Raw genomic sequence first — 72,089 nt, 5'->3', positions numbered from 1 at the left:
CCAACCACTGGGCCGCGGGCCAGGGGCATGGATCAACAGGGCCGGCAAAATGAGTGATGTGGTGCGCCGTGCATTTTAAGCGGCGCACATTTGAAGTGGACGCAGTGTGCTTATGGGTTGGTGTGTCACAGGCCCGGACTGACAATCTGTTTGTTCGGGCATTTGCCAGAGGGGCCGCTTCATATTTTGTTTAAATGGGACGCTCCGATAAAACTTCCTTTTACTGCATCCGGCGGGCTCTACGACCACTCCTTCAGTCTATCTCCCACTGTGGCTCCACCCCTCCCACTCCTCTCGTGCTGCTGTGTGTGTGTCCCAGCACGGTCAGCATGGAGTTTCTGTGAGTATGCTTCCTCTATTGAGTAGGAAAGCAGTATGCTGGGTAGGTGTCAGATGAGTTGGGGACAGCGTCATTTGGTCACATTGTACAGTGGGGGCGGGTCGCAAGCTGTGCTGTTAAGGGACACGGGGCTGCTGGAATGCACAGAGGAGAATCACTACACGTGAGCTTTCTACCTGCCCTGATTGTGCTACATCCCTTTTGTGCCTCTACACACCCCACACAGAGTGCTTTTCTAGTAGATAAAGTGTAGCATCCTGACATTTCAGTATAGAGATCCAGAACTCTGGCAATGAAATAGAGTCAGGTACTAGAGTTTCCCAACTTCAATCTATTGGTAATCTTTTAGACCCCTACTGTACCTATATTTACTTCAATTGTGTGCACATTTGTGAAAGGTTGTTTAATTTATCTATTGTGCTTAACCATTTGTATATGTTTTGAAAGGATAAGCGCTAGTTGTGGGCATCAGTGTTTTTGTAGTTGACCAAACAAAGCTATTTGCTAGAGATTATTACTTCAGACTAAAATTATTCCAGAGTTGTGAAGCGCAGTTCAGCAAAATGTACAAAAACTATGGCACATAGGTATTCCCCTGTACTGAGCACAATTCAGCAGGAACAGCCCCTAAGTTTGCTCATAGCCTGTACAGAGAGATACCATAAAACTATGGCAGCATAGGTATTCCCTGTACTAAGCACAATTCAGTAGGAACAGTCTCCTAAATTTGCTCATAGTCTGTACAGAGAGATCCCATAAAACCATGGTACATAGGTATTCCCTGTACTAAGCACAATTCAGCAGGAACAGCCCCTAAGTTTGCTCATAGTCTGTACAGAGAGATCCCATAAAACAATGGCAGCATAGGTATTCCACTGTACTAAGCACAATTAAGCAGGAACAGCCCCCTAAAAGGTACCATAAAATTATGGCATAGTAATTCCCCATTTTTGAGGTGGCTCTGATAAACGTGGGTCTGCACCTGTATGTGGACACAGGTGGGCTTTGTTCAGTTTATTTTTATGTTTTGCAAGGAGGGGTCATTTGAGACTTTGCATTTCATTCCATTAATTATAAATTACACTATAGTGTTACTGTTGCTTTACTGTAATTTAGGGATATTAGAAGTCTGAGGTGTTCTGTGACCATATAAAGGCACAAGGCTGAAGGATCTTTAACATATTTTACATGAATTACACTTAAGTCAAAAGGCAGCTCTTTATGTAAATATTTTTTTTGCAGTTTTACCCAAATATATGAGTGGATGAGTACAAGACCATTGCGTGTTTTCATGTGGGCTGCTTTGATTTTTTTGCCCAGGCTGCTTTTTACCCCCAGTCCAGCTCTGGCGTGTCACCATGGCAACCTATGCATGACACTTTCTACAGATCCCCAGATGACCAAAATACTTTTACATGTGTTTTGCAACAAGTTCAGTAAAATGAGCAAAAACAATCATTGCTAAAGTGCTTCTTTGAAAAGGGGGAAAGACCCAATAATGACACAGCAGGAGACTCCAAGACTGCCAGCACAAATAGAGCTGTGTTTAAAAGAAAGTATCAAGAGTCTTACTTACAATATGGGTTCATTGCAACAGGTGATTTACATTCTCCATACCCGATCTGTATAATATGTGGTGAGCGGCTATCTAATGAAGCCATGAAACCTTCAAAACTGCTTCGCCACATGGAGACCAAGCACCCTGCATTTAAAGATAAGCCTTTGGAGTTTTTCAAAAGAAAAAAAAGTGAACACGAAGACAGAAGCAATTATTGAAGGCCACTACTTCAGCAAATGTGTCTGCACTAAGAGCATCATTTTTAGTTGCTAACCGCATTGCTAAAGCTAAGAAGCTCTTTACTATTGCTGAAGAGTTGGTCCTGCAGTTCAAAAGGTGGTACGTGTTCCTCTTTCTGCTAGCACTGTAACTAGATGAATTGATGACATAGCAGAGGACATTGAGGCACAGTTGGCAGAGAGGATCAAGGAGTCACCATGGTACGCAATCCAGGTTGACGAGTCTACCGATGTTGAGAACAAGGCATTAAAATGCTTGTTTTTGTGCAATATATTTTTCAGGGGGATGTGCATGAGGATATGTTATGTGCATTATTGTTGCCTACCAACACCACAGCTGCATAATTATTCAAGTCTCTGAATGATTGCAAGTCAGGAAAACGGAATTGGTCATTTTGTGTAGGTGTATGCACAGACGGAGCAGCTGCTATGACTAGAAGGCTTTCTGGTTTCACCACTCTGGTCAAGGAAGTTGCTTCTGAATGTGAGTCTACACATTGTGTCATCCATAGAGAAATGCTGGCTAGCCGAAAAATGTCACCCGAACTTAACAATGTTTTGCATGATGTGATTAAAATGATCAACCACATCAAAGTACATGCTCTTAACTCGCCTCTGAGGATATGGATACAGATCACAAACGTAAGATGGCTTTCTAAGGGTAGATCACTGGCCAGAGTCTTTGAGTTATGAGAGCCGCTCCAGAGATTTCTGTTAGAAAAACAGTCACCACTGGCAGCACATTTCAGTAGCACAGAATGGGTCACAAAACTTTCTTACTTGTGAGACATATTCAACCTGCTCAATGAACTCAACCTGTCACTTCAGGGGAAAATGTCTTCAAGTCGGCAGATAGAGTGGCTGCATTCAAAGCCAAACTGGAATTATGGGGAAGACGAGTGAACATTGGGATTTTTGACATGTTTCAGACATTAGTAGGAATTTTGGAAGACACTGAGCCTGGCCCTTCACTCTGCCAGTTGGTGCAAGATCGCCTATCTCAGCTTTCAAGACAGTTTGAGCATTACTTCCCAACCACAAAAGACAAACTGGAAAGGAATGGATCTGCAACCCATTTGTGAACAAGCCAGGTGAATTGACTTTGTCCGTGTTAGAAGAGGATCAACTGCTTGAGATTGCAAATGATGGTGGCCTTAAAAGTATGTTTGAGACAACTTCAAATCTCCACATGTTCTGGAATAGAGTCAAGGTGGAATATCCTGACATTTCCACAAATGCACTGAAAACCCTGCTTCCATTTCCAACATCCTATCTTTGTGAAGCAGGGTTTTCTGCAGTGACCGCAACCAAAACGAGAAGCAGACTAGATATAAGAAACACACTCAGAGTGTCACTGTCACCCATCACCCCCAGATGGGACCATCTAGTTGCAGGGAAACAAGCTCAGGTCTCCCACTGATTCTCTAAGTTGTATTATATTTTCTACATTTCAGTGTAATAATAATAATAATAGAAATTAAGTGCATAATATAAAATGTAATCATTACATTTGCATTATATGTGTAATAATTAAATTATTTATGCACTGTGACTAGTTTGTGTTTTATTACATGACAATACTCCCCCCGATCCTTGAGAAGGTGGTCTTTCTTGAAACCGGTCCCTGGGGCAAAAAAGGTTGGGGACCCCTGCGGTATAGTATGATGTGTAGGTCTTAGAAGCAGCCACTCCTGAGTACTATGTGCAAACAAAAGTGGTCATTTATGCAGGGACAATTTTATGGGGATCATATTTTATTTACATAGCAGCAGCAAGCTGCACAGTGATTTACATTCATTTATAACACAGGAGTCTTTTGATGCCACCCCCCTTACCTGCCCAAGGTAGTTCCCAAGGCAAGGAACTGCACAGTTCAGATTTGGCAGTATTAATTATACAATGGCCCTAATCGCCAAGGCTATACATTGTACTAAAGAGGTGCAGATTCCCTAAAGGGCGAAGTGGCTAACTCTAGCATCAATTTGGTAGCGTTACCGCCCGCAGGGACTTCACTGATTTCCTAACTGGCGCAGGCGTCAGTTCGCTAGAGAAGGAGATAGACGCTAGCGTTGCTTCGCACTCTAACGCCAGGCGTATTTTCGCTGTGGTGAATGGACGTAACTTTACTAAGATGTGGATTTTAATCAACTTTACCTCAGATTCCCTAAAGGGCGAAGTGGCTAACTCTAGCGTCAATTTGGTAGCGTTACCGCCCGCAGGGACTTCACTGATTTCCTAACTGGCGCAGGCGTCACTTCGCTAGAGAAGGAGATAGACGCTAGCGTTGCTTCGCACTCTAACGCCAGGCGTATTTTTGCTGTGGTGAATGGACGTAACTTTACTAAGATGTGGATTTTAATCAACTTTACCTCATTTGCCATACTTGCCTTCACCAGCTCAGACCAGTCGAAGTGCAGTGGAGTGCATAGGACTTCCTCAATTTCTTGTGCAAAATTTTTCTGAGTGATAGTCTGCAAAGGTCCATAAAAAATATACAGTGGGCTCATGTGTAGGGCATTATAACAACTCTATTTTATTTATTAAAGTTCCCTGGACTTGTGTAATGTAATGTATTTGCTGCAACATATATGTCCATGTAACTTTATCATTTCCTGCCATATACAAATAAGGTAACACTTGCGCATCTTCGATTTGATTGCAGAAGTAACGCTGGTGAAAATGCGCCATCGTCTGGCACCCTGGACGCAAGTTTGCACTTTAGTGAATTAGCGTTGTCCTAGTGAATTTACGCCTGGCGAAGTGTTTTGATGGCTGTGAAGCTGTAACTGGTGAATTTTCGCTGGTTAGGGAATTTGCCCCATAGAATTTAGGGGTCACCACCATAATAGCCATGTTTTTTTAACCACAATTCATCACATTGCCCATAATGCAAGTGCAATTGCAGTTACCAGGGTGAGATGTGCCTGACACAATTGCATCCAATGCGTTACAATTTGCACAATTATATTTGTGTTTGACGCAAATCAGACCCAATTCCTCTATTCTAATTCTAATTCTGGGTGTCGTCATTTCCAATATGTGACATCATGCATGTGACATGTACGACGTGTGTGAGTGTGCTCTCTGCAATAGTGTTTATCCCCCCCCTCGACCCACTTTGATGTGAAAGATGTAAGCACTGGGCAGGTAAGGGTGGGGGCATCATAAGACCCCTGTTATCTATAAATTAATGTAAAGCACTGTGTAGCTTGCTGCTGCTATATAAATAAACTATGATCCCCTTAAATTGCCCCTGCATAAATGACCCCTTTTGTTTGTACTCAGGAATGACTGAATTGTATTGCTAGACCAATTACATAGTAGTTGAGATACAGCTAACTAGGAGATTGCTCATAATGGCAGGGGCACACTGGCAGATTCAGGGAGATTTAATTGCCTGGCAACCAATCGCCTCTTCTTCGGGGCAACAATCTCCTCACCTGCTATAATGAGAAAACGACGCTTCAATTTCCGAAGTTGCCTCACGAGGAAACTTTAGGCGACTTCGGAAATCGAAGCGCCGCTAGTATATTGCCGCAGGCACGTTTTCATTTTAGCAGGCGGAAGGCAGTTTGGGGAGATTGTCGGCCCAAAGAAGAGGCGATTATTCGCCGGTGACTAAATCTCCCCGAATCTGCCCGTGTGCCCCTGCCCTAAGACCTACACATCATACTATACAGAATGTGTGTACACATGATCAGTCCCACATCTCTGGCTAAACCTATTATGTAGTAGTTGAACTATAGCTAACTAGGAGACTGCTCATAAGACCTACACTTGGTACTATACAGAATGTGTGTGCACATGATCAGTCCCACGTCTCTGGCATAACCTATTATGTAGTAGTTAAACTATAGCTAAGCACATTATTAAGAGACCGTTAAAGCTAACTGGTGCAAGATTACAGCTAGGAGGAGAAGTTGGAGCCTAACGATCATATAGGAAGCTTATTTGAGAGTTTGTTAGACATTATTGAAGTGATATTAAGCCTATTATAATGATGGCTTAGGCTGCAAGATAAGGGCAGAGACACACGTGGAGATTCGGGGAGTTTCAGTTGCCAGTACTCACGAGGAAACTTCGGATGACTTCAGAAAACGAAGCACTGCGAAGGCATTGTAGGGAGATTAGTCGTGCAAAAAAAGAAGCGATTTGTCACTGTGCAAGTAATTTCCCCCAAATAGCATTGGGTGCCTCTACCCTAATAAGTGTGATAAACTGCTTGGCTGGTAATGGATTAAATTATTCTGCTGTGTTCAGGGCTCAGGCAAAGCTGCCAGACAAGCACAGGAACTTCTGGTGCAACATGGCAGGTAGGTGTGGCCTGCTTCATGCTTCCTCTCAGCTTAGACAGGAAAGGGAAACAGGAGCAGGAATATGAATCATAAGACAATGGCAAAACAGCAGGAATGCCCTTAACCAATATGACCACACAAGCAGATTACTACAATAAGAATAGCCATTTCATCTAAAACTATCATATTTATGTTTTGCATACTTTTCTTTCTCTAGAATTATCAGTGCAGCATTGTATTTCTCAACCATTTGTTAGAACTTCCAATTAAGAACCGGTAGTGTTTAAGAGCCATTTTAGGAAATGGTTGTTCATGTTTATTACTATGCAGCACTAGGGTTGCCACCTGGCTGGTATTTTACAATGTTATTAACAGGGAAAAACCCTAAAAATATAATATGACCGGTATATTTTTACAGAAAAGATGGAAACCCTATGCAGCACAGGGGGCATTAGAGGGCACCCTCGATAGCAGGCCAGATAGTATTCTATGCCTTAGGGATGATGCAGCCATGTGGAGCAGAGCTGGTAACTTTTCATCTTGTTTGTTATATGGCAAAAAGCTTTGTTCTTCCCTCTGTTAAACCTGTCAGGTATAATATTGCTTAGCATCCGTTACATATGATATTCACCTTAACAATAGCACAGTTCATTAAAAAGCATCTTGTATATGCATTCTGTCAATCACTTGAGGACAACGGTTTAAAAAGGCATTTCTTCTTATAATTATCGCTATCTTGTGCTGTTTAGACACTTAGCTTACAATTGGTTACTTATCATGCTTAAGCATTTTATATCCTAGTTGCAATATTGTTTCGACAAAATAACATTTTACCCTATCCATCAGATAGTTCTCTAGATTTCATTTCAAAAGGCTGCTCGCATCTCAGTGCGACCTAGGATTCCATCTGTTAACTTAACCCACTTTACCGCTCAATGACCATTACACTTGTGTGACTATAACTCACTGACTGTGCAGTACCATTAGGGGACGGGATGCAGAACAAAGCAGAGGACCGGAAAGCTGTTTTTCTCCCTTCCAGATTATAAATCGCCATTCACGAGAACTGTTCAAGTCTCAGTGTGGTCTAAAAGTAAATGTGCGTAAACTCACAAATAGGTGATTAGATTATCAACACACATTTGTGTGACTACAACTCTGTGTGCAGCACTATCACGGCACGCAGTACAGAACATGAAGTAAGGACATAGGATCGGGATGGTATTCTTCTGACTTCCAGACAGTACAACACTATTAGAAGCATATTTTTATATTTTATATATCAATACATAATTTTAAAATGTCCAAATTTTTAATCTCTTGTTAAATACTCTTGAAATTGAGTATAAATTCACTTTTTAGTGCAGTTTATTTTGCTTCTACAATGTGATTAGCCATCAGGTGTCAAATTTTTAATTAATGTTTTTAATATTTTTTTAAAACACTTATTTTTTAGAGATTTTATTATTAAATACTCTAGCCAAATTAATATAGTTCAGTTCACTTTCATGTGGCTTTTAATTCTTAGAAATAGATATGAATTGACTTTTAATGCTAAAGACGTATGTACTACAATTAAATATCCGGTAAATACTTTATTTGTTTCATCCATATTTTTATTTATTTTTCTTATTCTTTTATTTCTTTATGCTTTTATCAAATCTTATGAAGGGATTCTAGTTATACAAAACAGCTAATATCCCATTTCTTTTTTAACCCTTCTGGTTCTCTAGTTGCAAGTTTGAAAATCCATTTTCCAACTTTAGTAATCCAGCTTCCAACTTTAGTAACTTATTGTGTTTCTTTCCTCCTCTGCTTTGTTATCCAATCTTGTCTATACCCTTGATACCAAGCATGGATACATTGCCTCCATTGCATTGCACAAAATGTCTAGAGACTTTCATATGTTCACGCATTCTATTTTTCAAAGGCTGAGTTTTGCATCCTACATACTATATGTCACATGCCAAGCATGTTAGTAAGTATACTACAAATGTTCCATTGCAGTTAATAAAATGTTAAATTTTAAATTCATTCCCTATTTTATTACCCCTAAATTTTTTAGAACTATATACCTGGTACACGTTATGCAGCGAGACGCTCCACATCGGTACAAGCCCGTTGTTGTTAGCTAATTTGATTGGGGCTTATCTCTTCTAAATTCACTAGGAGATAGGACCTGTCCTAAAGAAGGTGCTCTCTGACTCAAACAAACAAGCATCCATCTTTCAAAACTTCTCGTAGTTTTGTATCACTAGTTAGAATAGTTAAGTTTTTTTTCACAATATGTTTCATCCTTTCAAATTGGCAACTATTGGATGTAATAAACATTGGTTTGTCTTTTACTTTTTTGCCTGGTTCTCTCCCTTTTAAAAGGTCCCTTCTATCCTTCTTAAGGGCTGCTCCGAATGCTTTCTGTAAATCTGGCATTTTGTGATCCCTCTCTAGTTCACGGGCTTCAGTAACGAAATCACTATCTGAACTGCAGTTGCGTCTTAACCTGAAGAATTATCCTACCGTTATCCCTCTAAAGACAAGTCTTGGATGGCAGGATTGTGCATGCAACAAAGTGTTCCCTGCATATTCTTTACGAAAAACTGTGGTGTTTACTTTAAACAAATCGTTTGTTAATGCCAATCGAGAAAATTAATTCTTCTTTCCCCAAATTCTCCTGTGAATTTTAAGTTCAAATCATTACTATTCAATCTCTCTAAAAACTTCAAAAAAGCATTCCCTTCACCTTTCCATACAAATATTAGATCGTCTATGTAACGTTTGTACATGACAATCGCACCTGTGTTCGCTCCACTATCTCCATATATGTGTTCCTCTTCCCACTACCCCGTATAGAGGTTGGCGTAGGTGGGCTCCAATTTCACACCCATTGAGGTATCACACTTCTGGAGGTAGTAGACAGAGTCGAATTGAAAAAGAATTGTGTTCTAATAAAAATTTGATTGATTCCAAAATTTTATTTTTGGTATATGTGTCATAATTACTGTACCTTTGTAAGTGGTAGTTTATTGCATGCAGGCCTTTTGTGTGAAGTATGCAGGAGTAGAGGCTCGTTACATCAGCTGTTGCCCAGATACAATCTTGTTCCCATTTGAAATTGTCAAAAATTTGTATCACATGCTTCGTATCTCTCAGTTATGAATGTAGTCTTCTTACTAGAGGCTATAAACATAGATCAATTAGTTCAGATAGCTTTTCATTTAGTGAACCCATTGACAAACAGTAATTAGCCTCCCTTTTGGTGGAAAGGGACCCTTATGAACTTTGGGAAGATGGTAAAATGTTGGTACCATAGGGGATTCTGGAATTAGAACAGATTTTATCTCCACAACAAACACTCCTGTCTCAAACCCTTTCCCCACTATTTGTATTAATTCTCTTTTTAAATTGCTAGTGGGATCACTTCTTAAAGTTTGATATGACTCTACTTCTTCTAATTGCCATTTGGCTTCTTTAACGTAGTCAGGGGTATTTAACACAACCACATTGCCTTCCTTATTAGCTTTCTTAATTGTAATAGTTTTGTATTTTTTTTAAATTTGCTAAGGCTAGTTTTTCTTTTCTATTTAAATTAGATTTAAATTGTTTTTGACTTTTTGTCTTTGCCAACTTTGTGAGTTCAAGTTCTACTACTTCCTGAAACGACTCTACTGCATTTCCCCGGGAATGTACCAGATAGAATTTTGATTTTCCCTTTATTTTTTCCAAATCTGCTTTATTAACGCCTTCTGTATGTAATACATCGGTTTCTGAATCAGCCATAAGTGATTCCAAGGCGTCTACGGTTGCTTCCTCCCTAAAACTTCATATATTATTTTCAATTTGTACTTTCCCTTTTATCCCTTTTATACTCATAAGGTCTGACTGATGTATAGATTTAATTATCATAGGATTTTACTTATCTTTATTTAGAAATATTTCTTTAAGACTAGTTTCCTTATGTCTCTAATAAGTCAAAATTCACCAAAGGGCTAAACGTAAATCCATTGGCTAATAGTCCTAATTCTTCATCTATTAATTTCTTGTCTGATAGATTTAGTACTACTTCCCATTACTCTCCTTTTGCAGAGCTGATAAACAAGATGTTCTAAGTTTCTTTCCTCTCCTGGTTGTCTTTGGTTTTTCATTTTCCCTCCCATCTCTCTTTCTTCTTGTATACTCCTGTCTCTGTTCATACGTGGCTCCCAACACCCTCATCAGCCATTATTCTCTTTCACATTTTTCTCTTTCTGTCCCGAATTAGAGAAAATTCTCTTCATCTGGGTTTCATGTTCCTCCTGTATGCTTCTAATAATGTTGTACTGTCTGGAAGGGAGAAGAATATTATCCCGATGCAGCACTATCATGGCACGCAGTACAGAACATGCAGTAAGGACATATCCTTACTGCATGTTCTGTAATGCGTGCCGTGATAGTGCTGCACAGAGAGTTGTAGTCACACAAATGAGTGTGGATAAGTGGGTCCATCTAATCACCTATTTGTGAGTTTACACACATTTACTTTTAGACAACACAGACACGCACAGTTCTCTGAATGGTGATTAATTATCTGGAAGGGAGAAGAAAAGCTTTTTGGTCCTCTGCTTTGTTCTGCATCCCGTCCCCTAATGGTATTGCACAGTGAGTTATAGTCACACAAGTGTAAGAGTTGCCCCGGCGACAAATCGCCTCTTCTTCTGGGCGACAATCTCCCTGAACTGCCTTACCGCCGGCTATAATGAAAAATCGTTAGCGGGATGGCACTCGCAGCACTTCGTTTTCCAAGTCCGTTTTCAGTCGCCCGAAGTTGCCTCACGAGAAAACATTGGGTGACTTCGGAAAACAAAGCAATTGCGAGTGCCATCCCGCTGGCGATTTCCTCAACTGCCCGCTGAGTTGGTTGTATCTTTTGTAAAAACACAGGAGGAGAAAAAATAAAGGGAAGCGAAATAAAGGGATTTTACTAACATTGGAGATAGCAGCAATTTTGGAGCCCATTGCCTCATGGACAAAAAGAAAACAACATTGACTGAATAAAAATAAAATGCATGCTTTACAATTTGCTATACCTTAAACCTATTATTTTTCTCTCTCGCTTGCTTCTTGGGCCAAATAGAGTAACTTATAGCCCCAGTGTTTTCGATTCCTGGCTCTGAAAGTTCCTCACTGTGTATAAATGCTGCAGAGGCCTGCTAATCCTTTCTAATCACAGCAGGGATTGTCAGAACAAAAACAGTGAGCAGAAAACCACTGAGGCAGAAGCAGCCCTTGTACTGGGAAGTATTTTACAAAGATGCCAATATAAAGACAATAAGTCAATAATTCTTGGTTACTGCCTGACAATAAATGGGTTTGATGTAATCCTCTTTTAAGTCAAACAATACCCATCAATTGGTTACAAATGGCGCACTCCTATTAGGGCTGCAGCAGTCTTAAAAACCCTTATGGGATTCCAGGGTAACCAGAATACCAAGATACATGCTAATCATCCATGGGCTTTGAAAGGGCAACAGAGAGCAGATGAATAACAACACCCAAAATCCCAATGGTTGTTATTTGGGTGCTGGGAATTGCAGGACAACAGCAACTGGACAATTCATTTATGTGATTTGCCCAACACCCCAAAATTGAATCTTTTCAATTAACAATTACATTATTTCTGTTGATCTAGTTTCACTAAAGTTTAGTGACAAATAAACCAACCAATCAAAGTTAATTCCTGATTGGACGATATGGGTAACTATTATGATACTAATAGGAAGCTATGACATTGCATATTCAAATACTGATACTTAAACCCACAAAAATGTCATAGTGAACCCAATTGCCCAGCAAGAAAGGCAAAGGACAATAGTATTGTGGCCATAATCAAGACAGGAAAATGCAGGCCGGCACTAATCCAGATCCCAACAATTATAGAGAAACCAGTAGCAGTTCTTGTAGTATAAAATAAATTAAGTTCATTGTTACATGTCTTACACAATCATATCTAATAGCCTTACACATTTCGTGTCATGGACACTTAATAATAGGCTCTATAAGCAATCAGTATCGGACTGGGACACCAGGGGCCCAGGCCTGGACTGGGAGTCAAAATAGGCCCTGCCATTCCAAGTACAAAGAGGCCCAAACAGCCCCCTACCAGCCCACTATATGGTAACTTTCTATGGAACCATACAGCAGCCTCTCTGGCATTTGCCAGAACCCACAGACTGCCCGTCCGGGCCTGCAAGGGGCCTACCCAAAAACTGTTGACTAGGGTCCCACCAATTAATCTTAGACCAGGGGCCCACTCTTAGTGATATTATTCTTTCTCTCCTCACTCAACCTCTGTTCTCCTAGTCTCTTTTCTTTACATACTATAATCTATTATTCCATCTATTTCTCATAGAAATAGGGAATGGCCATGAAATAGGCCAAATGTCTAGCAGCATAAGGGCCCACTGACACCTTGGCCCACCGGGACTTTTCCTGGTATCCCAGTGGGCCAGTCCGACACTGTAAGCAATTTTTGGGATCCAGATTAGTGCCAACCTGCATTTTCCTGTCTTGACTGTTTTGTCCCCTTGTTGAAGGTCTGGGGCATGTGCACCAGACCAAAAGTTTCGAGAGGTAAGCATATACCCAACTCCTATATCTTACTGGAATTGATCCATATATATGCTTAATTGTTAGGGATGTAGCGAACCGCCGCCGATGTGTTCGCGAACGCCGTTCGCGAACACCGGCATAATTTGCGAACTGTTCGCGAACTGTTCGCGAACTTCGATCATCCGAAAATCGTTCGATTCGAACGATCGAAGGATTTTAATCGTTCGATCGAACGATTTTCGTTCGAATCGAACGAAAATCGTTCGATTTTAGCGATCGAATGGTCGAATGGGCGACCGATTTTGACGCGAACGCCTATTGGCGAACGTCGCGCGACGTTCGCGAACTTGCGGCGGACGCGAACAGTCGAAGTTCGCGCGAACTAGTTCGCCGGCGAACAGTTCGCTACATCCCTATTAATTGTGGCCATAGGCTGATATTCTAAATCTGACTGATGGACCCATGGGTCTAACACACAGATACCATATTATTTACTGCTAATATCGACTGACAGCCTAAATGACTGGAACTGTAGAAAGTGAAGGTGAGCTGCATCTTACCATCAAATGGCTTATATGGTACATTGGCCAAATTCAGGTTTGTATAACCAGCTTAAATCTAGGTCTCACATTGAAAGACAATGACTACACTCTAACCACCTGTAACGAAAGATGCAGACACTATAGTATATGGAATGTTAGGTGAATGTTAGGTGAATGTTGCTGATTTTGAGGGTATATAAAATGCATAAATCAAAAAGAATAACTGCTAACTGTAGCAACCAATAAAGTAATTTTAAAGGGCTTATATACAAGTGTAAACAGCGCCGATCCACCTGAGGCGGCCTTCCATTGCCGCCCCGACCCCTCCTCACGGCGCTCACATTTTCTGCGCAGGAGGGAGTCGGGGCACTGCACGACGCTAGTGCAGAGAGCGCAATTGCGCTCTCTGCACTAGAAGAGCCGAATTTCCAGGTTGAAAACCGGAAATTCGGCTCTTAGTTACCAGGAGCGGCATTTTTGCCGCCCCTGGTAACCAGGGGGGCGCTGCCGCCTGAGGCGAGTGTCTCAACTCGCCTCATTGGTGGAGCGCCCCTGAGTGTAAATAATAGACATGTTTTTGTCTACTATAAATTGTGTATTAGTGTATATTCCAAACAAAGGAAGAGGCAAGAAATGGTACAGTAAGGCTTCCACTGATCAAGGCAGTGTTATAGAGGAAAATTCCATCACTGAAGGCAATGCAAAATGAGCAAACAATGCAGATGGAAAGCTACAAGGCTGCGCATGTCTGTGTCTAACCCTGATACAGAGAACACAGTGTTTTGCTCAGCTGTTCAGAGCTGGCACAGAGAGATACAGCTACATGGCTGTCATACTGCTTGCAGGCCAGAATAAAGGGAAGTTTGCTGACAGAGAGGAACTGAAAAACAGCAAAGGGATTTCTCATTAAGGGAAGGACACTATAAAGAGAATAATTTTTTTTAAAAATTATGTTACTGAACACTGCAAAGAAAGCTGCAGAACAGTAATAAATTGAACTGGACCCATTTCATGGGAAAGACTACAACTGTATTTGCTATGAAAGATTTATGCTGTAATCTATAGAAATATAAAAGCATACTTAATAATATATACCTATTGGACCAGCACAGAACAAGTGAAAGACATTATCAGTTACTGGCTATTTCTGTTACTGCTTGTGCCTGTAAACTCCCAAAGCTCTCCCCCACAGATACAGGATACTCTTACTGCAGAATAGACACAGCTTACCCAGGATACCAATCCTTGCACACACTATAGTGTAGAATAGACATGGCGCATACAGAACACTATAAACACTTTAATGCAGAATGGACACAGCAAATACAGTTAGTTCCATAAATATTTGGACAGACAACTTTTTTTTCTAATTTTGGTTCTGTACATTACCACAATGAATTTTAAATGAAACAACTCAGATGCAGTTGAACTGCAGACTTTCAGCTTTAATTCAGTGGGTTGAACAAAAAGATTGCATAAAAATGTGAGGAACTAAAGCCTTTTTTTAAAACAATCACTAAATTTCAGGGGCTCAGAAGTAATTGGACCAGGGGTTCAAAAGTAACTCAATTGACTCAAAGGCTATTTCATGGGCAGGTGTGGGCAATTCCTTTGTTATGTCTATCAATGAAACAGATAAAAGCCCTGGAGTTGATTTGAGGGGAGTACTTGTATGTGGAAGATTTTGCTGTGAACCGACAACATGTGGTCAAAGGCCCACAAACAAACTGAAAGCCACTGAAGTGAAGGCCTGCCAGAGCATTAAAAGGAGTAAATCCAGAATCTGGTGATGTCCATGAGTACTTCCAAGACTTCAGGCTGTCATTGCCAGCAAAGGGGTTTCAACCAAGTATTAGAAATGAACATTTTATTTTCAGTTTTTTATTTTGTCTAATTACTTTTGAGCCCATGAAATTAAGTTATTGTGTTAAAAAAAGGGCTTTAGTTCCTCACATTTGTATGCAATCTTTTTTTTCAACCCACTGAATTAAAGCTGAAAGTCTGCAGTTCAACTGCAGCTGAGTGGTTTCATTTAAAATTCATTGTGGTAATGTACAGAACCAAAATTAGAAAAAAAAGCTGTACATGGCTCCAATACACAGACACAAAGTACAATATAATATAGTCAACACATACAGGGCATCAGTACAAACACACCCTGTAATGTAGAATGGACACAACATATACAGGATACCAGTATACACACTCACTATGATATAGAATAGACACAATGCATACAGGACACCTACATTACACTAAGCAGTACTACAGATATAAAAATATTTATTGCTTTCATACCCATGGAGTTGCTGTATTCAACTTTACTGAGCTTTTTCCACAAATGTAAGGAGTTTCTAAGATTTTAATTCAAATACAAACCCTGGTTTTTAAAAAAATATATTTTCATATTTAGATACAGGTATGGGGCCTGTAATCCAGAATGTTCAGGAACTGGGCAGGCTCAGAATGGGGGGCCCTGAAGCCCACTGGGGCTGCTATCTCAGGGCCTCCCTCCGGCCCCCGCTGTGAAGTGTGTGCATGCACAGCGTTCTTCAGGCCGGTCGTGGCAGGAAGAAGAGCAGGATGGGGATCTGGGTTGGCAGGACTTACAAGAGTGCAGGGCCCACCAGGTTTTTTTCCCGGTGTCCCACTGGCCCAGTCCGACCCTGGACCTGAGGCTTTCTGGCTAATGGATCTTTCCGTAATTTAGATCGCCATACCTTAAGTCTACTGGAAAATCATATAAACATTAGATAAACCCAAACAGATGGTTCTGATTTTAAATAATGATTAATTATATCTTAGTACTGTTTTATTATTACTGAGAAAAAATTATTTGTTATAGCACCAAGACAGACTATGGTATATATTTTTGTGTGAGTGCTCCTCCTTTGGAAATATATTAAGATATATTTATCTGTTTTCTTATACTTTGAGTGGTATGTTTCTATACAGTATTACGTATGGATACATATGTAGGTTTTACATATTTATGCTGCTACGTGTGACACTGTGATACCGATTGGGATGATATGGCTAGGTGACATTCAGGGCAGTTAATTACATTCTTTCAGTAGATAATTTCCCAGCTAAATATAATACTGTGGGGGCGCAGGCCTGACATAAACAAGGATAATTGAAAGGTACTGCCTGACTCTCTGTCTGTTTCCTGCTGGGCGTTGGGACAGACGGGGGATAATTTGTCGTCACACCAAGGGACAGTTAGAAGCCACAAACTATTGATTTACCTGGGTCTTAATTGTTTGTGCTTCCAACGTGAAAATATGTGTTTGAACACATGTCATCTCTTTGAAGAGTTACAATGTACCATTGTGATTGGATTAGTGGAAGAGTTTATATGCCGAGAACTTCCCACACCAGTCAGTTGAACTGAAGAAGCTGCTCGGATGAGTAGTGAAACGTCTTCATTGATTACTCGTGAAAGTCCAGTTGTTTTAAATGTACCTATACTAGATATACCATGACCTGGATGAATGAAAATCTTCATAATCATGTTTGAACTGTGATTAAAGGAATTGGACCTTTAAATAGCCTTTAAATAAAATAATTCAGTACTTTGCATGTTTGAGCATATGTGTATAGGAATGCCGATTTCTCAGTCAATACATAGGAACAATTGGAATTAATGGAAGAAAACTGGAGCTAAATTCTAATTTCCTATTGTGACAGTGCCAGGGAGGTCAGCTACAGCATAAGTTCCAGGTCCCAGTATTACTGCACTGTGTATAGCTTGTTCTACAGTGATAGTGTTTTTTGTTTTATCTTAAAAGCTGCTGGGCACACTGTAGGTCAGATATGTTTTTATGTAGCATAGTAACAGCTACCGGCATTGGCACAGGACAGAATATCCCAGAAGCCGTTTTTCAGTTTATGTTCTGGTCCCTAGTGACACTGCACTGCCATCACTGTGAATGGTTTGTGCCTGATTACTGCTTTTTTAAGACGGGTATAATCTACCAAAAATTAGTATATGGAATAATTTACAAGCATGGCAGAGGAAAATATATTCTTTATTACCTTTAAGGACTCCAACAGATATTGGTTCAGGATAATGCAAGAGTTCAGGGTAGGAATAGTGTATTCAACAAGAGTTTGGGATCTGGAAAGCTGGATCTAACAGGAGCTGGATCTCACAGATCTAGGTGGGGAAACTGTATCCAGTAGGTGAAGGGCAGAAATTCATTAATACTGAATCCAACAAGAGTCTTGGATCTAAGCAGGTGGATACAATGACTGGAACAACAGGCTGGGACACAGCTCAGTAACCAAGCAGTGATCATTAGAAGGAGTTTTTAGCCCCCGATTAACTGATTCCCTGAAGATGACCTTCTTAATGGTAATGCAGGTGAGTATATCAGACTAAGGTAGAGTTTACCAATGTTAGGGTTCTTAAATAAGAACGTTTCTTCCTGAATTCCCCTGTAGTGGATCTTTCATGCATTCCCTAACATGGAAATGCAGGAATAAATGCAGCCCAGTCTATTTTATTATTGCATTCACTGCAGTGCAGGAAAGTACCAAACACAGGTGGAACACATCAAAGAGACAACCATAAAAAGAACAGGTGTAGGGGTGCTAAAATCAAATGGAAGTTTGGCCTTCCTTCCTGTAGAATAACTCTGCTAAAATATAAAACTACAAAAGGGGTTACTGGAGTACATCAAAGTAAAAACTTAATGGAAAAGCAAATGACCTGAGTCAGTTATAGTGATGAGCAAATGTTTTCAAATAAAGGAATGGGTGCGGCTCACCAATTACTGGGATAATTGACAAAACAACTAAAGAATATTTAACTACTGATTTCCCTAGAATCCCTATGCTGTATGTGTTGCCTAAAATACATAAGACTTTAGAAAATCCACCTGGAAGACCTATAGTGTCTGGTATAGGATCTGTGTTTGAACCTCTTTCTAAATTTATTGATCAGCAGCTACAAGGTCTAGTCCATAACCTGCCGACTTGCCTAAAAGACACTAATGATTTGCTGATTAAACTTGGGGAAATTCGTAATGTGAATTCTAATACTTTGCTTTGTAGTATTGACATACAGAGTTTGTTCACTGCTATACCCCAGGATGAAGGGATCAAGTGTGTTGAAGAGGCACTATTAGAAACTAACATGTCTAATTCATATGTATATTTTGTACTGGATTGTCTCGAAATTGTACTAAAAAAGAATTATTCAAAGATTCTTTCTATTGGCAAAAACAAGGGACGTCGATGGGTTCAGCGGTAGCTCCATCCCTTGCTAATTTATTTGTCTATGACATAGAAAAGAAATTATTCTTGAAAGAACCATTTTTGCGATACATCAAACACTACTATAGGTATGTGGACGACATACTGATCCTTTGGGATGGACCATTAGAAGTGTTTGAAGGTATGGTAAAGATGGCAAATGAAGCTCATAGAACGATTAAATTTACAAGTGAGTCTTCTAATTGTGCCATCAATTTTTTAGATGTACAAATTAAATTAGAGAATGACAGCTTGGTCACTAATTTGTACCGCAAAACAATGGACAGGAATAACCTTCTCCATAGGAAGAGTTTCCATAACCCTCGGACTTTGGAAGCTATCCATAAGGGACAATACATGAGAGCAAAGAAAATTGCATCTAGTGAAATGGGGTTTGAACAGGCAAGTAATGAGTTAACAAAAAGATTCATACAAAGAGGATACCCGAAAGGGAAACTCAAAGCTGTAGCAGGAGAGGTTAATAGGATAAATCGGAGTGACCTACTGCACCCTAAACAAAAGAATGATGACAAGGATAGATTGACTTTAATAAGTAAATATGACAAACGTAGCAAAATGGTAGAAAAGATTGTTAGACAATACTGGCCAATACTTCAAACTGATGCTACCTTCGGAAAAATTTTTTCTAATCTCCCTCGCTTTTCGTATAAAAGAGGTAGTTCTATAAGAGATACATTATGTTCCATTTCTAGACCAGACAATAGTAGTACAACAATTTTTAAAGGTACCCCTAGAGTAGGTACATACCCTTGTATGAGTTGCAACTGCTGTAGTTCTATTATAAAAGGACCCAATATAAGTCACCCAATTACGGGTCAGGAAATAAAATTGAGGTCATTTGCCACATGTAAAACAAGTTATGTAATATATGCTTTGATATGTCCATGTGGGAAGTTATATATAGGCAAAACAATAAGACCTGTAAACACCAGGATTAAAGAACATAAAAGTAATATACGGAATTTTAAACCAAATACCTATACTGATACCCCTGTTGCTAGGCATTTCGACTTAGCAACGCACAATGTATGTAAGCTTAAATGGAAGGTGCTAGAGACAGTACCAAAACCAGAGGGGGTGATCATAATACCTTATTATTACAGAGAGAGGCTAGATGGATAAATCGCTTAGAAAGTACCTACCCAAAAAATGAACAATATAACCTAGCATGTTTTCTTTGAAAGATCTTTGGAAATAATACTGTTCTGTTTCTTTGTCCTCAGGATTTTTAACTAGTCAGCTAGTTGTAATGTCATGGATCTCCTGCTGAATCATGTATGGGTGAGTCCATTCTATTAGGAGAATACCTTTTTCAGCTATTGCCATTATGCTGATTGCAACAATTTTGCAATATACTTGCTCAAATAGATAATATATGGATACAAGTTTCTGTAGCTGAAAATTCGTGAGCATATAATTGAGTAGGAACAATGTTGCAAAAATAAATATAAATATAAATGCTAAACTGGCACAACATAGTTATAAAACGCAAGTGATTGGATAGGCCTTAATGGCATTTTCCCTATTTTTTACAGGTTAGGCTGGATCAAGCAGTTACTTGGATTTTAAATGTATCTTTATGGAATTTATTGGGTTATTAATATGTACTCACTATATGAATTGGAATTCTAATGGATTAATTACACGTAATATTATTATGTATTATATATGGACTGAGGTCATGATAATTGATGCAATGGTTATTTGATGCATCCTTATTAATGTATTTGAGATAAATGTATTTATTCACGTTGCACTTTAGCATAATGCACCTTAATTGAATGTAATATGTAATGGTTAACTAAATGGTTAATGGTTTACCCATGATGCACTGGATGAGTCACATGAGGTTTTAAATGTTTGCTTTTTCAAATGTTCCTTTACAATTGACAAAGGGCTCCGCCCGAAACATGTTGTGTAACTCTACCTCCCAATAAAGAGTATTGCAGTCAACTTGCTGCCTTGGGTTTGTTCCACAACCAACTACATTATTGATACAGTTATAGTGATGAGCAAATGTTTTCAACATGTTTTATTTTGCTGTAAAAAGAAGTTTAGCGCTGTGCCAAAAATTTGCCACGAGGTAGGTTTTACGTGTGACAAAAAATGTTGCCCGGAATACAAAAATGTTGCACAGTAGACAAAAAAGTTGCCCATAGACTCTAATTTGTTTTGCTACAAAAAGGTCACTGCAACACCCACGTGGTAGCTATGGGCGCCGCCATTTTGGATTCACCACCGGAGGGGAAGGATGCCCCTACCGCTGCTCGTGACAGTACCCCTCCCCCACGATTAACAATCTCCACAATGGAGAATGGACCAACACATTTTGGACCCAATTTGGGAGTAGGCACTCTTAAGTGAATGTTCCTAGTGGATAAACCACACCTTGTCACCAACCTTGTATGGAGGAAAGGATCTACATCTCCGATTGGCAAAAGTCTTATGCACAAGAGCACTCTTTTCAAAACTCGATTTCAGCCCAAATAGCAGACATATTGGCTGCCTGATCATCCGCAGCATGTACGTCAGACAAGATGAAGTCTTGAGGGAAGGCTTGAGGATGTTGTCCATACACAGTCATAAATGGAGACCTTCCAGTGGAAGTGTGGCATGCATTGTTATGAGCGAATTCCGCCTACGGGAGGAGATCAGACCAATCATCTTGACAGAGGGAAACATGATTTCTCAGGAATTGCTCTAATGCTTGGTTCACCCGCTCCACTGCCCCATTGGTTTGGGGATGGTAGGCTGAAGAGAACTGGAGAGTGATACCTAAGTCTTTACATATGGAACGCCAAAACTTAGCTGTGAATTGACATCCCCTGTCAGAGACTATCTCAACGGGTAAGCCATGCAACTGTAAAATAAATTGGATGAAGAACTGGGATAGTTCCACCGCAGAGGGAAGTTTTTGCAACGGGATGAAGTGTGCCATTTTGCTGAAGCGTTCAATAACTACCCAGATCACAGTGTTCCCTAGAGGGTTGAAGCTCTACAATAAAGACCATTGCAAATGTGTCCATGGATGGGAGGGAATTGGTAGAGGCTGTAACAGACCGCTGGGGCAAAAATGACTAGCCTTGAAAGTGGCACAAATAGTACAAGCAGCAACAAAGTTTTTGACATCTTTGCGGATTGTCGGCCATCAAACTAGGCATCGCAAAAGTTCTAGTCTTCTCTGAACCAGGATGTCCAGCCTGCTTAGAACAATGGGTCTGTTGTAGGATGGGCAGCCGAAGCTAAGAGGGTACAAACACCATCCCAAATGCTGTATCAGCAGGAGCAGAAGACTGACCTGACAGGATTTGCTCGGCAAACTGAGGTAAAAGGGAAGCAATAATCTTGGCAGGAGGAATAATAGGATCTGGCATGACAGGGAGATGGCCCACTGGAGTAAAGCTGCGGGAGAATGCATGCGCTTTCCGATTCTTGGATCCAAGACGATAGGTCAAGATGAAGTTAAAACGAGAAAAGAGGGCCCATCTTGCCTGTCGAGGATTCAGTCTTTTCAAGGTTATGGTCAGTGTAGATAGTGAACGGAATCGAGGACCCTTCTAGGAGATGACTCCACTCTTCGAGAGATAGCTTTACTGCCAAGAGTTCACAATTTCCAACGTCATCATTTTGCTCTGCCGGAGAGAATTTCTTGGAGAAATATGCACATGGATGTAATTTCCCATCAGCCGGATGTCTTTGGGAAAGGATAGCACCAGCTCTGACCTCGGAAGCATCCACCTCAATGAAGAAGGGTAACACAGGGTCAGGATGTTGGAGGACAGAGGCAGAGGTAAAACACAAACACAGTCCGAAACTCCTGGATTTCCTCCAGGAGTTTCGGACTGTGTTTGATGCTCCCAGTCGGGCTGCGACCGCTTCATCACGACTGTTTCAGATTCGACAGGGGAGTCGCAGCGTTGCTGAATATGCTATTGTATTCCATACGCTTGCTGCAGAGACTGGTTGGAACAATGAAGCCTACCATGCTGCCTTCTACAATGGGCTCTCTATCTGCAATCTGGTCTCCTGTGAATTGCCTACACTGGTGGAAGACCTTATTGATTTGGCTGTCAAGGTGGACACTCGGCATCATCAATTAAAGGAGACTCCTTCTCTCAGTGCAGAGATGCCCATTCGAGTGCTTTCCCAGCCAGGCAAGTAATTACAAATCCCACCTTGGCTCGCTCTGACTCAAATTGAGTGGGTTGCAGAACAAACTGGATCTGGCACTGGTTCACAAAACCATGACATGCTTGGGGATCTCCACTGTAGAGAGGAGGTGCCGGAATACGTGGACCAGTGGTGGAAGAATGTGGAGCCACGACTGCAGCGACTGGAACTGGCGTTGGTGTTGTTGGCGTAAGAATGGATAGTTTTTCCAGGATTGCCTCCAACGCTTGTCCGAAATGTGATTGCCGAGCTTCGTAAGGCTCCATGCGAGAATGCAGACCATGAAAAGCCCAACCAAAATCAGGCTGAGCTTCGTCTGAAGGATCAAGTATAATGTCAGGTGGCCTATCGGCTCCCAGCGGGAGTAGTCAGGACCAAGGAGGAAGCAAAAGAGGTCAAAGTCCAAATTCGCTGTACAGATAAGGATCAGGAGAAATCAGAGTCAATATCCAGGCAGGAGTTCAAAGGCAGGCAGAAATTAGAGAAGTCCAGGCAAGGTCAGGAATCCAGAAATCAATAACAGGAGAATTATCACACACCCAGGAATGCAGCAAACAATTCCTATACTTGGGCATTGAACCGGCGACCTGGGCGTCCTTTTATTTGAATTTGAACTCAGGCTCAAATCACATTTCATAAGGATGGCATCACGAATGACAAAACTGTGAGATATACAATGATGTTAGTCATCGGGAAGAGACAGCTTGTGTGAATCACTACATAAGAGTTCTGTGAACCAAAATAACCAGTTATACTTTCAGAGAGAAATCAGACTTTGAGTCCCTTCTTTTGACTTTGCTATAATATAGCAGGTGCAGATATATATTATGTCTTTAAGTATGCAAAGTATGGCAGTGTGAAAATTCACATTTACAAGAACCAAAATATGGGCCTTTTCCATAATGCTCTATTATGTGCTACTTTATCATACACCTGCTTAAATGCCATAGCAACACTTTCTTGAACTGTTTAACTGTCACCATAAATTCTCTGAAAATGTTCTGCTGGGAATCTACAGACATTTATTGACTCTCACTTGGGATGAGGCCACCGATTGCTATAGAGGAAGTGTATTTTCTAGTCATTTGGCTGCCTCTAATTTTTTTCATGTGAAAATAAACATCAGTTCTAGCATGTATTGTGTATCATACATAAGAAGAGCCATGGTGTCAAAAGGCTAAATTAATTTTCCTCTGTATTTCAGAGAAATTCCCAACCGCAGGTGCAAATTGGCATCAGAGCACAAGTTCACAAGCAGACATTTACCTCTGCCCATTTAGAAGAAAGTCATTACTGGGAAAAAATATGCCACAAATGGCACCTGGATCCCTTTGAATGAACTATAAAGGAAGTTATTGCAGCCACTAAAAGCTCAATGTCCACAGATGAAGACGTTGGCTTCTTGGTATTATAAACTAAAATAATAGTATCCTTTCATTTCAAGAGGTGCTACACTAGCCTTCCATCTAGTTGCTGCTAAAATTAGGTAATTAGTACAGTGCATTATTAATGTTATTACTGGGCAGTTCCAAGCTATTTGAACAAAGCATGTTAACATTTAAAAAAAAAAAAATTGTAGAGTTGGACACCTCCCCGGGTTACCACTTATTCTACAGATATAGAATCACCTTTGAGTTAAAAGACAATACATTATGAATATGTTGGTTTTTGATTAGAAAGCTCATAATAAGGTGTGGAATATCACGTTGGCATGGAAACACTCCTTCCAGGCTCATGTAGGTCATCTGGAATTGATGGTCACTAATGTAAGACAAAAGTTAAAGTGAGAGTAGGAAAACTTACAGCATGTATACACTGTTACTGTATATTACCCTGAGCTGAAACGGTGATGCATTTACACATGTTCCCATCAGTAGATGAAGACAATTTTACATATAATGTTATCTATATAGTCATAACAGGGTGAACCTGGAGACAGATGCTTCTTGATCTATTCTTGTACATTTGGTGCAGGCTTCTTAATTTAAAGTGTGTAATCTAGAACAGCTATAGCCTTTGCACTAAACTGCTACTGGGCTTATCTACTTTGAAGGGGATCCAGAGGAATGATGCCCTGCACAGTATCAGAATGGGGTGACAGAATGAAACTTGCTAGTAAGGTCAGAATGATTATAGTATCAGTGGAACTAATATCCTTTGGGAAGGGAGTGTGGCTGTGGAATAGCAGATAAAGTAGAGGGAGATGGTGCCTGTATAATATGGAGAGATGGTGGATATAGTAACAGTTGGATAATAGTCTCTGGGAAGGGACTGTGGCTGTGGTATAGCAGGTATAGTAGGAGAGATGGTGCCTATAGAAGTATTGGGGACAATAGTCTCTGGGAAGGGACTGTGGCTGTGGGATAGCAGGTATAGTAGGGAGAGATGGTGCCTATCATAGCTGTGGGTTAATAGTCTCTGGGAAGGAACTGTGACTGTGGGATAGCAGGTGTAATAGGGAGAAATGGTTCCTATAGTAGCAGTAAGGATAAGAGTCTCTGGGAAATGGTTTTACACTAGATCAGAGGGTAAATAAAATATCTGCTTGAACTATAGCCTGCACACACAAACACACACTTCTGTACCACAGCAGGGTAGACATAAGAGTCTATAGGTTGCAGGTTGAAGATATTTGGGGATGGGAGAAATTCATAAAACATTTTACTAACCCATAGGAATCCGCATTTTACCTTCATTATTTTCTCATCAGTGCCAGTGCCAGTTATAGATTGGTCACTATGGGTTACTACCAAAGCAAAACCTCTGCAGTTTTGTTAATTTCCTCCCTCCCTGCTCTCCTGATTATCTTGGAAAAGATCTTATGAATAAAAAAAGACAGACTGAAGGCCCCCATACACGGGCCGATAAAAGCTGCTGACAGACCGAGTCGGCAGCTTATTGGCCCATGTGTGGGGCCATCCGACGGACTTCGCCGATCAATATCTTGATCAGGCAGATTAAAAAATCCAGTCCGATCGTGGCCTCATCTATGCAAGTATGCGGTCCTGCGACCGCCCGTATCGGATCCATTATGATCCGATCGTTGGGCCCTATGGCCCATGATCGGATCAGGCCGATATCGCCCACTTCAATGTGGGACTATCGGGAGAGATCCGCTCGTTTGGTGATCTCTACGTCTATGGCAACCTTAAAGCTGAGCATTTGACTGTCAAGCAGACTCTCAAACTTGGGCCCCAGATATTACAGAACTACAACCATCGGCAAGGTAGAATCTACCTTGATCATAGATTCTATGCTTCTGAAGCTGCAGATCTGATACAGCTCAGGATCCAGGATTAAGAACTGACCCAGATACCAACACTGCCCTTTAATTAAAGTAGGCTAAAGACACAATGTAGAGTGTTTTAGCCTTTCAAATGTTATACTGATGCTTGATGGGTGATGTGCAGCTGAAGTGTACAATAGTCTTACAGTAGCAGTTACTTGGAACCAAAGGGAAAGTCCCTCAAGAAATCAAGCTCATTCTTTTTACATCAAATAAACCACATACTGTAACTACCTCAATTATGAAAAGGTGCATGTTGATGTTGCACAGTATTTTTATTATAGAAGCAGTTTGGTTTAAGCTTAGTTCCATAGGTCCTTGTAGTGTGAAACTTGAACTATATTAAACCTAACCCATGTTAACATTTTGAATACCCAATGAAATTAGCTGTTGATGGTTGCCACAAGAATGTCAGAATATATTAGTAACTATAATTAAAGTGTGTGACCATAATAATGGCTCCATTAGTAAAAGCCAATGATTTACACACAAAAAAAGCATTTGTTTATATATAAAAATTGTGTTTATTGCAGCTTTCCACTGAGTTATGTACAATCCAGAAACCTCCGACAGTAATGTTAAAAAACAGAATACATTATTCGTTCAAGCAACCCCTTTTATGGCCATTGCTGGGAGCTGTGATTCTGAAGTTATTAGGAATATTACAAAATTGTAAAGTGTCTTGTGTGAGTCTTTTAGGAAGTTTTTCCCACCATTGTGCTCTGACATAGAGACAGACAGGTACATTTCTATTTTACACATACAGAAAAACAAAAGTAAAAAAAAATAATAAAATAAAATCTTTGTAGCAGATTCCCATGTCCTCAATGAGAACATTTTGGCAAGTGCTAAATTACATACAAACTATGTAAACATATACCAACAAGCCCTGTGTGTTGTGTGGTCTAATGACACTGCCATCATCACTTGTTTGGGCATCTGTAAGCCAATGTATAACAATCTCCATTATGAAGCACTAAAGTGCCCAGACTATGCTTTGTACTGAACGGTTATTAGAGTAACTGTTCATATCCTCATTCCAGGAGGCTCACACTCTCTGCTTCCTACCATGGTACAGTCTATAAAAAACACACAGAGAGGGAGTTGTCCTCTTCAGCTTGTATTCCATGGCCAGAGAGCTCTTTCTGAAGTAGTCTCTGGTCATCTTTAGCATGTCCTGCTAGTTTCCAGGCTTTGCTTTCCAAGCCTGCTGCCAAAGTCAAGATTCATGTAGAGTAAGCTCTGTCTCTGGCTGTTACTCTTCTTAAAGAGTCCATGTCTAGCTTCTCTCACTCTTTTCTTGAAGAGGAGGCCCACGCTAGCCCCAGCACATGCCAGCTTTGGCTAGTCAACGACCTTCCAATCTGAGGTGACACTTTAAAGAGGGGGGAAAAAAAATTTTTTTCTCATATATAGACATTGATGAATAGGAAAAGTTCAGTGGCTCTGCCCATTCCAAAGACAGAGCCGCTTAGACTGCAGAGCCGGCTTTCAGAGTTGATCGATGGAAATCTAGTTTTGTCTTGGTTGGTGTTTCATCTGTTGGAAGCCGGGACTGGAACTTCTTCATTTGCTCTGGGCTTGCCAGGTTCTTGAGTAGATGATTCTCTTTCTCAAGCTGTGAGTTCTTCTTCGCCAGCTCTTTAATCTGCTCCTTCAGCACCTCGACCTCTTCGCACACAGCGTACATGAGATGATTTTTTACCAAATCCTGTAGGGCAAACATGGCAGATATTAGGGAAAGGTCACACACTGGGCAAATATAAGGCTGCAAAGGTCACATTTGTCCCTACAAAATACAGAATCCCTACTGCTGCAACTTGGGGGCACTGCAAACTAAACAGCTCTAGTTACACATTAACACTGATAAGTGAGAACTATTTATTTCAGTAGCTTATATGTAAGGTGTGGGGGGGCATGTAAATGCAAAACATACTATACTAGCCAATGCAGCATTTTAAAGATATACCTGAAGGTGTACTAGTGGTGTGTCCTAATGCACACTGCTGCCCATTCAAATACACATTAACTCCCATCACCATCTAGTCATTCTATAAGGCCCTAGTTTTTATCATCTGTTATTGAACTTAAAACAAATCCCAGCACACGGCTTATCTGTGGATGCTGGGAAATGTGGTCCACACAGGGGAAGGCTGCCCACTCCTGATTGAATTCAAAGTCCATACAAGGAAGGCATCCTTTTCTCAGCAAGTGAATAAAGGCTGCAATTTCCTTTGAAAAGAAACCAATGTCGTTATGCCTACGATGGCATTATCCACAGCTAGCACTGCAGTGCTGCTCCATCCAATGAGATCCCACCGGCCCACCTCTGCCCGTCAACAGAAGATAGCCATTGCAGTGAATGCCAGGGAGGTCCTGCACTGCCACATACTCTGAACCAGCTGTCAGTCATGCACTGCCTGATTGCCCCTGATAAAGTAACTGCTGGAGGCCACTCATTATTATTTTATCATTATAATGTCTCAAATATTTTCTAACTTGCACTGCAGATATCTGCACATACATTATGAAAACATTTACTACAATAATGATGTAAAGGAACACTTTCTGATATGCCAGTGCCCTCCCTATCTGCTATACCTGTGCCTTCTTTTCCACATGTGGGGGCATTAGGTGAGGAAAGAGATACTCACCATGGCTTGCTCAATCTTGTTGTCAATGGCAACGACACTGGCACCCGATGCACTGTGGAAAAAAAAAACGAATTGATTATAATCGTGCAAAGTAATAACACCATTAAAGACATGCATTAATTTAATGTATTACTACCGTCATACATGTATCGTAATGCATCTAGTCATCTGGTTTCCAGGTGCAACCCTGAGGAATTGTGCAGTTTAGTACAGCCCAGCATGGGTTAACCCCCCCTCCCTCCCAAAGCCCTGGTGACAAACAAGGAGGAGGAAATTGAGTCTGTTCCAGTCCAAACTGGGATTATCCTGCTCTAACCGACTGTCTCCAGGAAATGAGGATCCAGCCATAATGTAAATTCTGCCTGATAGCAAATGATCTGCACAAGCCTGGCTGTATTTACACACACACACACAGATCTGCAGATAAGTGAATGGTCACAGCCATAAGTCAAAATCTGCACATCTGTTATTATAGCAAGGAAACCCGGTGCAGCTCATCAGCACAGAAATCGTTCTGTAACTTCACAGACAAAGTCATTCTACAGCAAAATATTCCAATTTTACCTATAATATGCAACATGTTATCAATATGCAAGATATTTTTAAAAGCATATAAAAACTACTTTTCTGCCCCAAACTGTTTTTGCAAGGTATGAAGGACACAATAAAATAAGAATGCTGTATTTACCTGTTATCCAACTTTACAGACACCACATCAGCCCCCAGTAAGGAGGAAAAAAATGAAATGGAAAAATTGTGCAGCTCGTACACGGCCACCTCCATGGGGAAGTTACACATTTCTGTGCTCATGTTTGCACAATGGCTTTTCAGTATAGACCCCTAGCAAAATAAATCCTGTCCTTTAAGGGACTCCTAGAAGTGGGTGCTCTGCTGTGTATAGGGGAACACAGTCAGTGCACTTCAACTGCATGCTTCCGACTGCTGATGCAACAAACCAAAGACTGACTGCTATTTCAGACTGCCACTTCCTTAAATAGCAGCCCAGTGACATCAAATGTCGTCAGGCACTGTATGCAAATTGGGTTGACTGTGCAATTCCCCTTCCCCCTCCTGGCTAAAGCTCTCAGCTCAAAAACAAGCCCAGATTTCTGCAGGACTCTTTGTGCTGCTGATTTGCTGGAGAAATCAGCAAAAATAATAGGACTTCTGCCAGCATGCATCTTATACTGGAGGCTTTGCAGGCTTTTAAGAGAGAGAGAACAAAAATGCTGGCTTTGGGAAAGTACTGGAATGCAGAAGAGTTTTGCACATGATATTTACTCACCAATAGAGAGTGAGCATCCCTAGACATTCCTTTAAATATTACTAACCATAGCAATGATACAACTGTTAATGCATAAGTGTGCCTTTCATAACCAGTGGTAGGCACCTTGCCTATAAAAATAGCCCAGAAATATTGCCCCCCGAAACACCAAATATATAAGTCCAGATGTGTATCCGTACTCTGACTTGAACGAGTGGGTGCTTCTGCTTCATCAAAAAGTGATAAATATTAGTAATGAAGATGAGCACTCCAATGTTTCATAATTAGTGAAGATTTATTCCACTGTGCATATCACCAACGCTCAGTCCACTTTTGGACCTTTATCAGTGATATTGTGCAAGTGTTAAAATGTGGGTTTAAATACTCAATAGTCAAAAAAAGGGGGGGTGTGCTATAGTGACATCAGCATTTGCTTCCAACAATTAACCAATGACATTATATTTTCAATCAACATCTTTCACATTATAATACTTAGGGGCAAATTCACTAAGCCTCGACTGTTTTTTTACTTCGAATTCGACCTTCGATTCGAACGGTCGAGCAATCCTCCGATCAGGTGAATAGTCAAATTCGATAATCGAAGTGGACAAGTACGATTGTCAAAGGATGTATTAGTTCGCCTATTCGACTATTCGACTCGACTCGAAGGATACCTTATTTATGAAATCTTCACCCGAAGTTTTATTTGTACCCCATCTTTGACCTACCGAAGTTGATTTTGGACTTCGACATTCGAAGATGATATGGTTCGAATCGAACGATCGAAGTAACCCATCTTCGCCTATTCGATTTACTTCGATTTTTTTGCTGGTGCTCTCCACTGTTGTGGGTGTATAGTGACACCTAGGGATCACTTTATAAACTGTTAGAAACTGTTTTTTAGTTGTGGCTGCACTAGAGGTTTGGGGAATTACATTAAAATAAATACTGACACCAGAAACATGTTTGTTTTGGCATCTATCAGAATCTAAGCTAAGATTTTCAAGTATCAATGGCTTAAAACATAATTTTTGATTTATATTTTTTTACAACATCAATTCAAATATTAATTGGCCCTATCTATCCTTACGCTTCACTAAATGGTTAAATGTTTCCAAGCTGCATGGAATGCTGGGAAACACTGGCTTACTTATAAAAACCCCCCCACCAGATGCCATTTGAGTAAGAAAGTTTAAAAAAATTGAATTTTTGGTAGCCGCCATTTTGGAGGCAGAAGAGCAGGATGAGGAGCAGGAACAGCTTGTCCCTGCTAGGATCAGGCAGCTTCGTCACTTCAGGAGACCTGTACTTTGTTTGGACGAGTTGTCTGATGGTGAGGTTGTGAGGATGTTCCGCCTGAGTCGTGCCGCCATAGTGCAGGTTTATGGTCTCATCAGTGAGGCCATTGAACCTGTGACGGCACGGTCTCAGGCAGTGCCTGGGATGTGCAAGCTGCTTGCAGTTTTGCATTTCCTGGGCACTGGCAGTTTCCAGCAGGTTTCTTCACGCCTCATTGGCATGAGCCAGCCCACCTTTAGCAGGATACTAACACAAGTGCTCAGGGCACTACTGCAGCACTCGCGAAGGCTCATTTCCTTCCCCTCTACTCAGGCAGAGTGGATAAGATTAAAACAGGATTTTTTCCTAATTGGCCAATTTCCAAATTGCCTAGGAGCCATTGATTGCACTCATGTTGCGCTCACACCACCTCGCCATCAGCAGGAGCGCTACCGAAATCGTAAGCGCTCCCATTCCATCAATGTGCAGGTGGTGTGTGATTCCAACATGCGCATCATGAGTGTGAGATCTGGCTTTCCTGGAAGTGTCCATGATGCCACTATCCTGCGTCAGTCAGCTCTCCATGGCCTCTTTACCCAAGGAGAAATGCCGGACGGCTGGCTTGTGGGTAAGTTATATTTGCAATTTCATACAAAGACACTTCAAATATTATTTTAAAGGTGATATGTATGTATTTTCCAGAAATGTTGCCCTATTTTCAGTCTGGCTACAATAGATGCACTATGCATCTTGGGACCTGTAGTTTAGTTCAATCAGCTAACTTTGTTAGGGCTTTTAATTCTTGCCACCTGATTCAGTTTACAGGTGAGATGTGTTAAGTGGATGATTTCTTAATGGATCTGCACACACACAATTTTTGTGCCAGCAATGTTGTTTGGCTAACAAAAGGGGTAAAGTAAGTACCCCAACAGCAAAGAATTTGTGTGTAGATCTGTTTGTAAAGATTGTACTACTACACAATGGACATAACTACACCATTGGAATAGTCAACACAACAGACAACTGGAATCAATTACTATAATATATTTTGGTTTACATTTTTAGGAGACGCAGGATATGGACTTCTGCCTTGGTTGATGACCCCTGTGAGGTTTGCCCAAACACCTGCCCAACGTAGGTACAATCGTGCCCATCGGAAGACACGTAATATCATTGAGCGCCTCTTTGGGGTGCTCAAATCTCGCTTCCGATGCCTCTCAGTCACTGGGGGAGCTCTGCTTTATTCCCCCCAGAAGGTTTCACAAATCATCACTGTCTGTGCCATGCTGCATAATGTGGCAAGGCAGCATGGATTACCTGCAGACATTGATGATGACCTGGAACCTGAGATTGAGGGGTATGTTGCCAGACAGAGGGACAACCAACCAGAGGGAAGAAGAGTGCGTGAAAGGCTCATCCGTGCCCACTTTTAGTTGTAAGTTGAACAAACCACACAAAAATAGTTAATTTGTACTACTTAAGACTTCTCAAGGGCCAAATAGTGGTACATATTTTTTTGGGCCCTATTCCTAAGTGCTTTTTTTGTGATTGTTTGCAATCTTGTGAGTTACCTTTCAAACCATGTTTTTACAATGTAAATCTGGTCATTTGCTTAACCTTTAGCCCTCTTTCACACGAGCATTTGAAGCTGCGCTCCCCTGCGTTCTGTTTTTGTGTTTAGCCCCAGCGGAGCACAGGAGTAGACGCATTCAGTTGTTTGAAATGGGACTGTACTCCACAAACACAAGAGAAATTTGGCATGTTGCGTCTCAAACTGTACAGCCCCATTGAAAACAACTGCATGCGTCTACTCCTGCGCTCCCCTGTAATGAGGTTTAGTAATGTCATGATCTAGATCAACTCAATAATGTCTGAAACCCATTAATTCCTAGGTCAGTTGTTTGGCCTTAATATGTTTGCCTTGTCATGAGTGTTATATGTCAGGTCTTTATAACCAATCTCAATTATTAGGCCTTATATGATTGTTGGGAAATGAAATTGTTTTGAATGGATATCTGGAAAGTAAACAATTTTTGATACTTTTCTTCCAAATGAACAGCCTGCTGATGGTGATGTGCTGGCGTGCCCCTAGCAGTGAATGCTTTCCTGTAACATCTTATGCTGTAAGCAGAAAAATGATGAGATGATAAACAAATTTCCATGTGTATACACATATTCAAGAGAAAGCATTATCTGTACTTGTCATTTCAGCTTTCTGGCCTCCTACTGTGTTATGGTTGTGGTTCATGTGTGTCGTACTCTACTTTATTATCTTGGTACTTGCCCACAGAGGATACAGACATGGACACTGACTGATTGGCCACGCCTCAAACTCCGTTATTCAGGTATTTAGGAATTACTCAGGGAATTTAAAAATATATTGCTAACAACTTACCATATTATTGATGTGACTTTGCAGCCTCTCCATGTGCAAACTTTTCCTGACCCACTAAATTGGACTCAACACAACCGACAGATGATGAACTGAAAGCTGTTTGGCTCATTTGAACCTGGGTGGAGTGACCTTTCAATAAAATATCAGTAAGTGGCAGTGTTTGTTTAGCAATGACAGGCTTTTGTGTGGCTACTTAAATTAGTTTGGATTTGTGTTAATGCATTTTTCTTGTTTGATCCACAGGTATGGCTTCTTCTGTTTTCTTGCTTGAAATGACATTACCCATGTTACTATTTTGGACTAGCACCTTGTCAAAAAATAAAAAACAAACACACCCAGTAATGTTTTAGTGGCTTTACTGACACAATCTTGGTCAAAATCCAAAACAGTTGAACAACAATAAAAAGACAATATATATCAGTAGAAAGTTTGTTTCTTTGTTTTTGGAACATACAATAGTTATTTGAAAACCTTAAAATATGTACCTTAGCTGGAAGGCACAGGAGGAATTTGTTCTCAACATATATTTCAAAATATAGCAGCCCCTATAGACCACTAAAGGGCAAAAGCTTTACAAAGGTTTTACAAAGCATTTGTTGCATAACATTGCTAATGCACCCCAGGATTCATCATGGCCAACTTTACATTAAACAGTATCCAAAAATTTGGCCCTGATAAGCTTGTATCAAAAACAATAATATAACAATCAATATGATGTACAACTAACACTTGTCAATATGACAATTTGGCCAGTTGAAAATCCACAATATGAGATTAGTGCTGGCCAGGTAGAGTGTTGGACACCCAACAATGCTTGATAGTGCAAAGTAACAACCATTTGTGCCTATAAGGCATATCATACACCTAGGACTTGCTATTGAATGAGCACAGGTGGAGGAGGAGGAGGAGGAGGTAGTAGGCGTTGGCACCTATTAGGAGTGCTGGGTAGCCAAAGTAGGCCAGAGGTAGGCCACATAACTTCTTGTGCAAAGTAACAACCATTTGTGCCTATAAGGCATATCATACACCTAGGACTTGCTATTGGATGAGCACAGGTGGAGGAGGAGGAGGTAGTAGGCGTTGGCACCTATTAGGAGTGCTGGGTAGCCAAAGTAGGCCAGAGGTAGGCCACATAACTTCTTGTGCAAAGTAACAACCATTTGTGCCTATGAGGCATATCATACACCTAGGACTTGCTATTGAATGAGCACAGGTGGAGGAGGAGGAGGAGGAGGTAGTAGGCGTTGGCACCTATTAGGAGTGCTGGGTAGCCAAAGTAGGCCAGAGGTAGGCCACATAACTTCTTGTGCAAAGTAACAACCATTTGTGCCTATAAGGCATATCATACACCTAGGACTTGCTATTGAATGAGCACAGGTGGAGGAGGAGGAGGAGGAGGTAGTAGGCGTTGGCACCTATTAGGAGTGCTGGGTAGCCAAAGTAGGCCAGAGGTAGCATATGTTAACATATGTTATGTTTGAAGTAATTAGTGAAAAATACACAAGCAAAAGAGTAGTATTTCAATTCTTTGAGCCTTACATGTAACATTTTTGGCCCAAGTGAATGTTTTGGGAAACACTGCAGCATTACTATAGAAATATGTTAGAGCAAATGCACTTTGATGTTTGTAAGTGCTTTTCCAGATGTTATTGGAAAGGGTACCAATGGATGGTAGATATGGCACACCTTGGTGCTGATAACACCATAAATAGACAAATATGTTAGAGCAAATGCACTTTGATGTTTGTAAGTGCTTTTCCAGATGTTATTGGAAAGGGTGCCAATAGATCTTAAAATGGCACCCCTCAGTGAAGAAAATGCAGCATGGTCTAAAACAATGGGATGTGTTGTTTGGATGTCAGTCCCATTGCTGGGTAACGGACAAAGTCACACCTGAAGCGTGAATTGGGCGAAGTTCTTTGCCAGGATAAAATGGGCAAAGAGGCCAGTGTCAGTTTGAGAAGTGACACAGACTGGAGCTAGGGACGTTTGCGCTTATCCCCTCGGACAGGACCTTGTCCCCTTCCACGCCCCCTTCCTCTGCGCTGCTGAGGAGATGCAGGGGGTGGAGGGGGAGCAGCAGCAGGACCAGGGACTGGACCCTCAGCAGAACCCCGTGGTTGTTGAGCCACTTCCCGAATAGCCGCCACCAGGTCCTGGATGCTTCTTTGGATGGTTTGCTCCATGCTCTGGAAGGTTTGCTCCATGCTCTGCATCCCATCATGGAAGCCGGCATGGATGCGAGCAAACCATCTTCGCATCCAGAGACTGTTGCGGCGTTGCTGTTGGATGAGAAGTTGCATAAGCCCCACATACTGCCCACGTCTCTCAGCCAGTCGCTGTGGTTGCTCCTGTGGTGGTCCCCCAATTGGTGCAGCAGCAGCAGGAGCTGCAGCACCTGCTTCAGCAGCATCACCTACAACAAAAAACAAATATAAACATCGCTAAATTTATTGGACATGTGCATAACCCATAACAAAAAAACAAAGGTGGGAAAGGAAGCTCACAAAGATAATCTTAGAAGATAAATTGGTGTTGGGTGTTTCCATGTTTGGGTGTGGGGGGGGCTAAATCATTCCAATACTGGATTTGAAATGGAACATTAATGTGTATCTAGTCAAAATATATGTGTTTTTTGTTTGCCTTGTTTGTCATCAGCTGCAAGTTAAGGAGATAGTATGAGACACACAATGAGAGTGGTGATTGAACCTGGGAGAGGGGAGTGAAACTTGACAGAGGGGTGGTATAGGAGGTGGGAGCAAGAACAGAGAGGGAACCTGCAAGTGGAAAGGGAGACCCGAGAGACAGCATGGAGTGAGAAAACTACTATGAGGCATGAGGAGCCAGAGTAAATCTTGAGACGGTGGATGGCTTGGAGTGAGGGGGAGCAAGATGGACCATGTAGAAGGAAAAAGAAAAGTGTCGAGTCAACAGGTGAGAATGTAGGCTGAGCAGAGCCAATAGTCAAGGGCAGTCACAAAGACATCAGTAGGATTTTAAAGTGGGGCTGAGAGAGAGAGTGAAATAGTAGTAGCACTGTATGGTGATTTCAGGCTGACAGTCAGAATGGGGGGGGGCACAGGAAGAGGAAGGGAGAGATGCAGAGCCAGAGCAGCAGAACAATCTGATATAATTGACACTTTGGTCGCATAAGGAAATGGGCAAAATGTATATTCTATCCAAAATCTGTCTTTAACAACCTACTGCTTTTCATTAACACTGAAGAGGCACATAAGTAGGCTGCATAAGGGACTCAGTAAATGTTCTTTGCATCTTTGGGACACAGATAAATAAAGGAAGGGTTCTTACGTCTGGGGGGCACCACAGGTAGCACGGCTGGCGACTGGGAACGCCGGGGAGCTCGATGTTCTGTAATGTGAAATTGGACATTAGTAATGTTGCAAACAATTTGAGGAAGCAACTACATTGGCCACAAACACAAACATGTCTGTACCTTGAGCTTGTGGGGCTCTAGGGCTCTCTGCAGCCTCACCCTCTTCCTGGGGCTGCTGAGGATCAAGGTCCTGGTCCTGGTCACTGTCCGTGGGTTGTGGCACTGTCCGCGGTGGTGCTGCAATTGTTAAGAAAAGTGCCAAAAAAATTTGTCAGTCATAAGCTACTACAATTGTACTTGTTTATTAGGCTGATGGACAAACCTACAACATGTTTCTAAAATATTTAAGTTAGCCTTTAAAATAATAACTGAAATGTAATGGGGGAGGAAACGATATGTTTAAAGTCCAAGTGGAGTCTATCAGGGCACTGCAAGGGAGATGCTAAGGTTGAAAAGTTAAATACATGACACAAAGGCCCTGTTTGCAATGATGTGAGAAGCACAGAATGTAATAAGTGACAATACAGCTGCTGTAGGCTCTACATATGTTGCTTCACACTTTTACACACTGAAGTTAAAGGGTTTGTTAACCTTAAAGTAATGTTTTCCTCTGGTACCCAATATTCTGTTTTTTTTTATATAAGCTCTACAGTAGACGATTTTGAAAAAGTGGTTGCTAGGATGTAAATTACCATAGCAAACATATATTCCTAGAAATCACAGACTGGAATAGAATGATATGACTGTCTAAAATGATAACATAACATAGTTCAAAAGTTAACTTCAAGCTCAACAACCCTTTTAATCCACTTTATAAACATTTCTGTTCTAGTAGGGAAATGGTTAATAAACGTTTGCCTTTTTGGCAATGTTACAGCTGCACGTAATTAACTACTACAAAAACAAACAAGAATCCTGGAAACATAAAATCCTCTAATGGCAAACAGGAGCAATATTTAAGGAAAGAAGCTAAATGACAAAGGGGAAATTAGTTATTTAGGCAAATGATAAGAATGTGGATAAAAGCAGTAAGAATGTTGTGTATTAAAATGTACTTACTTCTCCAGTCTGTGTCATGTGAGCCTTCTAAACCTTCACACACCTCTCTGCCCATAATGGCCAGAAGCCGGCGTTCATAAGGCTGCAGCCTCAAAGATGGTAAAGGGCCACCGCCGGTCTTCTCGGCCTTTGCTCTCCTGGCAGCAAACTTCGCCCGCATCCAACGCTTCAGGTCACTGAAGCGCTTGTACACAGTGTTGTGATCTCTGTGTACAGCGCCTACAGCGTTGACTTTGTCCGTTACTAGCTGCCAGATTTTTTTGCGTCTGGCAGCATTGATGCAATGGGATCGACATCCAAATAACACATCCCATTGCACGATCACTTCATCAACCAGTGCTGCATTTTCTTCACTGGAAAATCTTCGCCCCATTCGCCCACTGGGGCCCTCATCGCCATCGTCCTCCTCCTCCTCCTCCTCTGGCCTCCTCTGTGAGGCCGGTGTCTCTTCCTCCTCCTCTTGCCTCCTCCTGGCGGTCATCTCTGTAGTTCCAGCCCTGGCTGAGGTGCCGGACCTGCCACGTGTCTCCGATGTTGGGGGAGACACGTGGCGTGCCCTGGGGGAGGCCCTACTTCCCCTGGCTGGGGTGCGGGACCGACCACGTGTCCCCGATGTTGGGGGGGACACGTGGCGTGCCCTGGGGGAAGCCCTACTTCCCCTGGCTGGGGTGCGGGACCGACCACGTGTCCCCGATGTTGGGGGGGACACGTGGCGTGCCCTGGGGGAAGCCCTACTTCCCCTGGCTGGGGTGCGGGACCGACCACGTGTCTCCGATGTTGGGGGAGACACATGGCGTGCCCTGGGGGAAGCCCTACTTCCCCTGGCTGGGGTGCGGGACCGACCACGTGTCCCCGATGTTGGGGGGGACACGTAGCGTGCCCTGGGGGAAGCCCTACTTCCCCTGCCTGGGGTGTAGGAACTGCCACGTGTCCCCGATGTTGGGGGAGACACGTGGCGTGCCCTGGGGGAGGCCCTACTTCCCCTGGCTGGGGTGCGGGACCGACCACGTGTCCCCGATGTTGGGGGAGACACGTGGCGTGCCCTGGGGGAAGCCCTACTTCCCCTGGCTGGGGTGCGGGACCGACCACGTGTCCCCGATGTTGGGGGGGACACGTAGCGTGCCCTGGGGGAAGCCCTACTTCCCCTGCCTGGGGTGTAGGAACTGCCACGTGTCCCCGATGTTGGGGGAGACACGTGGCGTGCCCTGGGGGAGGCCCTACTTCCCCTGGCTGGGGTGCGGGACCGACCACATGTCCCCGATGTTGGGGGGGACACGTGGCGTGCCCTGGGGGAAGCCCTACTTCCCCTGCCTGGGGTGTAGGAACTGCCACGTGTCCCCGATGTTGGGGGAGACACGTGGCGTGCCCTGGGGGAGGCCCTACTTCCCCTGGCTGGGGTGCGGGACCGACCACGTGTCTCCGATGTTGGGGGAGACACGTGGCGTGAGCTGGGGGAGCTCATTGTCCTGGCACTCCCAGACCTCTCCCCTCCCCCTCTATGGGACCCTGACAGGCTCTCCTCCTCCACCTCAGCCCAGGAACCCCTCCCTCTAACACTCCAGCCCCTGTCCCCCTCTCTCCCCCTCCTCTGGTGACTTACATCCCACGTAGTGTGGGATGCAGCCACCCTGGGCACCTCTTCAGGGCTGGAACCACATTCGCCTTCCTCCTCCTCACTCCTTCTTCTCATTTTTCAAGCAGCTGTTTGGCAACCTCCTCCACCTAGCTCATCCAAATAGCAAGTGCGCATTAAGGGCGCCAATGCACCTAAAATGGCCTCCAGAGGACTTCCTGTTTGAAAAAAATGGCAGAAAGGAAGTGGGGCATAAAAACTTCGAATCGATCGATTCGAATAGAAGTGTGGCAAAGGTTACCTTCGATCAGCTTCGACTATTCGATACGCACAAACCTTCACATCGTAGCATGGAATCGATCGATCGAACGATGGTTTCCTTCGATCGAAGACGGCCTTCGATTATCGTAGCATGCTAAATTCGATGGTCGAATATCGAAGTTTTTACTATTCGATATTCGACCCTTGATGAATCTGCCCCTTAGTGTACATTTCTTATGCTCTTGGTGGACTAGGGGGCCGATTCACTAAGGGTCGAATATCGAGGGTTAATTAACCCTCGATATTCGACTAGGAATTAAAATCCTTCGACTTCGAATATCGAAGTCGAAGGATTTAGCGCAGATAGTTTGATCGTACGATCGAAGGATAATTCCTTTGATCGAACGATAAAATCCTTCGTAACGAACGATTCGAAGGATTTTAATCCAACGATCGAAGGAATATCCTTCGATCAAAAAAAGTTAGCCAAGCCTATGGGGACCTTCCCCATAGGCTAACATTGACTTCAGTAGCTTTTAGATGGCGAACTAGGGGGTCAAAGTTTTTTTTAAAGAGACAGTACTTCGACTATCGAATGGTCGAATAGTCAAACGATTTTTAATTCGAATAGTTCGATTCAAAGTCGTAGTCGAAGGTTGAAGTAGCCCATTCGATGGTCGAAGTAGCCCAAAAAAACTTTGAAATTTTAAGTTTTTTACCTTCGAATCCTTCACTCGAAGTTAGTGAATCGGCCCCTTACTGTTGTCCCATGTGTCAAAAGTCCAGTGTTAGAATATAAGTCTAAAGTTGTGAAAGTTCATCTTGTGTGAAAATCCATTTTGTGTAGTTTTGTGCAGGGTACCTATAGAACAAAATCATAAAAAAAGTTTCATCATTTTTATATAATTTTCATTTTGACCGAAAAAATAAAAATATATCCAATCTAATGCATGTCTCTGCATGTTTATTTTCAATCTATAAGAGATAGCCTTGATACTGCATCGCTATATGATTTCCTAGCCCAGGAAACAATTCAAGATCAACTGTTCGTTTAAGCCCCTTGGGGCTACACAGTCAAGCTGATGGATCCAATACGCTTCTCTTTGTAATAACATATTATTCTGATCACCTCCCCGTATTGGATTGGATATTTGCTCTATCGGCATGCATCTGAATGATGCAGGGTCATGCCTTGTCTGTGCCCAATGCTTTGCTACTGCCTGTTGAACTATATCCTGTTTTTTAGCCTGTAATTTTGAGGCCCTTTCAGGATCCATTGCTGCCTGTATGCTAGACCTGTGCATGCCAATACGTTCCTTTAATTGCCTTATGGTTTTACCGCAATACAATAGACCACAAGGACATTTAATAATGTAAATTACCATGGAAGTTGTACAGGTCATTCTCCGGTCGGGTATTTTTTGCCCGTGTATGGATGTATAAATTCTGAGCCCAGTTTAAGACTATTACAAGTAACACAGCCTGTGCATTTGAACACTCCCATTTTTTTATATTTATTCATCGGGTCAGTAGGGCCTATTAATTCTTTCAGCTTCCTGCCCCTAGTGTAACCAAACCTAGGCCGCGTTAGCCTTCTAAGGGATGAATCATCATCAGTGGTCAGTAAGGGCCAATGTTTTAACACATTTTTTTTCACATCTTTACTATATGGATTGTACCTACTTTATAGTAGATACCGGTATCTACTTGTTCCTTCCTCCTTGGATTTTCACCTTTAAGCAGTACCTCATCCCGTTTTAAAAGGCGTGCCCATGTGATTGCCTTATCCACTAAACCCTTGGGATACCCCCTCTTTAGGAATTTATCTCCCATTTCAATAAGATCCTGCTCTCTTCTCTGGGGGTCACTTTCTATTCTGACCACTCTCAACATCTGAGATTTTGGCATTGAATCTAAAAGGTGTTTTGGATGGTGGCTGAATGTGGTAGTGCAATATGGTGTTTCTATCTGTTTTCTTAGTATAAAGGGATGTGTTTAGCATGTTTGAGCCCTTAGATATTAATATGTCCAAATATTCAATCTCTGAAATGCCAAATTTTATAGTAAGCCTTACCGGGCCCTCCTCTGAGTTCAACTCATTATGAAATGTTTATAATTGATCAACACTTCCTGTCCATACAAAAAATAGATCGCCTATAAAGCACCTATAGAACACTCCATATTTTCTAAATAGAGGGTGACCCATTATGTGCTGTTTCTCATAATCATGCATATATGCATTTGCATAAGATGGCGCAACCTTTAACCCTATGGTTGTCCCTGTGAGTTGTACATAGTAGTCATTCTCAAACCTGAAGTAATTCCTAAAATTCCTAAAAACGTATTCAATCATTGGCCCTTCAAAGTTCTCATTTTCTGACAACAATTTTCTCACAGCCTCTATACCTGCCTCATGTGGGATGCAGGTATAGAGGCTTTTTACATCCATGGTAACAAGGAGCATGCTTTGCAAAGGCAGATTAATACTCTGCATCATTTTCAAAAAATCATTTGTATCCTTTCTATAGCTGCTGATCTGTTTTATGCAGGGTTGCAGCAATGTATCTACATAATTGGCTATGCCCTCATTTAGTGAGCCATTTGAAGATATTATGGGACGACCTGGAGGTCTATGTAAATTTTTATGACCCTATATATTTATGTAACCCTAATTTGGTTACTGTCTCTATTAATCACAATTAACCCTTGACAATCCAGGGGCCCTGAGTCCCTTTTGCTTATGAAAAGGACTGGGAACTGGGATTTACAGCTCTGTGGCTCCACCTAGGGTACACTGAGGAGCAATCTCAGAGAACTTCCACTAGGACAAATAAAATACACAGTTTGCAAATGAAACAGATATAAACTTTATATAAACACAATAGTGAACTTGGGCAATCTAATACACAATGCACTCCTGCACTGGGGACACATGGGACACTACCTAACTCACTATTAGGTACCTGCCTGTTTCTCCAACACAGTCCAACACAGTAAGAATGTCAGATATGCTGAGGTCCCTTTAACTCTTTCCTTGCCAGTCCACCTTTCTTGCCCGCGACCCCTCAATCACTTTGTACCAGCCACTCGATGAGAGAATTGAAGGGCTGCTCCGCCTGGATTTGGATAGAGGCGTTATCTATCTATCTATCTATCGTCATATATCTATCTATTTATCTATCTATCCGTGTATCTATCATCTATCTATCATCTATCAATTATCTATCTATCTATCTATCTATCTATCAATCATCATCTATATCTATCTCTCTGTCTGTATACCTATCTATTATCTATCTATTTATCTCTCTGTCTATCTATCTGTCTATCTATCATCTATCTATCATCTATCAATTATCTATCTATCTATCTATCTATCTATCTATCTATCTATCATCATCTATATCTATCTGTCTCTCTGTCTGTATATCTATCTATTATCTATGTATTTATCTCTCTGTCTGTGTATCTATCTATTATCCATCTGTCTATCATCTATCTATCAATTATCTATTTATCTATCTATCTTTCTATCTGTCTGTATATCTATCTATCATCATCTATCTATCTATCTATTATCTATCTATCTATCTTTCTGTTATCTATCTATCTATCATCATCATGTATCTATCATGTATCTATCTATCTATCTATCTATCTATCTATCTATCTATCTATCTATCTATCTGTGTATCTGTGTATCTATCATCTATCTATCATCTATCAATTATCTATCTATCTATCTATCTATCTATCTATCTATCTATCATCATGTATCTATCTATCTATCTATCTATCTATCTATCTATCATCTATCTATCTATCTATTATCATCTATCATCTATCTATCTATCTATCTATCTATCTATCTATCTATCTATCTATCTATCTATCTATCTATCTATCTATCTATCTATCATCTAATCAGGGATCCCCAACCTTTTAAAATAATAAAAATACATATTTTTTTAAAAATAATAATACATAGGAAAAACAAACATATTATATATATATAATAAAATAATAATAATAATAAATAAACATAAAAAAATAAAAAATACATATGATATAAATAATAATAATAATAAAAACATATAATAATAAAATAATAATAATAATTATAATACACAATAACAATAATAATAATAATAATAATAATAAAATAATAAATTTTTTGGGTTAGATAAAATAGATAATAATAATAAATAATAATAATAATAATTATTATAATAATAAAAAATGATAATACATATATAATAATAGATAATTATAAAATAATACATTATTATATAATTTTATATATAATAAATAAAATAATAATAATACAAATATAAAAAAATAATAATTTAAATAATAAAAATATAATACAAAAATAATAATAATTTTTATTTAAAAATAACAAAATAATAATAGATAATAAAAATAATATTTAAAAAAAATAATTATAATAAATAATCACAAAATAAATTAAAAATAAAATAATAATAAAATCATTATAAAATAAAATTAAAATATAATACACAATAAAAAAATAATAAAAAATAATAAAATAATAATAATAATAATAATAAATAAATAATTATAATATAAAAATATAAAAAACAGATAATAATAATAAATATAATAATAATTATACATTATAATAATAATAAAAAAATTTTTATATAATAATAGTATAATAATAAAATTTTTTAAATAATAAAAATATAATACAAAGATAAAAATAATAAAAGATATATAATAAAATATACAAAATATTATTTAAAAATAAAAAAAATAATAAAAAAATAATACAATATAAAAAATAATAGAAATTTATAAATAATAATATAATACAATAATAAAAATAATAATTTAAAAATAAAGATAATAAATTATATATATAAACACAAAATAATAATAATAATATAATAATAAAAAAATTTTTTAATAATATAGATACACAATATATAATAATAAAAAATAATAATAATAAAATAAAAATAAAATAATTTTTAATAAAAATATAAACACAATAATAAATATATAATAAAAATAATAAAATAGATAAAATAAAATTTAAATATTTATTATAATAATAAAAATGGATAGATACATTTTATGAAATAAAATTATAAAATAAAATACATATTTTTTAAAAAATTATATATAATAATAATAGATAATAGATAATAAAATAATGAATAGATACATATATAGAAAATAATAATAATTTAATGAAATAATATAAAACAAAATAAAAAATAAAATAATTATATATAAATACACAATAATAATAATAATAAAAAATTAAAATAAAAATAAATTTTTAAAAATATAATAAAACAATAAATAAAATAATAATAATAAAAAAATATAAATAATAATAATATAATTAAAAATAATAAATAATAATAAATAAAATAATAATAAATAAAATTTAATATTAAAAATTTTAAACACAAAAATTAAAAATTTTTAAAATAATTAAAACTATGATTATAATAAAATGAAAATTATTATAAATAAAATAATAATAATTATAATAATAAAAAATAAACATAATAAATAGATAATATAAATAATAAAAAAATACATTTTAGATATAATAATAAATAATAATATTAATAAAATACATATATAAAAATAATAATAATTTTTAATATAATAGAATAATACAAATAAAAAATAATATAGATAATAAAATTTTTTTAAATATAAACCAAATAAAATAGATTTTAAAGATAATATATAATAAAAAAAATTATATAATGTTAACACAATAATTTAATAATAATAATAATATAAAAACATATTTTTAAAAAATAAAAGTAAATATAATTTAAAATAAATAATAAAAAATAAAATAAATTAATACATATATAATAGAAAAAAAATAATAATTATATATATAAAAAACAGATAATAATAAAAAATATAATAAAAATAAATTTAATAATAAAATAATGATAATACACAGATTTTAATAAAAATAAAAATAAAAATAAAGATAAAATAATTATAATATAAATAAATAAACCAATAATAAAAATTTTTTTAAAAGATAATTAATACATGATTAAAATAATAATAAAAATTTTTTATATAGAAATAATAAAAAATTTTTAATTTTTATAATAAAAATATAATACATGATATAATAATATTAATTATAATAAAATACATATATTAATAAAAATTTTTAATAGAAAATAATAATAATAAAATAATAAACATATATAAAAAAAAATAATAATATTTAAATAAAAAATTTTAATTTTAATTAATATAAAAATAAAATTATATATATAATACACAAATAATAAAATAATAAATAATTATAATAAAAAAAATTATAAAATATAAATACACAAATAATAAAAGAAATAATAATATAATAAAATATAAAATTTTTAAAATAAATTAATAAATAAAAAAAATATAATAATAATATAATAAATAATATATATAAAAATAATAATAATAATAATAATTTTTAAATTAAAATATAAAAAAATAAATAATAAAATGATAGATAAAAAAATTTATAAAATATAAATACACAATAATAAATAATAATAATAAAATAAATAATAAAAAATTTTAATTAATAATAAAACCAATAATAATAATATAATAAAAATAATAAAATAATAATAATAAAATAATACTATTTTTAATAATAAAAAATTTAATTAATTATATAAAATAATAAATATAATAATAATACATGATTATGAATATTATAAAAATAATAATAATAAAAAATAATAATAATACAAAATATAAAAATAATAAAATATTTTATAAATTAATAAACAAAATATAAAATAGAAATAAAAATTATAATAAATACACAATAGAAAAAATAATAGAAAATAAAAATTATATAAATAAAACACAAAATAAAATAATAATAAAATAATAATAAATACATAAATAATAATAATAATATAATACAAATAAAGATAATAAAATAATAATAATAATAAATAATTAAATATAATAGATATAAACACAATAAATAATAATATAATATATAAATTTTATTTATCTTCTATCTATCTATCAATCTATCTATCTATTATCTATTACTATATATCAAAATTTTTTTTTTCTATCTATCATCATCATTATCTATTTATAATAAATACATTATTAAAAAAAAATAAAAAAAAATATATGATAATAAAAAATAATAAAAATAAAAAAAACATATTATTAATAAATAATAAAAAAAATATTAAAAATAATTAATAATAATAATAATACATATATGTAATAATAATAAAATTAAAAACCCGATAAATAATAAAATAAAATTTTTATATAATAAAAAATAACAAATAAACATATAAAATAAAAATTTTATTATTATATTTTTAATTTTAAAAGATAAAAATAAAAAATAAATTTTAATTTTTTTTAAAATATTAAAATAATAAAAAATAACATTATTAAATTTTTTTAATAATATTTACATAAAATTTTATATTAATAAAAATTTTTTAAAAAAATATAATAATAGATTAAAATAAAATTTTTAAAAATATAAAATAATATAAACACCAAATAATAATAAAAAATAAAAAACATAATAAACTAAATTATAAAAAAAATAGATAATAATAATATAATAATATAAAAAAATGATATCATACATATAATAATAATAATAAAAATAATATATAATAATAATAAAAATACATACATTATATTAATATAATAAAAATTTAATTAAATAATAATAATAATCATACATGTAATAATAATATAAATAACTATAATAATAATACATATATATTATAATAATAATAATTTGATAAATAAAAACATTTTATTTTAAATAATAATAAAAATTAAAAACACAGATCTATTTCTATCATTATCTATCTATCTAATCTATCATCATTAATCATCTTATTACCCCTCTATCTATCTCTATCAATTATAATTATTTTATCTATTTTCTCTCTTCTCTATATTATCTATTATCTACTTTTACTCCTTCTTGATCTATCTATTTTTCCCTCTTCTATCATCTATCTATCATTATCATTTTTTTATCATCTATCTATCTTTTTTAAAATTATAAAATATATATAATAGTAATATAATATTTAATATAAAAAAATTTTTAAAATAATTTTTTTAATATAATCACAATAGATAATAATAAAAAAAAATATAAAACATTATATAATAATAATAAAAAATAATAATAAATAATAATAGAAAGATAATAAAACATATATTAAATAATAATAAAATAATATTTTTAAATAATAATAAAAATAAATAATAATTTTTAAAAAAATAAAATAATAAATACATATATTTTAATAATAATAAAAATAGATATATAAAATAAAAGATAAAAAATATAATCATTATATTAATAATAATAAAAAAAAATATTTTTTTAAAAAATAGATAATACATGATATAATAATAAAAAAATAATAACAACAAAACTTTTAAAATAATAATAAATAAAAAATATAATAAACATATTATATATTTTTTATTTTTATAATAAAAAACAAAAATACTATATAATAGATAAATAATAAAAGATGATTTTATGAAATAATAATAATAATAATAGAAAAAAAATAATAAAAGAAAAAGGATAATTTTTATAATAAAATAAACATTTTTTTTTTATATAAAAATAATAATACATATATATATAATATTTTAAAAATAATAAAAATAATATATACTAATAATCAGGTTTTTCCAAACTACGGGCCCCCCAAAAACCCCCCCATCCAATTTTTTAAATTTTTTTCCCACAAACCAAAAGAGGCAATCACCCACCTCCATATTTTTAAACATTCTTTCCTCTCCCCCCCTCCCCCAAAAACCCCATTTACACTTCTACACTCTAAAAAAAACCCTTTTCCTCTCCAACTCCTCCTTTTCAACTACTCTCCTTACAACCACTCTCCTTTTTAGCTTTTCCCCCCCCCCCCCTCCAAAACTAAGTACTCCACTTATTTTTATTTCCTCCCCCATTCATTTCTAATCACTAAACCATTTTTAATGTCTTTTTTAGCTTACCCTTTCTAACCCTTATCATGATCACATCATAAAATAATTTTTCCCAAAATAAATCACATCATTCCACCTTTATTTTTTCCAAACTCCAAATTTTTTGTCCCCAAAGGGAAAATATTTTAAGCCTTTTTTTTTTTCCTGTTTTTTAAATTTTTTTACATATTCTAACAAAAATAAACAATTAAAAAAATTATTATAACACAACTATTTTAACTTTCTATACAAAAAATCATCTACACAACATACCATAATTTCACATTTAATTTTCCTATCCAGCAGCTTCATATAATACTTTTAATTTTTAATCAAACAATTTTTTCTATTTCCCCCCCACACATTTTCATCTCACCCAAACTCCCTCTTTTTTAAAAAAATTTTACCCCCCCTTTAATAATCTTTGAAAAATATTTTAAAATTTCTTCATCATCTATTATCTATCTATCTATCTATCTTTATCTCTATCTCATTATCTTTATTTTTCTTTTAATTTTTTCATCATATTACATTATTTCTCTCTTAATTATCTTTATCATCATATTCTATTCTTCTTATTATTTCTAATTTTACTATATCATATCTTACTATCTTTATTATATCTTATCATTCTATCTCTTTCTCTCATTTTCTTATCTACTATTCTTATACTATACATCATCATCATTATCTATTTATCTATCATCTTTCTTCTATCTTCTATCTATCTATTATTATCACATCTCATCTCTTCTATCTATATCATTACTATTACTATTTCATATCATCATGTATCTATCATCATCTATTTATCATCTATACATTATCTATCTATCATTACATCTATTCCTTATCTATCTATCTATCTATCATCTATTATCTATCTTCATCATCTATCTATCTATATCTTATTATCTATCTATCTACATATCATCTATATTATCTATCTTTCTGTCTTATATCTTCTATTATTATTATTTATCTCTCTGTGTATAATCTTTATCATCTTCTATTTTTCTATCTATTCATTATCTATTTCTATCATTTCTCTCTTCTATCTATCTACTATCTTATCTATCTTCTATATCTATTATTTTTTATCTTTTCACATCTTATATCAATATCTATATTATCTATCTATCATCTATCTATTATCATTTACATCTCTATCATCATCTAACAATTCATCATTTATCATATCATTATCTATCTATTATCTATCTATATATCTTCTATTATTACTATCATATCTATCATATCATCTTTATCATCTATCATATCATATTATTATTATCTTATCTATTATCTATCTATCTATTATTTCTTATATATCTACTTTATTCTACTATCATCATCATATTATCTCTATCTATATCTATCATTATCTATCTATCTATCTATCATCATCATCATCATCTTTCTATTATCATCTATCTATATCATCAATCTATCTATTATCTATCTATTATCTATCTATTATCATCATCATCTCATCTGTATCTATCTATTATTTCTTCTATCTATCATTTTATCTATCATCTATCTATTATTATCTCTTTATCTTTCAATCTATCTTTCCTATCTATTTCATTATTCTATCTATCTATTATCTATCATCATATTTCTTCTATCATCTTTCTATATCTATCTATTATCTATCTATTTTCTCTCTTCTGTATATCTATTATCTATCATTTTATCTATCTATTATTATTATTATATTCTATCTTTCTATTATTATTATTTATATCATGTTATCATCATCTCTTACTATTCCATTTCTATCATCTATTATCACAATTATCTATATCTATATCATCTTCTATATCATCTTTTCTACATCATCTCATCATTATCATTATTATCTATTATCTATTTCTTTATCTATTATCTCACATATCTTATCTATCTATCTATCTATATTATCTATATATCTATCTTCTATTATCTATCTATCTTATCATCTATCTATCTACATCTCTATCTATCATCTATCATTATCTATATGTATCTATCTATCATCTATCTATATCTATCTATCTATCTGTCTGTATATCTATCTATATCTATTATCTATCTATCTATCTATTATCTATCTATTAACTATCTATCATCTTCAACATCATCATGTATCTATCTATTATCTATCTATCTATCATCATGTATCTATCTATCTATTATCTATCTATCTATCTATCATCATTTACCTATCTATCTATTATCTATATATCTATCTTTCTATCTATCTATCTATCTATCTTTCTATTATCTATCTACCATCATCATGTATCTATCTATCTATCTATCCATCATCATCCTCATGTATCTATCTATCTATTATCATCATGTATCTATCTATCTATCTATCCATCATCATCATCATTATCATCATCATCATGTATCTATCTATCATCTATCTATCTATCATCTGTCTATCTATCTATCTATCTATCTATCTATCTATTATCATCATGTATCTATCTATCTATCTATCTATCTATCCATCATCATCATCATTATCATCATCATCATCATGTATCTATCTATCATCTATCTATCTATCATCTGTCTATCTATCTATCTATCTATCTATCTATCTATCTATCTATCTATTATCATCATGTATCTATCTATCTATCTATCTATCTATCTATTATCTACATATCTATCTTCTATTATCTATCTACCATCATAATGTATCTATCTATCTATCTATCTGTGTATCTATCATCTATCTATCATCTATCAATTATCTATCTATCTATCATCAAGCTATCTGTGTATCTATCATCTATCTATCATCTATATATCTATATAGATAATATCTATCTATCATCTATCTATCTATCATCATCATCATGTATCTATCTATCTATCTATCTATCTATCTATCTATCTATCATGTATCTATCTATTTATCTATTTATCTATTTATCTATCTATCTATCTATCTATGATCATCATGTATCTTTCTATCTATCTATTATCTATATATCTATCTTTCTATTATCTATCTGCCATCATCATGTATCTATCATCTATCTATCTATTATCTATATATCTATGTTTTTTGTATCTATCTATCTATCATCATCATGTATCATCTATCTATCTATCTACAACTATCTACAACTTTTTCTTTTCTCTCTTTGGGGTAAACTAGTTGATACATTAAGTGCATTTATTTTCTTTTTGTGTTTTAGCTTTAGAGGTCTAAGGGGAACATTTTTTTTTTTTTTTAAATTTAAGGGGTTGTTTTACTGCTGGTAGCATTTGTTTTTTTCTCTCCTTTCCCTCTTTCTTCTAATTAAGGGGGAGGGGTTAATAAGGTAAATTCTGAACGGGCTTTGTGTGCTGTGGTTGAAACCTTAAACTTGTGAAGGCAAAGCGAGTGTGGGAGCTGCTTAGCGAGTGTTGCATGTGATCGAATTGTTGCATGTGAATTAAGTGTTAAGCAGCATTAAAAAGCTTAAGGCGTTTAAAACCAAAAAGGTGTTGGTAAGGAATTACATTTGGGAGACTGTAAGTACCCAGTGTAAATATGAGTGGGTTTGCTGGTATTACTCAGTGTGTGTCTTGTCACATGTATGTGGTGTTGGAGCAGCAGTTCCATGCAGTATTTACATGTGAGAGATGTCGGTGGGTTTTCATCTTGGAATCTGAGCTGCAGACTCTAAGGGGTGAACTATTGTGAAATTGTGCAGAACTATAGGTTCCATGCAGGATGCTGCCACTTTGCAAAGTGATCTGTCTAAACTGGAAAACTGGGCAGCAAACTGGAAAATGAGGTTCAATGTTGATAAATGCAAGGTTATGCACTTTGGCAAAAATAATATAAATGCAAGTTATACACTAAATGGCAATGTGTTGGGAGTTTCCTTAAATGAAAAGGATCTAGGGTCTTTGTTGATAACACGTTGTCTAATTCTGGGCAGTGTCATTTCTGTGGCTACTAAAGCAAATAAAGTTCTGTCTTGCATAAAAAAGGGCATTAACTCAAGGGATGAAAACATAATTATGCCTCTTTATAGGTTCCCTGGTAAGGCCTCATCTGGAGTATGCAGTTCAGTTTTGGGACTCCAGTCCTTAAGAGGGATATAAATGAGCTGGAAGAGAGTGCAGAGACGTGCAACTAAATTGGTTAGAGGGACGGAAGACTTAAATTAATTAGGGTAGACTGTCAAGGTTGGGGTTGTTTTCTCTGGAAAAAAGGCGCTTGCGAGGGGACATGGATTACACTTTACAAGTACATTAGAGGACATTATAGACAAATGGCAGGGGAACCTTTTTACCCATAAAGTGGATCACCGTACCAGAGGCCACCCCTTTAGACTAGAAGAAAAGAACTTTCATTTGAAGCAACGTAGAGGGTTCTTCAACAGTCAGGACAGTGAGGTTGTGGAATGCACTGCCGGGTGATGTTGTGATGGCTGATTCAGTAATGCCTTTAAGAATGGCTTGGATGATTTTTTGGACAGACATAATATTAAAGGCTATTGTGATACTAAACTCTATAGTTAATATAGGTATGGGTATATAGAATTTTTAATTAAAAGTTAGGGAGGGGTGTGGTATGATGCTTGGGTTTTCCATTTGGAGGTGTGAACTTGATGGACTTTGTCTTTTTTCAACCCAATTTAACTATGTAACTATGTAACTATGTAACTATAACTTGCAGCACTGAGAGCATTGGCAAACGAGGGGAATAACAGGAGGCTCGCAGAGCAACCACTGGCAGGGGCTAGTGGAGTGGGGGAGGAGAAGGGGCAGTGGAGGCTAATGAGGGAGGAAGGTTTGTGACAGTCAAGAAGGGGAAGTAGGGGACAGAAGAGTAGGGGGCTGGTCGCACAGTTTGTCCCAAACAGCAAATTTCACCATTTTTGGCTGAAGATGCTGGGGGAAAAACTCCGAACTGGCGTGTATGGAGCAGGCTGACTCTCGGAGCACCCCGGGAGGCACGCGGCTCTAATACGGGTGGTGGGGGGAGTGGCAAGGAAGGAAAGGCAGGTTCTAGTTATAGGGGATTCAATTATTAGAAAGGTGGATAGGGTAATCTGTCGCAAGGCCCCTACATGCCGAACAGTCTGCCTGCTTGCCTGGTGCTAGGGTTTGGCATGTGGTGGAAGGAGTGGAAGATTATTGGGAGGGGCTGGGAAAGACCCAGCGGTCTTGGTACACATAGGTACCAATGACAAAGTTAGAGGAAGGTGGTGAAGTCCTCAAAAATGATTTTAAAAAACTAGGTGCAAAGCTTGAGGGCGAGGGATTCCAAAGGTAACTTTCTGAGAAGATATTACCTGAGCCAGAGCAACACTAAGGAGACAGCGGGAGCGTAGGGAGATTAATGCGTGGCTGAAAGATTGGTGTAGGGAGGAGGGTTTTGGGTTTTTTGGAGAACTGGGCTGATTTTTCAGTCGGCTACAGGCTCTTTGCTAGGGATGGGCTGCACCTAAAATGATAAATGGGGCAGCTGTTTTGGGAGAGAAGATGGCTAGAGGGTTGGAGGGATTTTTAAACTAGGTGTGGGGGGGGAGGGTTCAGTAAAAGATTCAGTGGAAGACTTTTAGATGAGATAGTGGGCAAAGAAAGGGAAAATGGGGGAGTAGATTTGGCTGGGGATACTGTTAAGGATAGGGAGGACCACATGTTATATGTTCAATATGGTACCAGTATTAAATGTATGTTTACAAATGCAAGAAGTCTGACTGGTAAAATGGGAGAGCTGGAGCTGCTGGTGTTGGAAGGAAAATTTGATGTGATTGGTGTGGCCGAAACATGGCTGAATGAGTCGCATGACTGGGCAGTAAATATCAGTGGCTATACTTTGTTTCGGAGGGATAGAGGCAATAGAAAAGGAGGAGGGGAAATGTCTGTATGTTAGGCGGATTTAAAAGCTCATATAAAAGGAGGAAGTTATGTTAGAAAATGAGGGGCAGAAGTCGTATGGGTGGAGTTCTTCACCAATTGTAAAGAATCCAGCAAATTAATTGTAGGAGTATGTTACAGACCCCCTAATGTAAGTGAGGAGGAAGAGACAAAGCTCCTAATGCAAATAGAAAAGGCTGCTAGTTTAGGTAAAGTAATGATAATTGGGGGATTTTAATTACCCAGATATTGACTGGAGCAACGGTACTGCTAGATCAGTTAAGGGGAACAAGTTTTATAAACTTATTGCACAACATTTCTTAGCACAGGTTGTTGAGGAGCCTACCAGAAAAAAATGCTATTCTTGATTTGTGTACTCAAATGAGCCAGAAACTTATAGCAAATGTGCAAGTCATTTGAACCCCTGGGTAATAGTGACCATAATGTTATATCATTTAATTGTCTGGGGGCAAAAAAACAAAAATATACTGGGGCAACAAAACCATGAATTTTGGAAAAGCTAATTTTTGTGCCTTGAGGGCTGCCCTACAGAGCATTGATTGGGGCATTAGGTTTTCAGCTAAAAAAAACAGAACAAAAAATGGTTGTCCTTTAAAATGATATTAAATCATTACTGTTCTCAATTTATTCCCTTAAGGACTAAACGTAGAAGCTCTAAGAATCATCCTGTGTGGCTTAATACAGAAGTAAAGAAGTTAATGGGAAAGAAGAGAAAGGCATTTAAAAACTACAAATCTGTAGGGACAGAAGCTGCATTTAATGAATATAAACAATGTAATAAATGTTGTAAATCAGAAATCCGGAAGGCTAAGAAAAGAAATGAAAAGTTAATTGCGGGGGGAGGTGAAAACTAACCCTAAAAAGTTTTTTAAATATATTAATAGTAAAAGATGCAGGTTGAGAGTGTTTTCTCCATTAAATAATGGTACCAGTATGGTTGTAACAGATACAGATAAGCAAATGTGTTAAATCAGTTCTTTTCTTCAGTGTATACAATAGAGGAGTCTGGGTTCCCAGGCTCACTTAATAACTGCACGAATGTTTTAGGGTCAATCTAGTCAGTGGCTGACTCAGGATATGATTCAAAAGCTTTAATACAAATTAATGTAAACAAGGCTCCAGGGCCTGATGGCATACACCCCCGGGTTCTAAGAGAGCTTAGTTCAGTTTTAGACCAGCCTTATTTCTGATTTTCTCAGATTCACTGTCATCTGGTATGGTGCCTATGGATTGGGAAAAGCTGATGTTATTCCAATATTTAAAAAGGGATTACGATCTCAGCCTGGCAATTATAGGCCAGTAAGCTTGACATCTGTGCAGGGCCGGACTGGGAGCAAAAAGCAGCCCGGGCAAAAAAAATCAAAGCAGCCCACTTGTAAACACTCAATGGTCTTGTACTCATCCACTTATATATTAGGGTAAAACTGCAAAAAAGTATGTGCATAAAGAGCTGCCTTTCTCATTTAAAAGTGATACTGACATTAAAAATTTTCATTTCAAAATATTAATCTACAATAAAAATTACATTATAGGTCAAGTTGATCGTTTTTTGCTGATAGTTCTTCTTTTGTAATTAATTATTACTTGAAGTTTCCTAAAACCTGACTGTTTTTGCCAATCTGACTGTCCCATCTCCCAGCCTGTCAGTTTAGAGTCTCTAATGCTAACAGACTCCTGCTGCACAAATAATAGCAGCCCCCTCATAGAGGAACATGGGGCAAGAAAAGTAATACTAATTTTGGCATAGTAGTACTTTTATGCCAAATTATAAATACCATTCAAAAATAATGTTATGATGGAAATTAAACAAGGTTATGTAATGTAAAATAAGTTAAAGATTCTGCAGCCTTGTGCCTTTATATGGCCACGGAACCCCTCAGTGACTTCGAATATCCTTATCATTTACAGTAGGGGGTACATTAACCCTTATAATACATGAGTGATACTCAGAGTTCCCTGTATAATTCAGCCTGCAGCCTTGTGCCTTTATATGGTCACAGAAAAACCCCCTCAGTGACTTCTAATATCCTTATCATTTACAGTAGGGGGTACATTATCCCTTATAAATACATGAGTGATACTAAAGAGTTCCCTGTATAACTCAGCCTGCAGCCTTGTGCCTTTATATGGTCACAGAACAACCCCTCACTGACTCCTAATATCCTTATCATTTATTAAAGTAGGGGGAAACATTATTCCTTATAATACATGAGGTACTGGCCTTCATATATTTTTTTGCATTTTCCCTATTATTTACATTGACATGAAACAGACTGAAAAGTAAAATGGAGGAGGTTAGATGATCTCCTCATCAGCTAAATACTTTGCATGGTCAGTAAAAAACAGTCTGACAGGCTTCAGTGCAGCCAGCTTCCAACACTGGCTGCACTGGGGGGGTTTTAGGGCCCACCAGGGCTGCCACATTAGGCCCCCAAGGGCCCCCTCTGTAACCCCCCCCCTCCATTGCAGGGCCCCCTCTGTAATCCTCCCCACCTCTCCTCAGTCGCAGGGCCCCTCTGTAATCCTCCCCCACCCCTGCTGCTCGCACATACTGTACTTACTTCGCACAATCTTCTTCATGCGATCGTGCAGGGGAGGGGAGGGAGGTGAGGAGCGTCTGTTCTGTGCAGTGGGTCTGAGCCGGCAACGGCCCACCCATGCTCCTGCACATCCTCTAGATGTCGCTACCAACACCGGCTTTCCCAGCCGTTACTATGGCTCCCTGTTCATTTCTCGGCAGCTGGGAATATTGATGTTGCTGCTGAAAGGCAAGCAGAAGGGGCGTGTCGCATGGCTCCGGAAACAGCCGGAGACGCTGCAGCACAGTTTTTTTATTAGGATTAGGAGTGAGAGAGCGGCGGCCCACGTGAATGAAATTTAAAGGCGGCCCCCTCGGGCAATTGCCCGAATCCACAGATGGTCAGTCGGGCCTGCAAACTGTGGTAGGCAAATTATTTGAAGGCTTGTTAAGTGATCACATTTCAAAGTTTTGTCCTAATGAATGGCATTATGAGGGAACATTCAGCATGGCTTTATGAAGGATAGGTCATGTCAGAACGATTTGATTGCATTTTATGATGTGGGTAAGTAAGATTCTGGACAGTGGGGGGGCAGTAGATGTGGATCTATTTGGATTTTGCCAAAAACGTTTGATACTGTGCCCACAAACGACTACTTTCTAAACTAAGGTCCCGTTGGGCTTAATGAAGGCGTCTGCACGTGGATAGGAAACTGGCTCAGGATCGGGTACAGGGGTGGTTGTTAATGGACATTCTCTACTTGGAGTACGGTTCTTAAGTGGGGTCCCCCAGGGCTCAGTATTGGGTTCCACTTTTATTTAACTTGTTCATTATGATTAGGGGAGGGTGTTGTAAGTATGTATCAGTGTTTGCAGATGACACGAAATTATCCAGCCCAATTAATTCCATCCAGGATGTGGCATCCTTGCAACATGATCTTGACAAACTGGCAATCTGGGCAGCTAAGTGGCAAATGAGATTCAATGTTTTATAAATGGGAAAGTCATGCACCTGGGATGTAAAAATATCCAAGCCACTTTTTACCCTTAATGGGACTGGCACTAGGGCAAATCCATTATGGAAAAGGACCTTGGAGTCCTTGTAGATGATAAACTTGGCTGTAGCAAGCAATGCCAGTCGGGCAGCATCAAGGGCAAATAAGGTCTTGAGCTGTATTAAAAGGGGCATAGAGTCAAGGGAGGAGGGGGTCATTCTTCCACTGTATAGAGCACTTGTTAGGCCCCATCTAGAATATGCCGTACAGTTTTGGTCTCCATCACTCAAACAGGACATTATTGTATTAGAGACGGTACAGAGAAGGGCAACTAAGCTGGTAAAAGGTATTGAAAATCTTAGCTATGAGGAAAGACTGGCCAAATTGGGGATGTTCATGCTGGAGAAGAGGCGCTTAAGGGGTGATATGATGACTATGTATAAATAATAAAAAGGGGATCATATAATAATCTCTCTAATGCTTTATTTACCAGTAGGTCTTTCCATCTGACACGAGGTCACCCATTCCGATTAGAAGAAAAGAGGTTCCGCCTAAATATTCGAAAGGGGTTTTTTACAGTGAGAGCTGTGAAGATGTGGAATTCTCTCCCTGAATCAGTTGTACAGACTGATACATTAGATAGCTTTAAGAAGGGGTTGGATAGCTTTTTAGCAAGTAAGGGAATACAGGATTATGGGAAATAACTCATGGTCCAAGTTGATCCAGGGACTAGTCCGATTGCCATTTTGGAGTCAGGAAGGAATTTTTCCCCCTCTAAGGCTAATTGGAGAGGCATCAGATGTGTCTTTTTTCAACCTTACTTACTATGTTACTATGTTACTATCTATCTATCTATCTATCTATCTATCTATCTGTGTATCTATCATCTATCTATCATCTATCAATTATCTATCTATCATCTTTCAATCTATATAATAAAAAATGTTATGGCTGATGTCAGTATCTCTTTAACACTTTTGTTTTTTGGTGTTACTATTTCTTTAAGTGATAATGACACCACAAATTTACCTTTTTTACATCTATCATTACATTGTTTTTGAATGATATTTATAATTTTGCCGTAAAAGTATTTACCCCCATGTTCCCCATGAGGGGGCTGCCATATTTGTGCAGCAGTACTCCCTTAGCATTAGCACTTCTAACTGACAGGTTGAGAAGGGACAATTGGGTTGGTAAAACCGTCAGTTCTGGGAACATCAAGTAACAATTACTTACAAAAGCAGAAAAATGCTTATATTTCTCTTAGATATGTCAATGCCAGTTGCTTCTTGCTTCTATATAGGACTGACCCTTTATCTACAAAGTGTAACAGTTTACACAGAGAAGGCAGTATATGGGAGTTTTGGAAGGACTTCCTCAGCAGTAAACAATTAGAGGTCAGTAGCATGTTTACAGCTAAGGACACAAACTGTTATCTGTCAGCAAGTGTGGCCTGTCCCTGTGAAAGGTTATATGTAGCCCAAACACTCAGAAAATACCAGCTGCAGGAAGGGAACCTGGACTTGTTATGGTTTATGTATTCTAGGAATTTCCCTGCAGGCACCCTGACCAGCCTGTATTTTACAGCTTCAATCCCACTGGGTCTTATATTCACACACAAAAAGCCTGAATTGTCAAGGATTATCAGAACACTTTGCGGTATATATATTAAACTAAAGAAAAACATACCCTAATGCAAAATACTGTATATGGGTGTTTGCAGTCATAAATCCAGAGACAGAGTGCTGTTATTATATATGCTACAATCAAATACATTGTATGGTGTCATGTGACACAAGTGGCATCACTAAGCAAGGATTATAACTCATGACATTATAGATAGATAGACAGGTATGGAACCTGTTATCCAGAATGCTCAGGGGACCAGGGCTTTTTTCCCGATAAGAGATCACTCTGTAATTTGGATCTCCATATCTTAAGGGTGTCCCTTCAGGGACATTTAAATGTAAAAAGAGTTGGGGAACAACACTAGCCAGAGGCGGGCCAAGCCAACCGGACATCCTAGGCAACCCGTCCGACCACCTTGCCTCCCCCTGTGTGCGTGAGCGAACTTACTTGTGCCTTAGCTATGACATTGTGGGGGGAGCAAGTGAGTGGGCATGATCAGGGATAGCAGGAGCAAGAGAGCCTGGACTAGGGGTACTTGCCCAGCATCCCCATCTTTGTGCCTTAGGAAGGTGCCTATTCTGCCTACCCCTAGTTCCATGCCCTGACACAAGCACTAAAATATTTCAAGGGGTTGCCAAATAAGGGCAGGTTTGGCTATTTGCTAGCCCCTATGTGGACTGGCGGCCTACAGGAGGCTCTGTTTGCAGCACACCTGCTTTTCATGCAACCAAAATTTGCCTCAAAGTCAAGAAATCAAAAATAAGAAGCTTGCTTTAAAGCCACTGGGCATTCAAGGTTTTGGTGAGCAACATGTTGCTCATGAGCCTTACGTCTACTAAAAAGCATTTATATAATTTAAACATTATTTAAACCCAATATCATTTTTTTGCCTTCAATAAGGATTAAAATGGAACCAGTATAATTGATTCCGATAAATATTTTGTAATCTTGTGACTATGGATTGTGAGGATGGTGGTACTACTGCTGCTTGGCAAAGAGGATTTACATGCTAAATGTAATCTCATCGCATTTTCTTAACTGTCAGTTTTTTTTCAAAGAGCACCTGAAATATTAAAATGTAAAAGGGTCAGAATAAAGAAGATGTGGGAGAGTGCAAAACATGAAGAAATATTTATTTAGGGACTGCTGGCAGGTATGCAAAGGTATTAATTAATATGTGGCTGTATATTGGCTGCGCCATTGGCACTGTCAGGAGCGTTGCAGCGTGCCTACCTTCTCAGCGGCTGTGAATCCAAGATGGGCGCCGGCGCATTGCCGTCACAATGCCACATTTTGGCATCAAATTCAAAATAAAAGGACCCAGAAGATGCCGGTTCGATGCCCGAGTATAGGAATTGCTGTATTGTGTTCCTGGGTTTCCTTGATTCCTTAATTCTCGTTTCCTGGTTTCCTGATCCTTGGCTATGCTTGATGTCAGAAGAGCGCTCCGGGGATTGGTGTCCCACATGGAAACTTTTGAAGCTGAACAGGTCCGCATTGGGCAAGTACTGGACACTCTCCTTTCCCGGATGCCATCCGCCTCTTTAGTTGTGGAAATCACTCCTGCGGAAGTTGGTCCTCCTTCTGCGACCTCATCGGCTGGTGAGCCCCGCATTCCTCCACCACCACGCTATAATGGGGATCCTCAAGCCTGTAGAGGGTTCATCATGCAGTTTCTGATCCAGTTTGAGTATCAACCCTTGCAGTACTCCAGCGAATGAGCCAAGGTGGGGTATGTGATGTCTCGTTTGGTGGGGAAACCGCTAGAGTGGGCAACACCCCTTTGGGTAAAGAACTCTCCTTTGATCTTTGATGCCAAAGTCTTCCTCCAAGCCTTCCATACAGTTTTTGACGCCCCTGGTCATGTCGCTACTGACTCTTCCCGACTGCTACAGATCCAGCAAGGGAACTGCAGTGCCAATTAGGGATGTCGCGGACTGTTCGCCCGCGAACTAATTCGCGCGAACATCGACTGTTCGCGTCCGCCGAATGTTCGCGAACGTCGCGCGACGTTCGCGAATTTGGGTTCACCTTAGCTGGCGCTTATTTTTGACCTCTCACCCCAGACCAGCAGATACATGGCAGCCAATCAGGAAGCTCTCCCTCCTGGACCACCCCCACACCCCCTGGACCACTCCCCTTCCATATACAAACTGAAGCCCTGCAGCGTTTTTTTATTCTGCCTGTGTGTGCTTGGAAGAGCTAGTGTAGGGAGAGAGCTGTTGAGTGATATGAGGGACAGTTGATAGTAACTTTGCTGGCTAGTAATCTACTTGATACTGCTCTGTATTGTAGGGACAGAACTCTGCAGGGATTTGAGGGACATTTTAGGTTAGGTAGCTTTGCTGGCTAGTAATCTACCTTCTACTGCATTGCTCTGTATGTAGCTGCTGTGGGCACTGCTTCTGATCTCTCATCTGCTGACTGCTGCCTGTAACCCAATAGTCCTTGTAAGGACTGCTTTTATTTTCTTTTTTGTTTTTTTTACTTTGCTACTGTAAGAACCCAGTGCTATTAGTCTAGCTGTGTTGGGGAGTGGGACTGGTGTGCTGCTCCTCCTAGTAGTTCACCACTACCAGCAGCAACCAGAGTCAAAATTGTTACAAAGTATCTTATTTGCACCTGTTAGCTGTTCTGAGCTCTCTGCCAAAAGCTAATTAAGTTAGAAACTGTTTTTTTTTCTGGCTGTTCAGTTCAGAGAAAAGAGGGACTGGTGTGCTGCTCCTCCTAGTAGTTCACCACCACCAGCACCAACCAGAGTCAAAATCGTTACAAAGTATCTTATTTGCACCTGTTAGCTGTTCTGAGCTCTCTGCCAAAAGCTAATTAAGTTAGAAACTGTTTTTTTTCTGGCTGTTCAGTGCAGAGAAAAGAGGGACTTTCCAGTACAAAAGAGGGACAGGGGGTTGAGTGGTCAAAAGAGGGACAGTTGGGAGGTATGCAAGTGCCACCTAGCTGTGTGAGCTTTTCACATTCTGTCTAAATAACAATAATAATTCCGTGTCCGTAAACATCACCTGAGTGATGTTTTTACAGCAGCAATAATATATTCCGTATCCACTACTGTATACGTTGCCCTTGCAGGCATTGTTTGCCCAGTCTTTAACCAAGTGCCACCTAGCTGTGTGAGCTTTTTCACATTCCGTGTCCAGAAACATCACCTGAGTGACGTAGTGTGATTTCTGCCCTTTACAGCACAAAACGCAGCGCTGTGTCAACAATGTATTTTTCAGATACATTTTTGCCCTTGATCCCCCTCTGGCATGCCACTGTCCAGGTCGTTGCACCCTTTAAACAACTTTAAAATCATTTTTCTGGCCAGAAATGTCTTTTCTAGCTTTTAAAATTCGCCTTCCCATTGAAGTCTATGGGGTTCGCGACGTTCGCGAACCGTTCGCATTTTTGACGCAAGTTCGCGAATATGTTCGCGAACATTTTTTCCGCCGTTCGCTACATCCCTAGTGCCAATGAGTACGCCATTGATTTCAGAACTTTGATGGCCGAAACTAACTGGAATAATGAGGCTTATGTAGCATTCTTCTATCAAGGCTTGTCGACTAGACTCAAGGACGACTTAGGGGCAAATTTACTAACCTGCGAAAATTCACCAGCGACGGCTTTGCTCACAGCGCAACACTTCGCCAGGCGTAGATTCGCCAGGACAATGCTAATTCGCTAAACTGAAGTTGCATCCAGGGCGCTAAACGCTGGCGAAGTTACGATACGTTGCCTAATTTGCATACGGTGAAAAGTTAAAGTTTGATTGACTTATATGTTGCTGCAAATACATAATACTACACAAGCCCGGGAAATCTTAATAAAATAAAATAAAGTTGTTGTATTGCCCTACATATGAGCTCAGTGTATAGTTTATGTGCCATATGTTAGGAAATGTAGGGGGGAAGCCGGTTACCCCAAAAAAATGTACAATTTTTTTTCAGCCTATCACCCTGAAAAAGGAAAAGACGCTAGCGTTTTTTGGGAGAAAGATTTTGAACTATTTTTTTTAGGAAGTCCTATCTACTATATTGCACTTCGTCTAGTCTGAGGTGGCAAAGGCAAGTCTGGTGCAAGAGGTAGCATTCAGTAAAATCCACATCTTAGTGGATTTGCGTAGTTACGTCCATTTGCCAGGGCGCAACTTTGCCAGACGTTAGGGAGCAAACTACTGCTAGAGTCTATCCCCTTCACTAGCAAAGTTAGGCCAGCGACCATTAGTAAATCAACGAAGACACTCGGCTCTGGGAGCACCAGTCTGATAAAGAGCAAAACAAAGTTATTTTTCATTAACATGCAAAGCCAGTTTACAGGATGGAATTGAGAAGGTTTTGGATCCAGAGGCACAGCTAGCACTTTGAGGTCAATGGCACTGGTTTGGCAGTGGGGTAATAAACAGTTTGTAGCTGCAACATAATCTGGTTTAGGAGTCCCCTATTTTTTAATGGCAGAATGGAGCAGGACAGGGAACGCACCAGAGGGTAGGGGCTATACCCAGGCTAGCAGGCTGTGATCATACAGGTAGGCTTGTGCAGAAGCCTGGGGTATAGACCACCATGGGCGCCACACAGAAGAGAGAAACCAGGGATAACAGGGCAAAAAAGCTCTGGGCTCCTCCTTGGTGGATGCTCTTAAAAAATGACTGGGCTGCATTTGTTGGAGGGGACTTATATTCTAAATGTTTAATAAAGCTGTGGCCTCTGGTCCCTCTTATTTTCCACAAGTTTTGTTGTTCAGTCTGGTTATTTAATTAGTAGGATTCACTGGTTAGATGGAAATAAATGTGTTGCAGTGACAACTAGATACTGCCTGCATTAATGATGCTGCAGAGAATCAAGCTAAAATGATTGAGCAAAATGACAGTATTCTAGATCAGTCATCCTCTTTAGCTAATATCACACCAAAACGTCAATCATAAATCTGCTGCAACATAATCATTTTGCAAAAATATGCATATCAGCTCGAAAAAACCTTTACTTGCTAAAGCATCTCCAGGAAAGAGAATAAGCTCATCACATGCCTTGCCTATATGTGGTAAATTTCAGTCAGAACTGACATTCAAAGACAATTCAATAACTGACTCTTTCTATGTAGTGGAATGTGCTGCTGACACACTCCTTAGCTGCAGCAGTGCAGTTGCCTTAGGTCTTGTTTACGGAAGAGCACTGGGGCCAGCAAAACAAAAAAAAAATTCTGATGAATTTAAAAATGTTAAATTATGATTTTTTATCTCATAATTATGACTTTTAATCTCATAACTATGACTTTTAATCTCATAAGTAAAAATTATATTCAATCTCATAATTATGACTTTATGACTTTAAAAAGTCAAAATTATGACTTTTAAACTCATATTTATGACTTTAAAAAGTCAAAATTATGACTTTTAACATTGATTTTAAAAGTCATAATTATGAGATTAAAAGTCATAATTATAAAATTAAAAGTCATAATTTTGACTTTTTAAAGTCATAATTATCAGTTTTAAAGTCATAATTATGACTCTTTTTAAAGTCATAATTATGAGATTAAAAGTCATAATTTAGACTTTTTTAAGTCATAATTATGAGTTTAAAAATCATAATTATGAGATTCAAAGTCATAATTATGAGATTTAAAGTCATAATTATGAGGTTAAAAGTCATAATTTTGACTTTTTAATGTCATAATTATGAGATTAAAAGTTATAATTTTTACTTTTAAAAGTCATAATTATAAGATCAAAAATCATAATTTAGAATTTTTAAAGTCATAATTATGAGATTAAAAGTCATACTTTTGACTTTTTAAAATCATAATTATGAGATTAAAAGTCATAATTTTGATTTTTTATAGTCATATTTAAGAGATTAAAAATCATAATTATGAGTTTTAAAAGTCATAATCCATCAGATTTTTTTTATTTTGCTGGCTCCAGTGCTCTTCCATATGTTCTTGCCCTTTCCCTGACTGATGGCCAATCATAAGAGGAGGGAGGAACACAAGGCTGCTCGGTATGTGTATGAGTGTGTGTGTGAAGGGAGATGCAGAGCAGAGGCAATAATTGCAGTGCGTGCTACAGTTTAACTACACAAAACAGAAGAGGCCCATTTCAGCAGTAAATGGAGCGGCCCTTCGGGCATTTGTCCAAACAGACAGATTGCCAGTCCGGGCCTGTTTAAGTCCAGAGCATCCAGAGGGAAATGGATTGGCAAAAGTAGGAGTATGCATACTAAAAACTATACTCAAAAAGACCCCTGTTTGACATTAATGGGTTACTGTGCAGCTCCACAAAGCTGTGGAAAATCTCCAGCAGAACTTCTGTTTTGTCAACAGAGTTCCGACCACTCAACCATGGCCAACCATACCAAGTTGAAATAGTGGTGCACAAAAAACTTAATTTTAAAACCAAGAGAAATGAAGTTCATGCCAAACATTCCAGAAAACTTCCACCTTTGAGTGATAATAGTTCACATTCACGTTCAAATTTCCAAATCTTGGGAAGTGCCTGCCAATGTTATTCAAAGACTGAGCCCAAGGTCATATGTGGTTCATACAGATATAGGGCAGACCATGCATAGGAATTGCAGACATCTTTTACAAATTCCTGAAGAACAAGTACCTTGTGCCCAGGTCATTGAAACCAATCAGACTGTTGTTGTTTCAGGAACTGATACTCAGCCATGAGCCTCTACTGCTGTGTACTATAACCACTCTGAATAAAAGTCTGAAGTTCTAACCAGTGTCAGTTTACAAAATAACACACCATCAGACTTATACTTTTTAAATGCCTTTCTCTTCTTTCCTTCTACACCTTTCTACTTTACTTCTATATTAAGCCATATATTTTGATTCTTAGTGCTTCTACATTTACTCCTTAAGGGAATAAATTGAGAACAGTAATGATTTAATATCAGTTTAAATGACAACCATTTCTGTTCTGTGTTTTTAGCTGAATACATCATGCCCCAATCTATGCTCTGAAGGGCAGTCTTCAAGGCACTAAAATGAGCTTTTCTGAAATTCATGTTTTTTGTTGCCCCAGTGTATATTTGTTTTTTGCACCAGACATTAAATGATATAGCATTATGGTCATTATTACCCAGGGTTTCAATTACTTGCACATTGACATGTTCTGGGTCATTAGAGATCACTAGATCCAGAATAGCATTTTTTCTGGTAGGCTCCTCAACAACCTGTGACATAAAATTGTCATGTAAGTTTATAAACTTGTTCCCATTAACTGACCTGACAGTACTATTGCTCCAGTCAATATCTGGGTAATTACAATCCCCCGTTATCATTACTTTTTGCAAACTATCAGCCTTTTCTATTTGCATCAGGAGCTTAGCCTTCTCCTCATCACTTACATTAGGGGGTCTATAGCATACTCCTACAATTAATTTGCCAGACTCTTTACAATTGGTGAAGAGCTCCACCCATGACACTTCTGCCTCCTTATTCTCTAACATCACCTCCATATTAGCTTTTAAATCCTGCCGAACAAACAGGCATACCCCTCCTCCTTTTCTATCGCCCTTGTCCCTCCGAAACAAAGTATAGTCTCTGATATTAACTGTCCAGTCATGCAATTCATTCAACCATGTTTCGGCCACACCAATCACATCATATTTTCCCTCCAGCACCAGCACCTCCAGCTCTCCCATTTTACCAGTGTCTGACTGGTAAAATGCAAACATTTTTGCATTTGCAAACATACATTTTATACTGGTACCATATTAAACATATGACATGTGGTCCTCCCTAAACTTAACAGTACCCCCCCCAATCAAGTCTCCTCCCCCATTTTCCCTTCCTTTGCCCACTACCTCATCTAACTTGTCTTCCACAGAATCTTTTACTGAACCCTCGTCCCCATGCCTAGTGTAAAATCTCCTTCAACCCTAAAGCCATCTTCTCCCCCAAAACAGCTGCACCATCATCATTGAGGTGCAGCCCATCCCTAGCAAAGAGCCTGTAGCCGACTGAGAAATCAGCCCAGTTCTCTAAAAACCCAAAACCCTCATCCCTACACCAAACTCTCAGCCACACATTAATCTCCCTAAGTTACCACTTCTTAACGTTGCTCGTGGTACAGGTAATATCTCTGAGAAAATTACCTTGGAAGTCCTCATCATCAACTTTACACTTAGTTTTTTTAAATTGTTCTTGAGCACCACCTCCTCTAACTTTGTCATTGGTACCTAGGTGTGCCAAGATCACTGTGTCTTCCCCAGCCTCTCCCAATAATCTGTCTATGTGTTCAACCACATGCCAAACCCTAGCACCAGGCAAACAGCAGACTGTTCAGCATGATGGATGCTTATGGCAGATTGCCCTATCCACCTTTCTAATAATTGAATCCCCTATAGCTAAAACCCGCCTTTCCTTCCTTGCACTCCCCACACCACCTGTATTAGAGCCACTGCCTCCCTGAGAGTCAGCATGCTCCATACATGCCAGTTCAGAGCTGTCCTCCCCAGCATCTTCAGCCAACATGGTGAATCTGTTGCTTTGGACAAGCTGTGAACAAGCCCCACCAATACCTTTGTCCCCTACTTGACTGTAACAAACCTGCCACTTCACTGAAACAAACCTGCCTCTCCCCCACTACACTGGCCCCTGCCAGTGGTTGCTCTGTGAGCCTCCTTCCCCCCCCCACATTTGCCGCTGCCCTCAGTGCTGCAAGTTCCCCCCTTAGAGTCTGCAGTTCAGATTCCAATATAAAAACCCACCAACATCTCTCACATGTAAATACTGCACTGGGCATGTGAGTGTCACAGACACTTTCCAAGATGGTGACCACCTGTGACAAGTTTAAAAATCCTTGATCATTGCTGCTATTGAGAAGCTGAAACTTTAGGCTGGTGCAATGAGTTCAGTATATAAAAGATGAAATTTTTAGCTATATTAATTTTTAGGGTTTAGTTGCCCTTTAATTATTGCTTTTTATATATAATAATATATATACATAATTTTATATAAAAATAATATATATATAAAATATATTATATAAAATATATGTAATGATGCCCATGCTAAAAGTTGCTGGCAACACACAGAGTACAGGCAGTGTCATGTCTCCAGCATACGCTTTTACCATATTTGGGATTTCCCTATTCATTTGCTCGGAGCTCCCTCCTCTGGACACTTGCTGTAAGTGCACAACGTCACTTCCTGTATATTCATTCTACACCTCCATAAGGCTTATGGCAGAATTTGGACTAATCAGGCTACCGTACGCCCACCACGTGACCTAGAGCAATGCCTTGTGGGAGCCAGGACTCCATTTTACAGACCATGCTGCTGGAAGAAGCACACAGTTCTGCATCTCCCTTATGATAGAATCGCTGGTAAGGAAATAGTTACACCAAAACACCTCCACAGCTGCCAGAAACCCCAGAGACATTGCTACAGAGACATTTATGCCAGTATATATATTTTATGCTGCAGTTATATGTTCATTTGCATGTTTTTATATAGATCATTGCAAGCATACTTATTATATTTTCTGCTGTTTGTATTACAGTTTCACCTCTATTCCACTTGCTTATCCAGTAAAATCTACAGACTCCAAGCTTAGTCTCTTTATTGGATTGTGGGAAGGTTTAGCTGCATGTCAAACTACACACTGCCCCAGGGTAATACGTAGCGAGGACAGACCAGTGAAACAGCGCTACCACAAAGGTGGGATTGAACTATAACTCACTGCATGCGCAGTAAAACAGCAGCTGACACACAAGTGATTAAACCAGCTACGCTGCAAGCTCAGACAACAGTATATTACAGTGATCCGGATACAGACACTGCTATTAAGTCATTACAGCACAGAAGAGCCACTACCAAGGCTTATCCAGTGTCGCATAATGTCACAGAAGAAGTCATCCTCATTAGTGACCAGATCCCAGGTCTCGGGCTCCTCTCAACGCTCATCTGTTACAAATGCAGCCACCATTGCTCGCGCAAAGGCAGAAGCCGCAAAGGCAGAAGCCGCAAAGGCCCGTGCCGCCTTTGCAGAGAGGGAAATGGAGGCAAAAATATAGCGAGAAAGCCTAGAAGCAGAAACAAAGGTAAAGAGAGCACTCTTAGAAGCTGAAAAGGTAAAGAGAGCACTCTTAGAAGCTGAAAAGAAAATAGAGAGTGAACGACTTGAAGCTGAGGCAAGGATGAAGAGCGCACGCTTAGAAGCATCCCTAGAAAAACTGGCCATAGAGAGAGAAGCTGCAGCAACTTTGGCAGAAGCAAAAGCTCTAGAGATGATTGTGTACCCCAGCAGCGAAGGACACAGCGAGGTACCTAATCTTGAGACTGAACCCCATGACCCACTACAACGCACTAGAGAGTATGTCTACCAGCACTCCAAACAAGACACAGATTCTCTTTCAGCACAGCAACCAAGCCAACATGCTGCTCCCGATCCAAACCAAGGATGCCATACACCTCCAAAGGCCATCAGCAAGCTGCAATTGTATCACAGAAGCCACGCTGAGCAAAGCGATCCTGCCTACAACACCCACTTCAACCAGGTACCCAAGCCTAGGGTTAACCCTGCACCTACCTCCTCAGCTGTGTCACAACGGTATGTCACAGTCCAGCCTAAAAGAGAACCTCCAGACAGGTATGACTATACAACACCTTCTCACTATTACACTCATCCACCTACTTATCCTGACACTAACCAAGTCACAATGGACTTTGCCAAGTTCTTTGCACAGCGCGAGCTAATCACAAAGGGACTTGAAAAGTTCAATGACTGCCCAGAAGGCTTCAGAGCCTGGCGATCCTCCTTCCAAAATACTATCAGAGACTTAGACCTTTCATACAGTGAGGAAATTGACCTCCTTATCAAATACCTAGGAACTGAGTCTGCAGAGCATGCCAAAAGGATCAGAGTCATTAACATAAATCACCCAGAGACTGGTCTCAGAATGATCTGGCACAGACAGACAGCAGAGGTTGTAGAAAATGCACTTTTCAAGAGAATTGATGACTTCCCTAAAATAACCAATAAAAGTTACCAAAAACTAAGGGAATAAAGTGACTTGTTAATGGAACTACAAGTAGCCAAAGCTGAAGGAGACTTACCGGGGCTTGCATTCCTGGACACAGCCAGAGGTGTTAACCCCATAGTACAAAAATTGCCCTATAACTTACAAGAGCGGTGGATGGCACATGGGTCAAAATTCAAAGAAATGCACAATGTTCCATTTCCTCCTTTCACTGTATTCATGGACTTTGTATACCAACAAGCCAAGATGAGAAATGACCCCAGCTTTGATTTCACTTTGCCACATGCCACCCTTTCAGTACCTAATACTTGCAAAGCGGCAGTAACAGTACACAAAACTAATGCTTCCTCTTTAGATTCTTTTCACAGATCTGCAGAACCTTCTCACGAGGAGACAAGGTACAAAGACCCTGGTAAGCAGTGTCCTTTACACCAACTGCCTCACCCTCTTCTGAAATGCAGAGCCTTCAGAGAGAAGTCCATAGAAGACCGCAAAGCTTTCCTAAAGGAACACAACATCTGTTACAAGTGTTGTTCATCAGCGTCTCATCTTGCCAAGGACTGTCAGGTCAGTGTAAAATGCACAGAATGTGACAGCACATATCACAACACAGCTTTACACCCCGTGCCAGCCCCGTGGACTGTACCTTACACCAAGAGCGCCAGCAAGCATGGTGGGGAGGAAGATGACAGTGCCACAAACACTACAGAGGTCAGTTCTCATTGCACAGAAATCTGCAACGGTGCCATAGGCAGCAGATCCTGCTCCAAAATTTGCCTGGTCAAAGTATACCCGACAGGCCAAACAGATAAAGGCATTAAGCTCTATGCGATCCTGGATGACCAGAGCAACAGATCTTTAGCCTGTCCAGCCTTCTTTGATGCATTTAATGTCAAGGGCCCAAACACTCCTTACTCTCTAAAAACATGTGCAGGAGTTATCAAGACA

At 38.5% G+C, this 72,089-nt stretch overlaps 2 protein-coding genes and 1 long non-coding RNA gene across 3 annotated transcripts; 1 reads left to right on the top strand and 2 right to left on the bottom strand.

Annotated features, from left to right (window-relative positions):
* Nucleotides 1-26,798: 26,798 nt before the first annotated feature.
* tsc22d3.S (TSC22 domain family member 3 S homeolog) lies at nt 26,799-29,914 on the bottom strand. The gene is given in 3 exon segments (NM_001094619.1): nt 26,799-28,006; nt 28,950-29,001; nt 29,638-29,914. Coding segments are annotated over 3 exon segments (414 nt in total). The 5' UTR covers nt 29,760-29,914; the 3' UTR covers nt 26,799-27,766.
* A 2,034-nt stretch (nt 29,915-31,948) lies between these two features.
* On the top strand, nt 31,949-34,198 carry LOC121397674. Its single transcript, XR_005963825.1, has 5 exons — nt 31,949-32,926; nt 33,551-33,614; nt 33,703-33,836; nt 33,911-34,032; nt 34,130-34,198. It is a non-coding gene; the product is annotated as an uncharacterized LOC121397674 (long non-coding RNA).
* A 1,505-nt stretch (nt 34,199-35,703) lies between these two features.
* Nucleotides 35,704-38,916, bottom strand: LOC121397722 (myb-related transcription factor, partner of profilin-like). The gene is made up of 4 exons (XM_041575031.1): nt 38,280-38,916; nt 37,341-37,457; nt 37,196-37,255; nt 35,704-36,302 (listed from the first exon to the last, which is right to left on the bottom strand). Exons 1-4 carry the CDS (start codon nt 38,758-38,760, stop codon nt 35,866-35,868), a joined length of 1,095 nt encoding a protein of 364 aa, XP_041430965.1. The 5' UTR covers nt 38,761-38,916; the 3' UTR covers nt 35,704-35,865.
* Nucleotides 38,917-72,089: the final 33,173 nt, after the last annotated feature.

This window comes from Xenopus laevis, chromosome 8S, assembly GCF_017654675.1.
Source record: "Xenopus laevis strain J_2021 chromosome 8S, Xenopus_laevis_v10.1, whole genome shotgun sequence".
Classification (NCBI taxonomy): domain Eukaryota; kingdom Metazoa; phylum Chordata; class Amphibia; order Anura; family Pipidae; genus Xenopus; species Xenopus laevis.
The sequence above is the reverse complement of the archived record's forward strand: the minus strand, read 5'-3'. Positions and strand labels throughout refer to the sequence as shown.

Coding starts and splice junctions, on each gene's coding strand:
- LOC121397722 (XM_041575031.1), bottom strand. CDS start 38,760: ATGACCGCCAGGAGGAGGCAAGAGGAGGAGGAAGAGACACCGGCCTCA. Junction 37,458..38,279: donor ACATGACACAGACTGGAGAA/GTAAGTACATTT, acceptor TAACAATTGCAG/CACCACCGCGGACAGTGCCA. Junction 37,256..37,340: donor TAGAGCCCCACAAGCTCAAG/GTACAGACATGT, acceptor TTCACATTACAG/AACATCGAGCTCCCCGGCGT.